This window comes from Babylonia areolata, chromosome 34, assembly GCF_041734735.1.
Source record: "Babylonia areolata isolate BAREFJ2019XMU chromosome 34, ASM4173473v1, whole genome shotgun sequence".
NCBI classification, from domain to species: Eukaryota; Metazoa; Mollusca; class Gastropoda; order Neogastropoda; family Buccinidae; genus Babylonia; species Babylonia areolata.
The window spans coordinates 16,840,984-16,895,983 of NC_134909.1; the positions used below are offsets into that span (position 1 = coordinate 16,840,984).

Consider the following 55,000-nt stretch of genomic DNA (forward strand, 5'->3'; position numbering starts at 1 on the left):
CATTCAGACTACCGTAAATATTTATAAACGTCTACAGGTATGAGCACATGAGCAGGCATGTGTGTGTGTGTGTGTGTGTGTGTGTACTCCCCATACAAATATGTATGTGTGAAGTGAGTCAGAGTGTGTATGTATTATGTATATGTTGTGCTTGTGTGTGAGAGAGAGAGAGAGATAGACATGGATCACATGAGTAATCTTGGGATTAATGAAATTTGGTAACTTGATTTGTTAAATATGTTGGGGTTTTTTTGTTTTTGTTTTTTAAATCATACCTTCCCTCAAATCAGAATTTCCTTGTGTTGCTCAGTTAATATTTTATTCAAATGGTTGCGAAAATGTCAGTACAACAAACAGTTAATCTGACAATAAATGGTTTCAGTCAGTCAGTGTACTCCCCACAAATTCTGTGTACTTGAAAAAAAAAATTGAATGACAAAATCATATAGCGTGCAGTTTTTTTCAATAAGCTCAAGGTATACCACTACTATATACAGTCTGTACAAATGCCAAAGAACCGCGACAATAATGAAGTGCATTGATATGTGTCAGAAAATGGTCCATTATTTTAAGATCACAACAAGTGTAAAACATGTTGGTGTTTGTGCAATAACACGTTATCATACAACATATCAACAAAAGTAAAGCGTGCTGATCAATGTGTTTGGAATGATATATGATTACAAAATCCATAAAAACTGTGAAGTGTGGTGATAAATGTATCTGGAACGGTATACCACTACAGAATCTATAACAACTGTAAAGCGTGCTGATGAATGCATTCAGAATGACACCATTACAGAACCTATAACAATTGTAAAGTTTTCTGATGAAGCATTTGGAATGGTATGTAATAAAACAAATCTATATCCATTGTAAATCGTGCTGATAAGTTATGTATGTGCAACACTGTAACATCATGTAATCCATAATAATTATCATGCCTGCTGCTTGATGTATGTGGATCAGAATAACATCGTCAAATCTATGACAATTATCATGCGCTCTGGTTTGTGTGTGTGAAATCGTACATGTCAGTATAGAATCTGTGCTACTAAGAAACTATGCTGTTTAGTGTAGAGTGAATAGAACACATCATTGCTGTAGTATGAGGGAGCAATAATTTGCTGGAATGAACATGAAGGAGTTCCAGTTTCAGTTTCTCACTGCGTTCAGGCAAATCCATATTCGCTACACCGCATCTCCTAGGCAGATTTCCTGACCAGCAGCATAGCCCATTGCACTTAGTCAGGCCTTGAATACTTGCACGTGTATCGATTTGTGTATCTGTCAGAGTGGATTTCTCCTACAGAATTTTGCCAGAGGACAAACCTTCTGTTGCCGTGGGTTCTTTTTCAGTGCGCCAAATGTGTGCTGCACTTTACCAGTTTATGTGCCAAATGTGTGCTGCACTTTACCAGTTTATGTGCCAAATGTGTGCTGCACTTTACCAGTTTATGCGCCAAATGCGTGCTGCACTTTACCAGTTTATGTACCAAATGTGTGCTGCACCTTACCAGTTTATAGTCTCCTCTGAATGACTAGATGAGGGATGGAACAGATCATTAAAGTCTGTACCAATGGAAATCAACTGAAATTCAATCTGAAGGGTCCCGGGTTCGAATCTAGGTCATGACGCCTGGTGGGTAAAGGGTGAAGACTTTTTCCAATCTCCTAGGTCAACAGATGTGCAAACCTGCTATTGCCTGAAACCCCTTTGTATGTATACACACACAGAAGATAAAATACCCACGTTAAAGATAATGTAATCTATGTCAGTGATCGGTGTGGTATGAACACAAGAACGTATCCAGCACGCACACCCCCGAAAACGGAGTATGGCTGCCTACGTGGAAGGGGTAAAAACGGTCATACATGTAAAAGCCCACTTGTATACATACGAGTGAAAGCAGGAGTCACAGCCCACAAAACATGAAGAAGGAATGAAATCAATAGAAATGTTTGCCATTCGACGGGCGCAATAGCCGAGTGGTTAAAGCGTTGGACTGTCAATCTGAGGGTCCCGGGTTCGAATCACGGTGACTGCGCCTGGTGGGTAAAGGGTGGAGATTTTTACGATCTCCCAGGTCAACATATGTGCAGACCTGCTAGTGCCTGAACCCCCTTCGTGTGTATATGCAAGCAGAAGATCAAATACGCACGTTAAAGATCCTGTAATCCATTTCAGCGTTCGGTGGGTTATGGAAGCAAGAACATACCCAGCATGGACACCCCCGAAAACGGAGTATGGCTGCCTACATGGTGGGGTAAAAACGGTCATACACGTAAAAGCCCACTCGTGTGCATACGAGTGAACGCAGAAGAAGAAGATGTTTGCCATTCAGTGCACTGCTGCCTCAGGCCAGCAGCAGTATTCCTGTCCATCCTGCGGACGCCAGGAAAGAAACTTGGTCAGAAAACGTGACAGCAGGACAAAAATCACCATCATGATCTTTTATCTGTGGACAGACTGGGTCTGAAACTTGGCACTGGTTGAATCCGAGCCACTCTCTGTGTAATTCTCTGTCGTCGCTTGGGCTGAAATCTGAATCACTTGTCTCCTTGTCGCTATATCGCTGTCCATGAAAATTTCTTGAAGAACTTCCTCCTACATCTGATTTTGTTGTTTTCTATTTTGTTTTTCGTTTTTACATTTTCAATGTTAAAACTCATACAAAGACTGCAAAACACAAATCAGACAAGGACGGAGAGCTGGTGAAGGGAAGCAACTCATGAAACATGGTACGGATTGAGAACATGTGGATATAAGTAGAGGTTTGGACGAGGGGTTTGGTGTTACAAGAATACTCAGAAGTCGTCGCTAGTGTTGCGAGTTATTTAAGAATTCATTGGCAATAACTTAAGGGAATGAATAATAATAATAATGGGCATGATCGTAGATTCTGTACAAGACATGATGCGTGGTTAACGTGCATGAGATCTGACAATGTACCAAGTGTACAGGACAAAGAATATTTTAGTGATTAACCCCTTGCCCGCTGAACCTGGCTGAAACGAGATCGGTGTGGCGAGAATTTGAAGTGCGGTGACACCCTTTTTGTCAATGGTGTGAGTGAGGTTACTGATCAACACTGATGCAGTCCCTCTTAACCCCTTCACTGCTAGTACGTTTTGCTATTGCCTATGCTGAGAAAATTTCCAGAAAAACAAGAAAAAACATGCCAATGATTTTAATTTGCTTATATTTAAAAAATTACTGAAGATAAGTGCATAAAAGTATATATCAAATGAAAGGAAAATGAACCAAAATTTAGTTTTTTAATACTCACATGTTTAAATAATGTGTCAATCTGACACAAAAACTCCATAAAAAGCAATAATAAAAAAAATGGGACTGTCATTCCAACATGAACGGTTAAAACGGTTTCCACATTTCTACACAATGCATTAATTTAACTGCAGGCAAGGGGCACTAACCTGCACAGTATTCCAACCATGTCTACAAGTGTCAGTTTGGAGGAAAACTTGTTGATTTCAGTATATTTTCTACATTTTTTTCCACACATGAATATGGCCAGGATGCCTGCAGAGGCTGTAAACTCCTTAGGGTTGAATGGGTTAATAAATCTGTACAAAACATAAAAAAAAGACAGGTTAAATGTCAAGGTTTACAGATGCACAACATATATTGTAGACAATCCCTGCACAAAGGAAAAGGTTTCTCAGAGTGTTCGGTGTTGGTGAAGACTTCAGGATCCAAGACATGTGTGTGAAGGTGGTATCACTTTTGGTCCTTTTCGAGCGCAAGCATGCTGATGGTGGTTAATAATAGATAAATGCATAAAAAAAAGAACTACTACTACTAATAATAATATATAATAATATGAAAAAGAAGCAAAAACTTGATAAGTCAACTATAAGCGTACAAAAAATAAAAAATAAAAAATAAATAAAAATTCACTTCTTTTTTTTTTCTCAAGACCTGACTAAGCGCGTTGGGTTACGCTGCTGGTCAGGCATCTGCTTGGCAGATGTAGTGTAGTGTATATGGATTTGTCCGAACGCAGTGACGCCTCCTTGAGCTACTGAAACTGAAACTGATGGTGGTTAAATCTGACTCGAGATCGGCAGATTCTTCCACAGCGGCTGCAGCGGAATGTCTGGTCAGTGGACAGTGGGTTCTGTTTGTCCCCTGGTTTTTCTGCCTCATCCTCCTCTCCTTCAGTCCGTCATTACGGCTCACTTCAAAGGTGCTGACAGCTTGGTGGAGGGTGTGGCGCTAAGCACTTCCGTCAACGGACTGGGTAGTGCGTCGGCGGGGGCTTTGATGTCACGGGTTGCGACGGCCTTCTTCAGTGTGTCTTTTTACCGCTTCCGTGGTGCTCCTCTGTTGCGGTGATCAGATGACTATTCACCATGTTTGAGTTGAGACATACTGAGACTCAGAACAAGCTGTTTTTGCTCTGCAAGTCACAAAAATGTCAATTTTTTCCCCTCCCAAAAAATGTGAAAATGTTCATGAAACCAAGCATCATAAAACATCCTACACAGTCAAACTGAGGGGATGGTGGGAACTCAGGTAAAAACAAGTCACTGATTCCAAAAGGAGGAGTTTGTATTATACTCCATGTTTGGTGTTACATATACTTACCATGTCAAACTGATGCAAACTAGGCCTATCGGTTTGCTCTGCTTGGCCAAATTTCGCGCGGCTAAAAGACGAGCAGTCTTGCCCCGGTCCGCTCTCAGCCGATGAAACTCCTATAAAAGCTATAAGCCCTGAATCATTCCTTTAGTGTCACTCTGTGAGATGTGCTGGGTTGGGTCCGGTGGGGAGTGGACAAGGGGTTGGCCTCTGGTACTCCCGGCAACCGGTTCCAAACACATAATTCTTCGCCCTCACTTCATGCACATAAGAATTGTGTTGTATTGCATTGCACTGCATTAAATTGTGCTGTATTGTATTGTATTGTATTGCATTGTAATGTATTATTTCCAGTCACAAGAGATTCCTCTGTGTGAAATTCGGGCCACTCTCCAAGAGCCATAGTGCAATGCCACACTTTTTTTTTTTTGCTTTTTAAAAAAATTTTTTATTGCTTGTTTCTGTCTGTACATGTATTTATTTTGCTATCAAAAAGGATTTTTTTTAACATAATTTTGCCAGGGACAACCCTTTTATTGCCTAGGGCTCTCTTTTAAATGCACATCTCATCCAAAAGACTAGCTCCTAGACCACCACCACTCAAGGTCTTTTGAGTGGAGGGAGGAGTAAAAAAAAAAAAAAAAAAAAAAAAAAAACCAGTCCATATATGGTTTCAGTTTCAGTTTCAGTAGCTCAAGGAGGCGTCGCTGCGTTCAGACAAAACCATATACGCTACACCACATCTGCCAAGCAGATGCCTGACCAGCAGCGTTACCCAACATGCTTTGTCAGGCCTTGAGAAAGAATTAAAAATAATAATAATAAAATAAATAAATAATAATAAAATTTTGAAAATTAAAAAATTAAAAAAAAAAAAAAAATAATAATAATAATGAAAATAAAATAAATAAATAGATAAATAAATAAATAAAATAAATAAATACATTTTTTAAAAAGACAACAATATGATAAATAAGCCAATAAATGTTAAAAAAAAAATATTAAAAAATGAAAAAAAAGTATATGGCACTCAGACCGATGGACACTCGCTACCTAGTCAGGCACAGCTATACCACTAGGTCACCGTTCAACTCACGTGAAAACAACATTATCAACAAAGGACATGGACAACATTCTACACTCTACACTCCATCTCGCTCACTACGATCGGCTTCGGATCCACTCTGTTTACGCATACCCAGATTCAAACACTCGACTGTTGGCCACCGTTCTTTCTCTGTCTCTGGACCTTGCGATTGGAATGAGCTTCCTCTTTCGCTTCGTCAGGTCTCCACACTCAGCTCTTTCAAGTCTGGCCTTAAAACCCACCTCTTCCCAAAATAGCCTCCCTTGCCTGCCCTTCCTTGTCTTTAGTTTCTACAGTTTTAGAGTTATGCATGCGTGTGAATGACTGGTGCGAAAGCGCTTTGATCTGTCTCTGCACAAGATTCAGCACAAGATCCGTGCAGTACTATGAATGCCTCTCGCTGTGTCACAGTGAAACTAAGGATCCGTGCAGTACTATGAACAACTCTCGCTGTGTCAGAGTGAAACTAAGGATCCGTGCAGTACTATGAACACCTCTCGCTGTGTGACAGTGAAACTAAGGATCCATGCAGTACTATGAACCTCGCTGTGTCACAGTGAAACTGAAACTAAGGATATGAACACCTCTCACTGTGTCACAGTTAAACTAAGGATCCGTGCAGTACTATGAACACCTCTCGCTGTGTCACAGTGAAACTAAGGATCCGTGCAGTACTATGGACACCTCTCGCTGTGTCACAGTGAAACTAAGGATTCGTGCAGTACTATGAACACCTCTCGCTGTGTCACAGTGAAACTAAGGATTCGTGCAGTACTATGAACACCTCTCGCTGTGTCACAGTGAAACTAAGGATCCGTGCAGTACTATAAACACCTCTCGCTGTGTCACAGTGAAACTAAAAATCCGTACAGTACTATGAACACCTCTCGCTGTGTCACAATGAAACTAAAAATCCGTACAGTACTATGAACACCTCTCGCTGTGTCAGAGTGAAACTAAAGATCCGTGCAGTACTATGAACACCTCTCCTGTGTGACAGTGAAACTAAGGATCCGTGCAGTACTATGAACACCTCTCGCTGTGTCACAGTGAAACTAAGGATCCGTGCAGTACTATGAACAACTCTCGCTGTGTCACAGTGAAACTAAGGATCCGTGCAGTACTATGAACCTCGCTGTGTCACAGTGAAACTGAAACTAAGGATATGAACACCTCTCGCTGTGTCACAGTGAAACTAAGGATCCGTGCAGTACTATGAACACCTCTCGCTGTGTCACAGTTAAACTAAGGATCCGTGCAGTACTATGAACACCTCTCGCTGTGTCACAGTGAAACTAAGGATCCGTGCAGTACTATGAACCTCGCTGTGTCACAGTGAAACTGAAACTAAGGATATGAACACCTCTCGCTGTGTCACAGTGAAGCTAAGGATCCGTGCAGTACTATGAACAACTCTTGCTGTGTCACAGTGAAACTAAAGATCCATGCAGTACTATGAACGCCTCTCCTGAGTGACAGTGAAACTAAGGATCCGTGCAGTACTATGAACGCCTCTCGCTGTGTCACAGTGAAACTAAAAATCCGTACAGTACTATGAACACCTCTCGCTGTGTCACAGTGAAACTAAAGATCCGTGCAGTACTATGAACAACTCTCGCTGTGTCACAGTGAAACTAAGGATCCGTGCAGTACTATGAACGCCTCTCGCTGTGTCACAGTGAAACTAAAAATCCGTACAGTACTATGAACACCTCTCGCTGTGTCACAATGAAACTAAAGATCCGTGCAGTACTATAAACACCTCTCGCTGTGTCACAGTGAAAATAAGGATCCATGCATGCATGTCTCCAGCCAGCGACTGCCTGCGCCTGATCGTTTAGCATAAATGTACCCTTAAAAGTGAGGAGTACAAGTATTCCCTTAAAGCAGGGGGTACAAATATACCCTTAAACTGAGTACTAATGTACCCTTACAGAGACATGTACACACATACCTTAAACGAGGAGTAAAAATGTACATTTAAAGAGTGATGAGTACAAATGTACCCTCAAAGTGAGGAGCAGAAACATACCTTCAAAGTGAACACAATAAGACATCGTCAATCTCTGAAGGTCAACATATCATCAAACAGCATAGTTCTCAAGCAGCAGAATTCCCAAGCAACATCGTTCTCGAAAAGCATCATTCTTGAACAGCATCACCCTCAAGAGGAAAAAACTGTTAAATATAATGGGACCCATTTGTGTAAAGTTCAAGGGTGACATCATTTTCACATATCCGCAAAACCCTCATAGAACATAACATTGAGAAAGGGGCATCACTGCCTGTCAGTTCACATAGTTTCAGTTTCAGTTTCAGTAGCTCAAGGAGGCGTCACTGCGTTCGGACAAAACCATATACGCTACACCACATCTGCCAAGCAGATGCCTGACCAGCAGCGTACCCCAACGCGCTTAGTCAGGTCTTAAAAAAAAAAAAAAAAAAAAAAAAGGGGGAATAAATAATAGATAAGCTTACATAAATAAATAAATAAATAATAATTATAATATAGAAAAAGGTAGTAGTAATAATAATAATAAAATTTCTTTTTTTTTAATAAAAAAAATTTAAAAAATTAAAAAAATAAAAAATTCACACAAAAAAACAAGAATATGATTCTCACACATTGTACAATAATTCTGTGCAAAAAAAAAAAAAAAAAAAAGAAAAAAAAAAAAAAACATCCAAAGGACCTCTTAATTCTCATTGGTAATAATTATTCTGATAATGCACTACCACACTTTTCCATGACAGCAGCACAGTTTCCATAGCTCACAGCGTCAGAAGACTCGGACATTGTCTCCCTTACAGATTGTCTCCCTCATCAACGCTGCCCGAACACCGACGGTCCTCCCACTATCTCAGGCGAGCCACTCTGTCAATCTGCAACCACAAGGCGCACATGAAAGAATAATGAAGCCAGGAAAGTAAATGATTACGTTAGCTAAGCAGAGTGTCCATAACTCTATGCTGATGCTAGATATAATGTCTATTATATGTTATAAAACTGCACTGTTACACATGATGAAAATGTGTCCACCTTGACCAAATTGATAGAACAATATAATGACTTATGATGACGATGTTATTGTTAATGTACACTGTATTCATTTTTTTTCTTTCTTTGTTTTTTTTTTCCCCCCTTTCTTTTCCATCTACTCTGAATTGTTATAATGAATTCATATACAAAATAAAACGGTGGTCGACCCAAGAAAGTCCGGGAAAAAAAAAGAAAGAAAAAGAGGAGAGTAAATGATTAACAAACGTACAAAGAATAGTAATGCATGAAACGTTAAAGATCAGGAGGAGGGGGCGGGGGGGGGGGGGGGGGGGGGGGGGGGGGGGGAATGTCCATCTGTAGAGATTTAAAGACACTGATATACCTTTTGAGGAGGTGTCTGAGTTGTTGTTTTTTTCCAGTGTGCCTGTTATTTACATTTGTACTAGTTGAATAAGTAGCATTGGCCTGAGGTTGTGTACCTTGTGTGTGAGGAGAGTTACCACTCTTTGTTATTTAATTACAGTGTCATTTTGTGTTTGTATATTGATCTCATTGACGGAATGTTGGGGGAAAAAAAAAGAAGAAATAAAAAAAGACAGAAAAAAGGGGGAAAAAGAAAAGGGGGGGGGGGAAATAGGTTGTTGGAAGACCCACACAAAAAAAAGAAGAAAAAAAAGGAAGAAGAGGGGAAAAAAAGAGGAAAAAAACCCACCCTCTCTCCATACACAAGGTACACAACCTTAAATCAATGCTACCAGTTCAGCAAGCACACAGGTAAATGAAAAGGTACACTGGAACAAACCCAGATACTTCCTAAAAAAAATTTTTTTTAAATAAAAAAAGCACAGTTTGTAACCATGTTTGTTGACACTCTTATCACTAAATCTTCTGTTGCTTAATCTATCTCTGTATCTTTTGCTGCTTGCTTCATCTCAATGTTTTTTGTTGCTTAATTTATCTCTGTATCTTTTGCTGCTTGCTTTATCTCAATGTCTTTTGTTGCTTAATCTATCTCTGTATCTTTTGCTGCTTGCTTCATCTCAATGTTTTTTGTTGCTTAATCTATCTCGGAATCTTTTGCTGCTTGCTTCATCTCAATGTCTTTTGTTGCTTAGAGCCCTGCTGACAGTGTACACTCAAGTCCAGGCTGAAAAACTGAATATGGATCCCAATAAGACCTGCAGAAGAAGAGAAGAAACAAAAGAACAACAACAAAAAAAAAAGAACACCAAGATCAAACACTCATGCACAAGCACAGTCACGTTCATGCCACATAAACCAAGGAAACATGCCCCTGACCTTGACCTGAAAATAAACATAATACGCAGAATTATACATACAATAATAACAGACATACAATGCCCAAAACTGCCATCAAGCCGGCACCACACCTGACCACATCTCAAAGCATGAAGCGTAAAAGGATAATGATTGCATTTTGAAGTGAGTCATATATAATGATTGCATTTTGAAGTGAGTCATACATAATGATTGCATTTTGAAGTGAGTCATATATAATGATTGCGTTTTGAAGTGAGTCATATATATATATATATATATATATATATATATATATATATAAAGAGAAAAAAGAAAGCGAACACATCAATCTGTCAAATATTCCAAATTTTCGGAACGATCACGTTACTTCCTCAGGGGATAAGTTGTTTTACATGTTACCAGGGTCACTCTTACACAGCTATTATGATGACATTTTTGCACGACAGAGGTGGTGCAGCCACGACAGAATCAGCTTGGCATTCTTATCTAGTCCAACGGGCGCAATAGCCGAGAGGTTAAAGTGTTGGACTTTCAGTCTGATGGTCCCGGGTTCAAATCTCGGTAACCGCACCTGGTGGGTAAAGGGTGGAGATTTTTCCGATCTCCCAGGTCAACAACATATGTGCAGACCTGTTAGTGCCTGAACCCCCTTCGTGTGTATACGGCAAGCAGAAGATCAAACACACATATTAAAGATCCTGTAATCCACGTCAGTGTTCGGTGGGTTATGGAAACAAGAACATACCCAGCATGCACACCCCCAAAAATGGAGTATGGCTGCCTACATGGTGGGGTAAAAAAAATGGTCGTACACGTAAAAGATCACTCACGAACATACGAGTGCAGCCCACAAATGAAGATGATGATGATGATGATGATGATGAGATGATCTAGCCTCCGTTTGAGGCCCTGTTTTTGGTATTGTGTTGTGTCTGCAGGGAAAGGCCCTTTACTCCAGTTTTCTTCATTCCACCCCAGATGTGACTGGCCGGGTGAATCCATTCAGTCCGGGGAAGGTTAACTCTCTCCATACGAACGGCGAAAGAGACGACATTAACAGCGTTTCACCCCAATTACCATCATCAAAATATTGCAAGCGGAAGGCTCTTATGCTGAAGAGGTGAATGTTCATAAAGAATACCACAATTCTGACGACGGAAGCTTAAGGTTGGGTCATTCAGACACCCACTGGACATCCGAGGGGTCTGTGTAGAGGAGAAGAGAGGACTGGCCGTACTGAGTGAATTAAGACGTTCATCTGCCAATACAGATAGTCCGTGAGGGTTTGGGTTCGAATCCCGCTCTCGCCCTTTCTCCCAAGTTTGACTGGAAAATGAAACTGAGCGTCCAGCCATTCGAATGAGATGAAAAACCGGGGTCCCGTGTGCTGCACACATTTGGGGCACTGAAAGAGAACCCATGGCAACTGGAGTGTTGTCCTCTTGCAAAAAAGCTTCATTAGAACGGCAGCCAGTGCAATGCTATGCATGGCTCGAGCGGAAAATAAGTTTTGCTGTAAAATTATTCTACTGTCTTGTTAGCCATTTCCAAAGCACACCTTCCCCCTCCCTCCCCTGAGCACCCCCAACCCCCCAACCTCCCTCAATATACTTGTTACAACTAGGGTCAAGGGCAATGTCCAAGGTCACAAATAGGATCAAAGGTTAAGGGTAAAGTCCAAGGTCACAACTAGGGTCAAGGGCAAAGTACATGGGCCAACAGCTGACGACTCACCAGATGCTTAGCCCATTCCCGGGGTGTATCGCCCTCGTTGTTCTTCTTGTTGGTCTCCCCTGTCGGAAAGACAAAGTGTAGCATGTTGTTATTGTTATGGTTTCATGGTTTCAGTTAGGGTTAGGAAAAAAATCACAAAAAATACAAAACATAAAGTAACTGAATGAAACTCACTGTACTTGACCCACTGACCCCTCTCCCCACGTCATGTGAACGCCCACTGCTCTCAGAAGCTCAGTCACTATCAGTAACTTCTTGCTGGTAGCTTTCTTCACTGCAGATACTTTATTCAACGTCTTCATCATCCTCTATGTCGAAACCTTCTGTTTGAAGCATTCAATCACTTTAGCAGCAGTAAAAGACGCTGTTGTGATCTAGTTTGCTCAAAAAATTTCCACTTGTATCGCCTGCAGATTAGCTGGTCATGTGGGGTCCTGAACTCGCTGGCTCACTGTGGAGTGTTTTGTTATGAAATCTCATGAAGAAACTTTCCATTCGACTCTTGACACGTTTGCAATGCCTGGTGTAGCTGTGATTGTTATGCTACCCCATGAGGAAAATGTGGAAAAAATTTTTAATTGTCGAAACCGCTATAGCGTTCCGTCGTCCTGAACGCTACCTTACATCAGGAACACTATAGCGTTCCATCATTCGGAGTGAGTTAATCATTCTGCCACCTACTACTCTATCATTATGGATACTTATACAGTGCCTATCTTTGATCGGAGACCAAGCTCTATACAGTGCCAATCTTTGATCGGAGACCAAGCTCTATACAGTGCCAATCTTTGATCGGAGACCAAGCTCTATACAGTGCCAATCTTTGATCGGAGACCAAGCTCTATACAGTGCCTATCTTTGATCGGAGACCAAGCTCTAAGCTCTATACAGTGCCTATCTTTGATCGGAGACCAAGCTCTATACAGTGCCTATCTTTGATCGGAGACCAAGCTCTATACAGTGCCTATCTTTGATCGGAGACCAAGCTCTATACAGTGCCAATCTTTGATCGGAGACCAAGCTCTATACAGTGCCTATCTTTGATCGGAGACCAAGCTCTAAGCTCTATACAGTGCCTATCTTTGATCGGAGACCAAGCTCTATACAGTGCCTATCTTTGATCGGAGACCAAGCTCTATACAGTGCCTATCTTTGATCGGAGACCAAGCTCTAAACAGTGCCTATCTTTGATCGGAGACCAAGCTCTCTACAGTGCCTATCTTTGATCGGAGACCAAGCTCTATACAGTGCCAATCTTTGATCGGAGACCAAGCTCTCTACAGTGCCTATCTTTGATCGCACACCAAGCTCTATACAGTGCCAATCTTTGATCGCAGACCAAGCTCTCTACAGTGCCAATCTTTGATCGCAGACCAAGCTCTATACAGTGCCTATCTTTGATCGGAGACCAAGCTCTATACAGTGCCTATCTTTGATCAGAGACCAAGCTCTATACAGTGCCTATCTTTGATCGGAGACCAAGCTCTATACAGTGCCTATCTTTGATCGGAGACCAAGCTCTATACAGTGCCTATCTTTGATCGGAGACCAAGGTCTATACAGTGCCAATCTTTGATCGGAGACCAAACTCTATACAGTGCCAATCTTTGATCGGAGACCAAGCTCTATACAGTGCCTATCTTTGATCGGAGACCAAGCTCTATACAGTGCCTATCTTTGATCGGAGACCAAGGTCTATACAGTGCCTATCTTTGATCGGAGACCAAGCTCTATACAGTGCCTATCTTTGATCGGAGACCAAGCTCTATACAGTGCCAATCTTTGATCGGAGACCAAGCTCTCTACAGTGCCTATCTTTGATCGGAGACCAAGCTCTAAGCTCTATACAGTGCCTATCTTTGATCGGAGACCAAGCTCTATACAGTGCCTATCTTTGATCGGAGACCAAGCTCTATACAGTGCCTATCTTTGATCGGAGACCAAGCTCTAAGTGCTTTACAAACACAAGAGTCATCTGCACAACAGGTTCCTCACTTGGGTAGAGCCAACTGACAGAAGGCTTCAGGTGCTCACCATTCTTTCCCTGTGTCACTGAATCACACTTTCAATCACAAGCACACATACACTTGTGTATTATCATGCTACATGTTTACTGACCTGCAGCGTCCCATGGTTTTAACCCTCTCCATACAAACGGCGAAAGAGACGACGTTAACAGCGTTTCACCCCAACTACCATCATCAAAATATTGCAAGCGGAAGGCTCTTATACTGAAGAGGTGAATATTGACAAAGAATACCACAATTCTGACGACGGAAGCTAAAGGTTGGGTCATTCAGACACCCACAGGACATCCGAGGGGTCTGTGTAGAGGAGAAGAGAGGACTGGCCGTACTGAGTGAGTTAACCAGTCATCAGGAACGACAAAGAACAAATCACTCACACAATCTCACTTCATTGAATGACATAGGAAACGAATGATGAGCGCATAACGGCAGCTGTCAGTCGGCTCTACCCAGGTAGGCAGCCTGCTGCGTAAATGACTCAGTCAGTTTGGTCTTTGACCGAGGATAGGCGCAATATAAGTATTCATATCATCACCATCATCATCATCATCATCATCACCACTCACCGCCCAGCCGAATCAGTTGCCTCAGCATGTGCTCCTTGACCTTTGGGGAGATGTCGCGCAGACCTGCAGCCAGGTGGACGGCAGAGTTACCTGCCCTGTTCTGCATGTTGATGAGATGGCGTGCTACGTCTAGGTCAAGGTCATTCAGCAAGGCGTCCACTACACGGATGTCTTTCGTTTCGATCGCCATCATCAGCGCTGTTTTGCCTGACCGGGGGTCCTGTGCATCATCATTTCCATCATCATCATCCTCACCATCATCATCATCCTCATCTTCTTCATGCTCACCATCATCATCATCCTCATCTTTTTCATACTCACCATCACCATCATCCACATCATCCTCACCATCATCATCATCCTCACCATCATCATCCTCACCATCATCATCATCCTCATCTTCTTCATACTCACCATCATCATCATCATCCTCACCATCATCATCATCTTCTTCATGCTCACCATCATCATCATCATCCTCACCATCATTATCATCCTCACCATTATCATCCTCACCATCATCAGATGGTCACAATAGCCAAGTGGTTAATGTGTTGGACTTTCAATCTGAGGGTCCCGGGTTCGGATCTTGGTAACAGCGCCCGGTGGGTAAAGGGTGGAGATTTTTCCGATCTCCCAGGTCAACATATGTGCAGACCTGCTAAGTGCCTGAACCCTCTTTGTGTGTATACGCACGCAGAAGATCAAACATGCACATGCGGATCATGTGAGTGTGATTTTGTTGACATCATCTTTAAAAGGGATGTATTCTGAAGCTCAGTGACGATACAAATGACTTTTTATTTCATCTTATTTATTCTTAAAACTTGAGTTTTAACCACTCGGCGTCCATCAACAAACAAAACAAAACAACACAATATCGCAGAGGCAAAAAAACAACAACAAGAAAACAAACAAATACAAAAACAAACAAACCAAAAAAACCCCAACATTCCCCCCCTCCCTCCCCCCCAAAATGGCATACCCGAGCCTGCAGGTCAAGCCTATCGTCGTCTTGCATCAGTTTGACGATGATGTCCAGCCGGTCGTGGAGGGGATGGCCTGGGACGTGTCTCATCACCGCAACCATCAGCGCCGTGCAGTCTGCAAACCACAGCACTGGTCACCCACTGTCAGCTTTAACCAAAGGTGGAACACTGTCGGGGAAACTGAATACGGCCTTCACATTATTATGTCACTGTCGATCCCAAAATTATCATATCGTCCTTGATCCCAAAGTCCTCGTCAACAAAGAACCAGGTTTCTTTCTTATTTGACTCTTTCACCACCAAGTTTCAGAGTGAAAAACGCTCCGCAGCGCCAAATTTTTCAGACTTAACACTCTCAGTCATGCAGTTTGGTTGATGTCAAAACAAGTGTTCTTACTTACTTGATTCTTTCAACGTCAAGTTTCTGTGTGATCTACACACTTTTAAACAAGACACAAATAATGCACAAAATCTGTGCATGGAGACAGTTGCCACCAACACATACAAGTTTACAACCAACAAACAATTGACGCACAAAATATAACCATAGAAACCAGATGCCATCAACACACTTACAGCCGACACACAAATGATGCACAAAATATGAGCGTGGAAACTTGAGACCATCTACACACTTTCAAATGACACAAAACTGACGCACAAAATCTGAGTGTGAAGGGAGACACCATTAACACATACTTAAAACCAACACATAACTGATGCACAAAATTCTGAGCATGGAAACAGATGACATCTACACACTTACAGCTTACAAACAACCGACACATAAAATCTGATGGACACAACATTTATGCATGGTTAAAACTTTGGACCTTCAATCTGGGCTCCAGGGTTCGAATACCGGTCACTGGGCCTTGTGGGTAAAGGATGGAGATTTTTCCGATCTCCCAGGTCACCACATACACACACCTGCTAGTGGCTGAACCCCTTTGAGTGTACATATGCATACAGAAGATCAGTTACGCACATTATAGATCCCCTAATCCATGTCAGCATTCAGGGAGCTATGGAAACAAGAACATTCTCAGCAAACACCCCCTCCTCACTAATCCAAAACGGAGTATGGCTGCCTACACTGTAGGGGTAAATACAGTCATACACGTAAAAGCCCACTCGTGCATACAAGTAAATGTGGAAGTCACAGCCCATGAGTGAAGTGGAAGAAGAACAAATGACACACAAACGACGCACAAAAATGTGACCACGGAAACAGATACCATCTACGCACACTTTCAGCCTAACACACAACTGACGCACAATGGAGAATGCGTACCGTCGATCTACACAACACTTACAAAGGACACACTTACGATCTGAGCCACGCCGAGCGTTGAGTTGGATGCGATCGGAGCGCAGCAGCATGTCGACCATGTCAGTCTGACCCTTGTCCACCGCTCTGTGCAAAGGAGCGTGTGCCTGGGAACAGGACCAATCACACCTTCAGCGATGCTGACCCATTGGACTTCTTCTCAAAACTACCGTAAATTTCGGTCTATAAGCCGCGGCTTTTTACTGCAGCTTCAACCTCTGTGGCTTATACAATGATGCGGCTTATTTGAGGATTTTAACGATCCCGGGAGTGTAACGTTTTCGTCTATTCTTAGTTGCCCTTCAACTCACCAAAATCATATTTCTGTCCATGAATTTTTGGATGAGCTTCAGGATAGTGTGCTAACTGTTCACGTTTTATAAATCAAATCCACACACATTAAAGACTTCAGATCAGCATTCAGTTCTACTCTGCTCAAGCGTACACCCTCATCATGCCGAAAACGCAACGTTATGCCTATGATGCAGCCTTCAAATTTAAGGCGATCAAACTAGCAGACGACAGTGCAAGTGACGAACCAGCAGCGACCTCCACCTTCATGTTCATAAAGTGAAAGTGAGGCTGAAGTCAGTGACAAGATGGCAGAGGAAGCTGTGCTGGTCCTCTTCAACTCGGACACTGAAGACGAAGATTTCAGTGGTATTTTGAACATTTACTGATGGAACATTTTGAACTCTTCAGGAAAACTCAGACCCTCTGTCGCATTGGTAAACAGTTTCAGTTTCAGTTTCAGTAGCTCAAGGAAGCGTCACTGCGTTCAGACAAATCCATATACGCTACACCACATCTGCCAAGTAGATGCCTGATCAAAGATACAACATTCACATACATAGCATACACACAATGTTCACCTTCACAGCATACATTACATACAATGTTTACACACACAGTATACATACAACATTTACCTATGATGTTTATCCACGTGGCATGCATGAAACGTTCACATACATGGCATATGTTTATGTACACGGCATAACTACAACGTTTATGTACATGGCATGCATACAACTTTTACCTACACGTCATACATACAACGTATACCTACACAGCATACATAGAATGTTTTATTTACCTACACGCATACATACATTTGCCTACATGGCATGTAAGCAATGCTTACCTACACAGCACATTCATGATTATGTTTACCTATATGGCATACATGCAATTCTTATCTATATATATATATGATAGTCAGTCATGTCCGACTATGACCATCAGAACAGCGTAGAAGGCCACTGCTGTTCCGACTATTTGGGATAGAATTTGATTATAGTGGAGAGTGTCTTGCCCAAGTACATCCCCACTCTCTGAGCCAAGAGGGTTTTAGGACAGTCGGTGTTGGGATGGTTCCCAAAGGCTAACTAGCCCACAAGGCTGCAGCACTAAGAGCCAGGGCAATTTTGCCTCCTACTTTGAGAGTCATAGTCCTTCACAAAAGAATAAGCTGTAAATGGTTTCCTATTGACTGGAGAAACCATTGATAATACAGCTCTCACTTTGCTGTTGGCCCAATTCTTATCTACACAGCATACAAAAAACATTTACCTACACAACATACATACAATTTCTACCAACACAGAATTCATACGTTTACCTACACAGCATACATAAATTATTTACCTGCATGGCATACATAAATAACATCTATATAGCATACATACAACATTTACCTGCATGTCGGACTATGGCTGCCTATGTGGCGGGGTAAATAAACAAAAGGGTCATACACATAAAATGTTACATGTCTGTCTGAGTGAGTGAGTGAGTGAGTATGTGTGTGTGTGTGATTGAGTGTGTGTGAATGTGTGTGTGTGTGTGTGTGTGTGTGTGTGTGTGTGTGTGTGTGTGTGTGTGTGTGTGTGTGTATGAGTGTGTGTGTGTGTGAGTGTGTGTGAATGTGTGTGTGTGTGTGTGTGTGTGTGTGATTGAGTGTGTGTGTGTGGCTGTGTGTGTGTGCGCGTGCACATGACTGAAAGCTGATTGAAACACATGATGAGCACCTAGAGACAGCTTTCAGCTGGCTCTATCCAGGTAGGAAGCTTGTCGTGAAAATGAATCCGTGTTTGTAAAGCGCTTTGAGTTTGGTCTCTGACCTAGAACAGGCGCTAGATAAGTATCCGTATCAATATCATTCATTGTGTCATATGTACAATGTTTCATATCAATATCATTCATCATGTCATATGTACAATGTTTCATATCAATATCATTCATCATGTCATATGTACAATGTTTCATATCAATATCATTCATCATGTCATATGTACAATGTTTGAGCGCTGGATGTAAAAAAGCAGCTGTGCTTAATCCACTACCCTTGTGAAATAAAAATTCCTTTTGTTTCCTTTCGTTTTACCAAGTGTTTACCCACATGGTGTACATACAAATTACGTTGTATACCTACATGGCATACATACATATATACGTTCACCTACAGTGTTTTACAATCTGCTCGAGACAACTGCTCTCACCTGGTCTCCATAGCGACACAGGAGGTTGACATCAGCACCCAGTTGCAGCATGACGCCCACCAGGGCCAGCTTCCCCAGACACACTGCGTTGTATAACGGCGTCTGCAACACCATCACAAAACGCACTGCGGAAACACGAAAACTACCATAATTTACACCCTACAGCATGTTACAACTCATAAGGAGCATTCCCTACCTTAAAAAAAAATATAAAGAAATAAAAAATTTAAAAATTTTTTAAACAAGATAAAGTCACAAATAAGACACATACATCTATTAGGGCACACATACATTGACAAAACACACACACACACACACACACACACACACACACACACACAATCACACAGTGTGTCAGGTCAGTGAAGTGGGACAAAGAAATTACAAGAACTTTACAAAGTCAATGAAAAAATCCAACAAAATCAATGATGGTAATCGTTGGGTTGGCAACTCACTTTAGGGTAAACCATCATTCCTCTTATCTTTTTTTTCATTTTTTTTTTCATCATAATTATTATTTATTTATTTATGTATGTACGCTTATATATATATATATATATATATATATATATATATATATATTTTTTTTTTCCTCAAGGCCTGACTAAGCGCGTTGGGTTACGCTGCTGGTCAGGCATCTGCTTGGCAGATGTGGTGTAGCGTATATGGATTTGTCCGAACGCAGTGACGCCTCCTTGAGCTACTGATACTGATCCTCTTGTCACTGAAAATCATGAGAAGGCACTTTCTCATCATTTTGCCATGCAGAATTCACAATAACAACAACAACAAAATCCTGCAAAATTCTTTGAAGCAGAATTTGAAAAGAAACAATAACAAAAAACAAAACAAAAAATTAATTAAAAAAAAACAAAAAAACCCCACACATCTCACCATCAAGTTAGGCAACCTTCTCACACAGTCTTGTAGACAAAAAAAACAACAACCACACACCAAAATAACATAAGATCAAAAAAACAACAAAAAAAAGGCGTACCTCTAAACTTTTGTTGTAAGAATTGAGAGCTCTTAGAAAGCCCGGCTTGGACCGAAGGCAGCGAGCGTATTCCACGGCTGTTCTCTCGTTCTCCATACCGGACAGGGAGTGAAGAATCCTGTTGCACAAAGTTGTATGACCATCAGTCGTGTCAGACTATGAGTGGTGGTGTGTGTCCATCAAGATTGATGATGACCATCGTTGTCATCCAGCTGGGGGATGGGGGCAGGGTGGTGGTGGGGGGTGTGGGGGGGATGCTCATGAGTCTATCTGTGAGTGCGCAGATGGCTGAATAGTCCAATCTGCGCACGAAATGTTCGCTGACGGTTGGGGCAGACAAAGACAGGCATATCATTGCCAGGGAGCTTGTTTGCCCGTGACTTTCTGGCCTGCCTCTTCTGAACAGCTGCAGCAGTCCTGTTGGCCTCGCACAACTTGGCACCTTTGTGCACAGCAGCGCGCCATTTGTCACGGTCCACTGCAGATTCCTCCCAGGAGTCAGGGTTGATATCAAACGCTTTCAGAGAGACTTTCAGAGTATCTCTGATGCGCTTCTTCTGACCTCCGTGTGATCTCTTCCCTTGTTGCAGCTCGCCATAGAAGAGCCTTTTGGGCAGCTGATGGTCTGGCATGCGCACCGACTATGAGTATGATCATGATGGAGCCACATCTCTGTAGCTGCCTTCACCTCTACACTCCATCTCGCTCACTACGATCGGCTTCAGATCCACTCTGTTTACGCATACCCAGATTCAAACACTCAACTGTTGGCCGCCATTCTTTCTCTGTCTCTGGACCTTGCAATTGGAATGAACTTCCTCTTTCAAGTCTCCACACTCAGCTCTTTCAAGTCTGGCCTAAAACACCCACCTCTTCCCAAAATAGCCTCCCTTCCCTGCCTCTCCCTTGTCTTCAGTTTCTCCAGTTTTTAGAGTTATGCGTGCGTGTGAATGACTGGTGCGAAAGCGCTTTGATTTGTCTCTGCACAAGATTCAGCGCTATATAAATACCATTATTATTATTATTATTAGGAAGGTGGCAGAATGGTTAAGATGTTCATACATCTGCCAACACAGTGTCTGTGAGGGTCTGGGTTCGAATCCTGCTCTCACCCTTTCTTCCAAGTTTGACTGGAAAAAATCAAACTGAGCATAAAGTCATTTGGATAAGACGATAAACCGAGGCCCATGCGGCATGCAATGGCTCGCTGAAAAGGTTGTCTTCTGGCAATATTCTGTAGAAGAAATCCACTCTGATAGGTACACACGCACGCACGCACACACACACACACACACACACACACACACACACACACACACACACACACATACACACTCACAACACACACACACACACACACACAGAGGCATCTGCCTAGCCAATGTGATGTAATATGGATTTGTCCAAATGCAGTGATGCCTCCCTGAGAAACTGAAACAAACTATTTGTATAAATATTCTATTTATCACATCAGATTTCTCTGTGTGAAATTTGGGCTGCTCTCCCCAGGGAGAGCGCGTCGCCAGACTACAGCGCCACCCATTTTTTTGTATTTTTTCCTGTGTGCAGTTTTATTTGTTTTTCCTATTGAAGTGGAATTTTCTACAGAATTTTGCCAGGAACAACCCTTTTGTTGCCGTGGGTTCTTTTACGTGCACTAAGTGCATGCTGCACACGGGACCTCGGTTTATCGTCTCATCCGAATGACTAGTGTCCAGACCACCACTCAAGGTCTAGTGGAGGGGGAGAAAACTTCGGGGGCTGTGCCGTGATTCGAACCAGTGCGCTCAGATTCTCTCGCTTCCTAGGCGGACGCGTTACCTCTAGGCCATCACTCCACTGGACCAACTCCAACTAGGACCATCTGACCAGCTGAAGAGGCAGCTGCTGTATCGACTATCTGGGCTAGAATTTGATTTGATTTCTGTTCCAGAGAGCACTGTGCCCAAGTTACATCCCTACTCTCTCGGCCAAAAGGGTTTAGGATGATGCAACCGCTATCCCAACTATTTGGGCTAGAATTTGTAGTGGTGAGTGTCTTACCCAAGTTACATCCCCACTCTCTCGGCCAAAAGGGTTTAGGATGATGCAACTGCTATCCCAACTATTTGGGCTAGAATTTGTAGTGGTGAGTGTCTTACCCAAGTTAACTGCTGTCCTGACTATCTGGGCTAGAATATGTAGTGGTGAGTGTCTTACCCAAGTTACACATCACTCTCTCAGCTAAGAGGGTTTTAGGATGATGCAACTGCTATCCCAACTATCTGGGCTAGAATATGTAGTGGTGAGTGTCTTACCCAAGTTACACCCCCACTCTCTCAGCTAAGAGGGTTTTAGGACGATGCAACTGCTGTCCTGACTATCTGGGCTGGAATTTTATTATAAGTGGTGTCTTGCTCAAGTTACATTTGCACTCTCTTGGCCAAGAGGGTTTTAGGACAGTCGGCGCTGGGATGGTTCCCAAAGGCCAACTATCCCCCAAGAAGAGCAGCACTGAAAGTGAGTGAAATCCTGCCTCCTTGTTGGAGAGTCATACTCATAGTCCTTCACAAATGACTAAGCTGTAAATGTACTGTACTCTACTGTAATGCATATTGCATTATATTGTATTAATACAGCTGTGTTGATTGTATTTCTTTATTGTCACAACAGATTTTGTCTGTGTAAAATTAGGGGTTGTTTTTCCCCCCAAGGAGAATACAGTACAATGTCAACCTCTCTTCTTCTCGTTTTTCTCTCTGTTTCTCTACTACAGTGAATTTTCCCAAAATTTTTCTGTGCTACATTTGAGCTGCTCTTCCTGGAGAGACAAACTTTCGGAGTCATTTGTTTCATTATCACAGTGGATTTTTTTTTTCCTAAGAATTTTGCCAGGGACAAACAACCCTTTTGTTGCCATGGGTTCTTTCATGTGTGTAATTCTTTGACTAAATGTGCATGCTATCTTTTATTAGATTTATCCATTTGTTGTAGCTGTACATGTGTTCATGAATTCTCCGGTATTGTTGTGGACCTGTTCTAATTCAGACATGTGAATTGAATATATTGTTATCCTCCTGTTTGTGTTTGATGAAACAACAATCATATATAATTAATCTCATAGTTTCCATTCATGTGCACTTCTCTTTTTGTTCTTCATGTCCTTCTTGTTATTCATTCATGTGTGAATGTGAATGCCTCTGTATTCATGAATGAATGCATTGATTAGATATTTTTAATATGGCATTTAAGTGAAGACAGTTTGTGGAAAGATCAAGACATTTGACTTGTAGTTGTACACACAACACACACACGCACACACACACACACACACACACACACACACACATCTGTTTATACTCATTCTCTCTCTGCGTGTACAGACACAACACACACACAACTCACATTGAGTGTATACATTGGAACTAGTGGAAGGCAAATGACACACTGACTTGTACACACAACACACACACACATTCACACACACACACACACATACACATACACACTCAAAACACACACGCACACACACACGCACACGCACATACAACACACACACACACACACACATACTCACAACACACACACACACACACACACACTCTCACAACACACACACACACACACATACTCACAACACACACACACACACACACACACTCTCACAACACACACACACACACACACACACACACAGAGAAACAAAACTCACGTGTCTCCATAGCTGTCGGTGACCCACTCCCCGTGCTCGTCACAGACGGCGTCCAACACCTCCTCACACACCCTCTCCTCAAAGTCCACACCCCCCTCCTCCTTCCTCTCCCCCTCCTCCTCCACCTTCCCCACCCCCTCTCCCATGGGCAGCGCCGAACACACGACTGCAACAACAGAACCGTTCACCACACATAGCTGTGAAGAAGGGAGGCGACTCACAGACAGGATGGGAGGGGAGGAGGAAGAGGAGGAGGACACGGCGGGAGTGAGGGGAGAGCCAGTGGTATATCCGTGAGGTGGGGTGGGCAGTCCAGGGCAGCCAATCACCGTTGACGTACTGCTAGCGCCCGGGTGGAAAAACGCTTGCTCCGTCGCCTGCCACGGACCTGGCGTCAGGAAATCCTGTGAGGCCTTCCCCAGCGGGGACTGGCAGTCGCTCTCTGGAGTTGGAGGCAAAGAATACACCCCAGGAGAGACATGGGACTGTGCAGGGTAAGGACTGGTGGCGGGGAGGTTCGAACTTGTGGTGGAGCGAGGGCTTCCCAGGGCGGCCGGAGGAGAGGAGGCAGTTTGGGCAAACTGGTCTCCCGAGGCGCTGGACGAGGGAGAGAACGGGGAGGGGGTGTGTGCGGGTGATGTCGCGTCGTGGGAAATGATGACGGCACCGCAGCCACCCACACTGGGCAGACACGTGCGGGCAATGGGACCCGAACCCAAACACGACAGCGGCGGTGTGCTGCGCGTGCTGGAGCCAGCAGAGGAGGCGGTGGAGGAAGCGCTGTCCTGACGGAGAACAACCCTATGATCCTTGCCGCCTGTGTGTGGTCCACGCGGTGCCTGCCCGGTCAAGGAGCACTGCCTCAAGATGGCACCGCTGTCCTGCACCGTGCTGACAGGCTGGGCAGGGGCTGCAATAGGCTGGACAGCGACTGCCGGTCTGTTTCCTCCTGTATGTGTCGGCACCAGTCCGTTCACGACCCCCTGACCCCGTCCACCTCCCTGCACAGCCAGTGGACTCCCCACTGATGGACGGAGCGCCCTGTGTTGGAGGGGTGGAGGTCCGATGCATGTGTCAGACAGGGATATGGGGACAGCGGCGGAGCGAGGGGGGCCTTGCACGGTGCAAGGGGTCTGCCGCTCTTCGGCAGCTGTGGCCGGTCTGTGCCAGGGTCGAACCCCCCCCTCCATGAACCAGGTGGGCTGTGAGGGAGAGGTGAGTGGCGGCGGGCCTGCAGGACTGTGCCCAGGGGGTGGAGGGAGAGTGGGCCCGGTCACCAGCACAGCGCCCACCTGCAGGCCGTCAGACTGTCCGGCCGCCTTGGAGACGGTGTCGCCTGATATGGCCATCAGTTGTTCCTTGATCTGCTCAATCTTCCTGTTCTTCTCCTCCAGGCTGGAGCAGACACTGTCTGCGTCCACGTCTGTTGGTAGATCTGTTCCGCCCCTCGGGGGGCGCGGGTTTCCAGCCGGGTTGGACCACGGGTTTGAGACACTTCCTCCTCCCTCGTTCAGCGTCACGCTCCCCTGGCTCCACACAGCCCCGCCCTGCCTGTCTGGCACATTCACTGGATGGATCAGCGTGTATCTCTGCTGGCTCACTGCCTTCCCCTTGTTCCCATTATCTGCGGAGCTACTGCCCTGTTGCGGTGTAGCATCGCTGCGGAAGAGGGCCACGTGAGAGCGATTTGATGCCACGTCGTTCTGAAAGTTGATCCAGTTCTGCCTGCTTGACATGACACCCCCATTCCCTTCCTGAGGTGGTGACGTGACTGTGGGCAGGTCGCAGGGAGGGGGCCGAATGTCCATGGGTCGTTTGGGTGGTACATCCTCCTCTTCCCCCCTCTGTCCGCTGGTTGCTCGGCTGCGTTTGCTGCCTCCAAATTCCTCCAACACCTGTTGAAACATGGTGCTTTGGAATGAATGACATGAATACAATACAATACAATACAATACAATTATCCTTGTGACACAGGCACATTTGGTAATAAAGTCACTTTCTCTTCTTCTTTTTTTCCTGATAGTTAACTTCAACTAGTTCAAGCCTAAAAAAAACAACCAAAAACTTGTAATAACAAAAATTAATAAAAACAAACAGAAAAACAAAAGTGTAGTGCTCCACTCTGGCAACACACTCTCAGAGGGGATAGCAGTTTGAATTTCACACATAGAAATCTGTTGTTACAAAATATTGTAGTTAATACAGTACAATACAGAAACAATACAGCAACAAACAGAGAATTAAAAAAATAGAAAAAAAAATTTTAAACAAAAGCAAATCCATGGCACAACGACAAGACACCAAAACCAATCCCTTACTCTGCTGTCAACTTCTCTCTCTGAGTAGAGAGTCAGGTTATCAATAGGATCCGCCAAGTCATACTCTGCACCACTTTCACTGGAGCAGCCACTGTCTTTGCCGTCTTCCGTCTCCACAGTGCAAAGGTCAGTTGGGACAAGGTGAAGGCTGTTTCCATTGTCGTCTTCTATGTGGGTCAAGGACAAACTCTTTGTCAGCTCTGCCAGATCTGATGATGTAGGCGGTGCTTTCAGATCTGTGAGATCAGAGAACGAGGAAAGACAATGATGATAATAAGGGTAACGACCAGGTAATGATAAGGATAACAAGGGTAATGACCAGGTAATATTGATGATAGTATTCATAAGTGATGACCAGGTAATAACCATAATAAAGTAATGACCAGGTTGTATGACGACGATTAATTGTAATGACAAGGTAATAATGATGATAAGTGTAATAACTAGGTTATAACAATAGTGATAAGTGTAATGACAAGGTAATAATAATGAGAAGAAGTGCAATGACCAGGTAATACGATGATAGTAAGTGTAATAACTAAGTGATAACAATAATGATAAGTGTAATGACAAAGTACTAAATGACAAGAAGTGAACTGACCACATAATCATGCAGGACTGAGGAAAGGCAACAATGATAAGTGTGATGACCAGATCATAATGATTCCCATAAGTTTACAGACATGGTAATATTATATATATATACTAATAATGATCAGTGTAATGACAAGGTAATATTCTAATAATGATGATAAGAAGTCAATGACCAGGTATAATCATTCCCATGTAAGGAATGAGCTAAGACAACAATGATAATAATTACCAGATAATAATGATTGTACTAAGTGGTAACAGCAATGATAATGAGTGTAACGACCAGGTAAAGCATGCAGGGGCGAGGGACAAGTCAGCATTGAGCGATGATAATAATGATAATAAATGTAATGACTAGGTAACCATGCTGCACTGGAACTGTGCTGGGTTTTGGGGTTTTTTTTTTAATTTTTTTTTTTTTTTTTTTAATGTAATCTTTTCCCGTGTATGTGCAGTTCCAGAACTAATCATCCTCCCAAAGCCACCGGATGCATGCATTCTTGACCCTATAAGGACAAAATCTATTCATCACTGTCTTCCTGCCACAATTAAGGCAACCTGGGCTTTCCCTTCAAGCTAGCAATGCCTCCCCTAAATTGTCCAATGCCATTTATAGACAGTTTACTTCCTCTTACAGTCCTAATATGTTCAATATCGAATCGGCTATAGAGATTAGGAGAACGCGTTTATAAATGGGTGAAACAGAACTGTCTGAATTGTGTGACTGATAGTGCTACAGAACAATCGCAAAGACATGACTGCTGTATTATAATCTTGACATATATAGTGGTAATGATGAGAATGTCATTTGTATTTTACAGAATAAGTTCATTATCTTCTTCTTCTTCATTGTTGAGGGCCCACAATCACACAGGTTGATAATTCTAGCACCTATCCTGTGTGCACATAATCAAACGATGGGCACACACACACACACACACACACACATATATATATATATATATATATATATATATATATATACACACACACACACACAAATATATACATATATATATATCTATAGATACAGATATATAGATCTCTGTGTGTGTGTGTGTGTGTGTGTGTGAATAGACGATGTTTTTTTCTCTTTTTGTGGGCATGGCAGGAAGGGTGTGTGGGGTGCAGTGAGGAATTGGTGAGGAAATTTCTGGGTTAATTTCTCAACTGGGTACATATTTTCTGCGTGCTAGCTAATACAATGATAGGTGGCAATACTTTGGCTAAGCTCTCCATGGTGTAGTACTAAAGACAAATGAATAAAATAAATAAACAACAACAACAAACAATGATAAGTAGATAAATAAACAAACAAATAACGATCTGCTGGGCAGGCACGATATCATTGGACCAATGGCCGCGGTCTATTTTTTAGCACAACTTCCTTCTTGTCCAAAAAACAGTATCACAAGCTTCTCTACACGCTTCGGTCTGTGTGTTTTACTTTTGCCTCCACAATTATGGCTCTCACGGTGATTTTTAATCAAGACCCCACTCTTTAACTGGGGTGTACTTATCAAACAATAATAATCCCAGCAGCAGTCAACAAATTAAGGTCACACGAGGGCGAACACAGTGACGGAACATTGTGGCAACATGGCGCAATCACAACATTCTGGAAACGAAACAAAATCAAACAAAATGAACCAAAAACGAACGTAGAAATCTTCAATATATGCTTCTTACCGAACGTTTGATTCACCTCTGTCAGTACTGACATGGTTACATCTGTCGCACTGTTCACACACACACACACAAAATAACAACACAATCTACGTAATAGTCAGTGTGGCGGCGTTTCGCTTTTCCCCGTCGTGCTGACGAAAACGGCGTTGGGAAAATCAAGGGGATTCCCCTTAATCAGACTACATTCCACAGTTACAAAATGAGTCAAAATCATTGCATGAAACGCCACCGTTATGACAAATGAGAATAATAATTGATAATGATTATGACAATGAAAATATTGAAGATGATGGTGATAATGAAAATAATGATGCTGATCCTGATAACAGTAATAATAACCATGGTCAATCTTCTAGCCACGGTCGTCTTGTTTAGACCTTCGACTGCTGAGTGTGCACAGTGCTACAGTGCTAATTTTTTTTTTTTTTTTTTTTAATGAAATAAAAAAAATTTTAAACACACCCAAAAAACAAAATAAAAAAGATAAGAAGATCAAAGAAGAACAAGACAAAAAAGAAGAAATTTGTATACCTCCGATTCATAGGGTGTGAAGATAAACAAAAGAAGAAGATAAAGTGAAAGTAAAGTGCATGATACTACATTGTCAGTTTACTTTCTGTCACAATAACTTGACAGTAGACTTGATTTATTTCTTCAAATGTCTTGATGGATGTGATGTTTTGGGTTGTTTTTTTTCATATATGCCCACAGTATTGAGTAAACTGAGAGAGAGAGAGAGAGAGAGAGAGAGAGAGAGAGAGAGAGAGAGAGAGAGAGGAGGAAAGACAACCACGAATGTAACATTTGTTTTTTTTTATTTATTTTTCTTTTCCTTTCATTTATTTACTTTTCTTATGCAGTGCGTACAATTTTTTTTTAAATTTCTGTTTGTTTTTTTCTGTATAAAACAATGTTGTGTTGTTGTTTTCCTGATTTATAGTTTGAATAATGCATAGTCAAATGATATTATCAATAATTACAAATATTATTTTTGTATGTCTGTAATGTCTTAAATGTCAAACTCAAATAAAAATGTTTATCAAAAAAAATAAAATGAAATAAAATAAAAAAGGAAAGAAAAGAAAAAAGAAAAAAACAAGAAAGAAAGTTTCAGTTTCAGTTTCAGTAGCTCAAGGATGCGTCACTGCGTTCGGACAAATCCATATACGCTACACCACATCTGCCAAGCAGATGCCTGACCAGCAGCATAACCCAACACGCTTAGTCAGGCCTTGAGGGGAAAAAAAGGTGAATAAATGATAGATAAGCTTACACAAATAGATAAATAAATACATAATAAATAATAACTATAATGTAAAAAAAAAAAAAAAAAAAAAGGCAGACTGTCACTGGGGGAATAATATGGTGCCGGGTCTCCACACTGGGGGGACGCTCACGCAGAACAGGCACTACTAGACACCGCCAAAGTGTACTCAGCAGCAGTGCAGGGTCTCCTCTGGTGTGTGGCCTCCAGGCAACCTAATATTGATAGTTCACTGTGGAATGCTGATACTGGAACCGGGACAGATGAACTCAGGTGTGGGCGTATATGGGGCCTAGGAATGAGCAGTGTGGGAGCAATGCCACTGAAACGGTGCAGAGATTCAAATTCATACCTAGATTCAAACTCTTGACTGTTGGCTGCTGTTCTTTCTCTGTCTCTGGACCTTGCAATTGGAATGAACTTCCTCTTTCGCTTCGTCAAGTCTCCACACTCAGCTCTTTCAAGTCTGGCCTTAAAACCCACCTCTTCCCAAAATGGCCTCCCTTCCCTGCCTCTTCCTTGTCTTTAGTTTCTCCAGTTTTAGAGTTATGCGTGCGTGAGAATGGCTGGTGTGAAAGCGCTTAGATTTGTCTATGCACAAGATTCAGCGCTATATAAGTACCATTATTATTATTATTATAGATGATGGGACAGGAAAAAAGAAGAAAAAAAGAAAGACAGGCTGGACAGGGAGGAATGAAGGTAAGTTGAATGAAAGGCATGTGGTGGAGAAGCAAGGTAAGCAATTGTGCCTTGCGACGGGCGCAATAACCGAGTGGTTAAAGCGTTGGACTGTCAATCTGAGGGTCCCGGGTTCGAATCACGGTGACGACGCCTGGTGGGTAAAGGGTGGAGATTTTTACGATCTCCCAGGTCAACATATGTGCAGACCTGCTAGTGCCTGAACCCCCTTCGTGTGTATATGCAAGCAGAAGATCAAATACGCACGTTAAAGATCCTGTAATCCATGTCAGCGTTCGGTGGGTTATGAAAAACAAGAACATACCCAGCATGCACACCCCCGAAAACGGAGTATGGCTGCCTACATGGCGGGGTAAAAACGGTCATACACGTAAAAGCCCACTCGTGTGCATACGAGTGAACGCAGAAGAAGAAGAAGAAGAAGAATTGTGCCTTGCAGATTGAGGTATTGCTTTGTGATGAACTGTGTCCACAATACTTTCATTTCTTAGACACTTACACCAGCCATCCGTCAGTTGTGGGTTTAGATCTCCGGAGAAACCATGAGAACATGATGCAGTAAACTGAGATGAAGTATTGCTTAAGTATTCTTAACGTGTGTGTACCTTAACGTGTGTGTGTGTGTGTGTGTGTATGAGTGTGTGTGTGTGTGTGCGTGCGCGCATGTCATTTTTAGTAATCTATACCCTTTTTTGTTGGATGTTTTCATTTGTTAATATTGTTGTGCAATACCCTATTGTCTTGAGTATGTGTGTGTGTGTGGGGGGGGGAGGGGTTGGGGGGGGGGTGGTTAGTATATCGTCAGCTATTGGGAATTCTTATTTGACTAGTTTTAATCTCTTCTTATGTTGCACATGATTTTATGCCAGTGTTTACAATGAGCCTGTGATTGCACAACTTAATTTCCATGTGGATTAATAAAGTGTTTTTGATTTGATTTGATTTGATTTGATTTGTACTGTGTTGCATAGTATCTCAGTGCATTTGATCATATTTTATTATGTTTATTTTATTATTATTATTTTTTTTTTTTTAGGTTTCCAGAACTTTTCCGGGAGAACTCTTTTGTTGCAGTGGGCTCTTTTTATGTGCACTTAGTGTATCCTACACACAGGACCACGGTTTATGATCTCATCCAATAGTGTAATTCTGTTCTGTAATCCTGACAGTGGAGTGATGGCCTAGAGGTAATGCGTCCGCCTAGGAAGCAAGATCACCCCCTCCACTAGACCTTGAGTGGTGGTCTGGACGCTAGTCATTCGGATGAGACAATAAACCGAGGTCCCGTGTGCAGCACGCACACGTAAAAGAACCCACAGCAACAAAAGGGTTGTTCCTGGCAAAATTCTGTAGAAAAATCCACTTTGATAGGAAAAACAAATAAAACTGCACGCAGGAAATTTTTTTTTTTTAACAGGTGGTGCTGTAGTGTAGCAACACACTCTCCCTGAAGAGAGCAGCCCGAATTTCGCACAGAGAAATCTGTTGTGATAAAAAGAAATACAAATACAAATAAGACTGTAGAATAGCACAAGCCCTTTTTTTTTTTTTTTGCAAATGCTAGATTCCTTGCATCAGTTATTGTGATCATCATTATCACATAGACAGAGAGACAGAGACAGAGAGAGAGAGAGAGAGAGAGAGAGATCTAACTAGAATTTAACATGTAACAGAGCAGTCAGTTGTATAAATAAATACAAGTGAACGTGGGAGTTGCAGCCCACGAATGTCGAAAAAGTATCATTCAGTCAGGTTTTATTCACTCACAAACACACACTTACACATAAATTATGTAACATTTTACATGTATGAGTCTATAACTGTTTTGTTTATTTACTCCGCCATGAAGGCAGCCGTAACTCCGTTTCCTGGGGTGTGCATGCTGGGTATGTTCTTGTTTCCATAACCCACCAAATGCTGACATGGATTACAGGATCTATAATGTGAATATTTTATCTTCTGCACGTGTATCCCCACAAAGGGGGTTCAGGCACTAGCAGACCTGTATCCTTTGAGATACTATCGCCCGCCACTCACTCATACTTTTGAGATACTATCACCTGCCACTCATACTTTATTCAAAGTCAGACATTATTCATCTTGACTCAGAAGACCTATCTCTTTTTATTTCATTCACACAAAAGCACCACAGATGAGCTCAAAGTTCTGTTCATTTCCATATCCGTTACTGGTCACTGATATGATTCATTAACACAGAAGTGTTCTGTACAATGCTATGCTTCACTCAAATAATAAATTTTCTATCTAAAATTACGTTTAAATAACATACTTACCATGACCAAACTAGTGCAGACTCCGGCAGGGGTCTGACATTCCTGTCCTGTGCAAACTACTATCCGCCTATGCGGAGAAAACGAAAGTAACTATGGCCAATAACCTCCCGGAAGTCGGTAACCTCCCCTTTGTCCCGCTGGCTAGCACCCTCTTTTTCCGGCAGCCATTATGACTCCTGTTCCTGTGCTCTTCATACGGCTAAGTTTTTTTCCCGTATTTTCTGTCTGTCTGTCGATTCTCTGGCGTTCTTGTTTTTTTTCAAATTTTGTCATTCAATCAGGTCACATAATTATATGGTTCTCAAATGTGGTTTCATACACTTACTGTTCTGTCGTTGTTGTTGTTTTCCACACACACACACACACACTTTCACTTACTCATATGCGTACACAGTAATCCCCCCCACCCCTCCCCCTCCTCCCACTCGATTTTTTTCCTTCCCTCGTCTAATATCACTTACAGTGAAAAGACGTTTAACTAAAGAACGAAGGAAGGTGGCAGAATGGTTAAGATGCTCATCTGCCCGTACAGTGTCCATGGGGGTTTGGGTTTGATTCCCTCCTCTGGCCCTTTCTCCCAAGTTTAAATGGAAAATCAAACTGAGCGTCTTAGTCATTTGGAAGAGATGATTAAACCAAGATCCTGTGTGCAGCATGTACTTGGAGCAGTGAAAAAGAACCCATGGCAACAAAAAGGCTTGTCCTCTGACAAAAATTCTGTAGAAGAAATCCACTCTGGTATACAAATGTTATGTGGAGTGATGGCCTAGAGGTAACGCGTCCGCCTAGGAAGCGAGAGAATCTGAGCGCGCTGGTTCGAATCACGGCTCAGCCGCCGATATTTTCTCCCCCTCCACTAGACCTTGAGTGGTGGTCTGGACGCTAGTCATTCGGATGAGACGATAAACCGAGGTCCCGTGTGCAGCATGCACCTAGCGCACGTAAAAGAACCCACGGCAACAAAAGGGTTGTTCCTGGCAAAATTCACATCGATAAGAAAAACAAATAAAACTGCATGCAGGAAAAAATACAAAAAAAAATGGGTGGCGCTGTAGTGTAGCGACGCACTCTCTCTGGGGAGAGCAGCCCGAATTTCACACAGAGAAATCTGTTGTGATAAAAAGAAATACAAATACAAATACAAATATACATGCATGTACTCAAGTCGTCCCCAAGGCCTGACTAGTGCATTGGGTAATGCTGCTGTCAGACATCTGCCTAGCGGATGTGGTATAGCGTATATATGGATTTGTCTGAATGCAGTGACGCCTCCTTGAGAAACTGAAACTGAAACACACACACACATATATACACACAATCTTACTGCTTCCCAACCATTTTCACCTACAATCATTCACAACTACCTCAATTTTAAAAAAAAGAAGGTAATTTGTCAAATCATTTGATTGCACATGTTCAGTATATACATACACATAGTTGTTTACAAGTAAAAAATTTGTGTTCCTCTGATAAAAAAAAGTTATCCACACAACAACTTTATGTAAACACATTAAAATCTTACATGTCTGTGTGTGTGTGTGTGTGTGTGTGTGTGTGTGTGTGTGTGTGTGTGACTGAAACCTGATAGAATGACACAGGAAACAAATGATGAGCACCAAACTGCCGCTTAATATGTATAAGCTATATATATATATAAATATATATAAACACATACACATCTCTCTCTCTCTCTCTCTCTCTCTATATATATATATATATTTATATATATATTTATATATAAGCCTCACACGTTCACTTGCATTCTTTAAAAGGTTTCGTTCACATAATTTTCAAAATCATTTCATTTTCTGCATAATATGAAACAGTCAACTCATTGAGCCTTGTGCCTGAGCAGTGCTCTTGCATCAAAATTTGTCCCCTTGAAACTGTTTTCATGTTCATACATTATCCACAAACAGCAAAGGAAGGAAGAGGTCTAACTTCTACAGTAATTCCAGACATGCCCACGTGTAACCTGAAGGAAAGATAGTATATTTTCTGCTTATTGGGGTTTTTTGTTTGTTTGTTTGTTTGGTGTTTGTTTTTTTCCACATCAATATGGCATGGGAAGTCTGCTGATGCTGTAACCCCCCCCCCCCAACCCCCCACCCCTCCTCGCGCCCCCATCCCCTCCCTCCACCAATGGTTGAATGGGTTAACATTTTTACTTAAATTTGTCTTTTTGCCAACAAGAGTTTGAGTTCTTGTTTTTTTTTTTCTTCTTCTTTCTTTGACCTATATTTCTCTCTGTGTGTGTGTGTGTGTGTGTGTGTGTGTGTGTGTGTTTTGGTTTTTTTGTGTTTTTTTTTTCAATTTTATAATGCTTTTATTACTTATGTTGGGTTTACTGTATAGTGTTATGAATATCCTTTGTGCTAATTCTGCAACACTATCATATTCTGTCGGTTGTTTCCCCTGAGCAGTATGCTAAACACACCCCTCACGCTCCACACCCCGCCCATGCCCCTCCACGCCTTCTTCTTATACATATATATAAACATACATGTATAATCAAATTCTAGCCCAAATAGTCGGAACAGCAGTTGCCTCCTCTGCTGTTCTAATGGTCATAGTCGGACACGACTGACTATCATATATATACATATAAAACTGGGTCTTCATATGCATGATCCTTGTTTACAGCACACTGCCAATCTGATGAGCAGTTCTTCTGTGCATCACCCAAAGAGAGTTGAGGGAGACAAAGAAGGAGAAGACACAGCTACCACTCCTACACACACACACACACACACACACAATTCACTCACACACACACATACACACAAACCTGCTCCAAGCACTACAAAGAAATGTCACTCTGGCGAACTCCGCTTCGCTCTGCTCCCACATTTTCCCCACCACCCTCTTCCACCCCTGTCTCCTCCTCCTCCTCCTCCGATGAGCTGTCCTCCTCCCCCTCCCCCTCCTCTTCCCCCTGCCCACGGGAGGAGTGGGGGAGTGGAGGGCGGGGTGCCTTGTGGAGCCAGGGTTTGAGTCCATTGTGCAGGAACATGTGCGCCTTCAGGTAGTCCTCGCGCAGGAACTTGGCCGGGCAGTGCTGGCAGCGGAAGTGGCGGCCCTCATCGTGCGTCACCAGGTGGCGCTTGAGGCCGTGCGGCAGGCGGAAGGCCTTGGGGCAGTGGGGGCAGGGGAAGGGGCGCTGGCCCGAGTGGATGAGGCGGTGCTTCTTGAGGCTGGACGACTGGCTGAAGGCGGCGGGGCACTGCTCGCACAGGAAAGGGCGCTCCCCGCTGTGCGTGCGCTGGTGCACCTGGGGGAGAGACAGAGAGACAGGTGGCAGAGGGGTTACCACGCTTACCTGCCAATACAGGTGGCACAGTGGTACCTGCCAATACAGGTAGCAGAGTGTTTATAAGACACTTACCTGCCAGTACAGGTGGCAGAGTGTTTATAAGACACTTACCTGCCAATACAGGTGGCACAGTGGTACCTGCCAATACAGGTGGCAGAGTGGTACCTGCCAATATAGGTGGCAGGTTATAAGAGACTTACCTGCCAATACAGGTGGCAGAGTGGTTATAAGAGGCTTACCTGCCAATACAGGTAGCAGAGTGGTCAAGACGCTTAACCACCAATACAGCGTCTGTGAAGAAGGCCTGCATATCACCATTAGCATTACTACTGTTATTATCTGCATATCAAAGTGAAACTAAAAAAACCAGAGCACCTTGAGGTTGGTGGACTCGGCGAAGGCGGCAGGGCAGAGGGAGCAGGCGTAGGGTTTGACCCCAAGGTGAAGGTTGAGGTGTGTCTTGAGGCTGGACGACTGGATGAAGGCGGCGGGGCAGTGTGGGCACCGGTGACTCTTCTCCCCCGTGTGGGTCCGACTGTGCACCTTCACCATCATGACAAAAGGTGTTTAACCCCTTGAGTGCTAACTTCTTTTTTTTTTTTCTTCTTTTATATAGGTCAGCTGTATTCCCAAGGCTGACTGTGCACCTTCAGCATCATGACAAAAGTTGTTTAACCCCTTGAGTGCTAACTTCTTTTTTTTTTTTTTTTTTTTTTTGCTTTTATATAGGTCAGCTGTATTCCCAAGGCTGACTGTGCACCTTCAGCATCATGACAAAAGTTGTTTAACCCCATGAATGCTAACTTCTTTTCTTTTTTTTTTTAATATAGGTCAGCTGTATTCCGAATGCTTACCGTGCATCTTCACCATCATGAAAAAAGTTGTTTGACCCCTCGAGTGCCAACTTAAAAAAAAAAAAAAGAAGAAAAAAAAAAACGTTTCTATAGGTCAGCCATATTCCAAAGGCTGACTCAGTGTCTCTGCACCTTCAGCATCATGATGAAAGTTGTTTAACCCCTTGAGTGCTAACTTATATATATATATATATATAATTTTTTTTTTTTTTTTTTTTTTTTTTTGAGGTCAGCTGTATTCCTTATGTGCTGACCGTGCATCTTCAGCATCAAGATAAAAGTTGCTTAACCCCTTGAGTGCTAACTTTTTAATTTTTCAGGTCAGCTGAATTCCATGTATGCTTACTATGCACCTGCATCATCATGATAAAAGCTGTTCAACCCCTTAAATGCTAACCTTTTTTTTTATTTTTTTTTTTTTAGGTCAGCTGTATTCCATATGCTGACTGTGCATCTTCAGCATCATGATAAAAGTTGTTTAACCCCTTGATTGCTAACTTTCTATCTTTTTTTTTATGTAGGTCATCTGTATTCCTTATATGCTGACTGTGCATCTTCAGCATCATGAACAAATTTGTTTAACCCCTTGAGTGCTAACTTTTTTTCAGGTCAGCTGAATTCCATATGCTTACTGTGCACCTTCATCATCATGATAAAAGTTGTTTAACCCTTTAAAAGCTAACCTTTTTTTTCTTTTTTAGGTCAGCTGTATTCCATATGCTGACTGTGCAACTTCAGCATCATGATAATAGTTGTTTAACTTCTACTTTTTTTTGGTCAGGCGTATTCCAAATGCCGAGGGAGAAAAGCCGATTCAGTACCGTGTACACTAAAAGTTCTGCAGCTCCTCCATTTGCCAGAATTTATGGATGAAATAACACCGACTGATGCATAATAAGTTCTACCTTCACAAGGAAGTCAAACAAAAGGACGAACTTTGTGATTCTTTAAGTAATTTACTGAAATTAAGACATTTAGATATTTTGTGAATATTTCTGCAAAACAAACTCACAAGCATTCAACATAGTTCTCAACACACAAAAAAGGAGCAATAATCCTCAGTCTGTTTTCCATCTAAATTATCAAAGTTATCTTCTGAATCATTGTACAAATCACTGCCTGCATCATTCCTAATCTCCTCAAATATTTAAAAGGATTGCAGGTCCGAAACTGTTGTGGCATCACCTTTTTAAGAAGACTGGTTTCATTTCTCAGGAGAAGAAACAATTTCATGAGAACTGTATGATCAGAGAGTTGAAAAGGGGAAGGAAATCACCTTTATGAGCCTTTCCTGAGCCTGTCGACATCAGTATGGTTCTCCAACACATAAAATTGGCACAAACATTATACACTGTGATGAAATACCTCCGTAATTTTAATGGAGACTGGCATCACAGGCTTCGAGAGCTCCGTCAATTTAACAGACGGGGCAGTCAAGGGGTTAATTTATATACAGCAACTTTCCGTGTAATACATGCTCAACTGCTTCATCATCATAATAAGTGTTTAATTCATAAAGCTCATTCCATGCAAAACATGCTCATCTGATTTATCATTGTAATACTAACAGTTGTTTAATTTCGTACTTATATCGAGTCTTTCCATGAAAAATATCCTCAGCTGTGCTGTAAAATGTAAAAAACCAACATGTAAAACATGCATTTAAAATTAAACACTACAATGAAAAAACCAACAACAACTTACATGCATATCTTCCAATGACATCCATCCACCAAAACTAATTCACACACACACACACACACACACACACACCTCATTTGGATGAAACAATAAGCCGGGGTCCCAACTGCACTAGTGTAGCATGCACTTAGCACACATTAAAGAACCCACGACAACAAAAGGATTTTCCTTGGCAAAGTACTGAAGATTAATTCACTCTTGATAGGGAAAAGAAAAGAAAAGAAAAGTGATGATGACGCTGCACTGTAACGACATGCTCTCCCTGGGGAGAGGAGCTCAACTGTCACACAGAGAAATCTGTTGTGACAAAGAGTAATGATACAATGCAATGCAACGCAAAGCAATGTACCAATAAAATACAATACAAAACAGTGGAATCCAATCCAATACAATACAATATAATACAACACAATACAGTACAACACAACAAAATACAACAGAACACAACATAACACAACATGACACAGCAGAACACACAACACATCAAGACATGACACAACACATTATGGCACAACACGTCATGACACGACACAACACAACACAACTCAATACCTTCAGCTGCGAGGACACGCGGAAGGCCTTGCTGCACACCTCACACACATACGGCTTCTCCCCCGTGTGCGTGCGCCGGTGCCGCTTGAGGTTACTGGAGAGGGTGAAGGCCGCGGGGCACTGGTCGCAGCGGAACGGCCTCTCACCTGTGTGACTGCGCAGGTGCACCTGAAAGGGGACATGAACTGGAATAGCTTCATGCTCTAACAAAAAAAAAACAAAAAAAAACCCTGGCAAAATTGGGTAAATGATTACAGATCTATGCACTAAACTGTGCATTAAAGCAATGGTGCTGACTTAACATCTTGCGTGCCCCAGGAAGGAGACGTCCGTCCCCTTCCGGTTAAAAAAAAAAAGTGCCCCAAGATGGCAAATCTCTGTCTGCGTCACTGTAGTTTTTCTTTCTTGCAAAATCATTTAATTCATGTGAAAATGTCATTTTATAATTGGACAGTGAGTTCATTCTCCTTCCAGAAAAGTATAGTTTTGTATGCTTCCTTTTAGCAGTTTGCATGCTAGAATCATTTCTTTTTTAAATTACCCTCTGTGACCAAAAATCCCTTGGCAAATAATTTAAAATCTATCCATGTAAACCATAAAGCAAACATACAATGTATTAAGAAATCAAAATTTAAAAACCACCACCACCAAAAAACCAACCTTGAGGTTGACCAGTTTAAAATCTATCTATGTAAACCATAAAGCAAACATACTATGTATTAAGAAATCAAAATTTAAAAACCACCACCACCAAAAAACCAACCTTGAGGTTGACCAGCTGGTGGAAGGCGGAGGGACAGTTCTGGCACTTGAAGCGTTTCTCCTCCCCATGGGTGGCGGCATGGCGCTTCAGGTGGGTGGACGAGGTGAAGGTGGCTGGGCACTGGCAGCACAGGAAGGGGCGGGGCGCGTGCTGCTGCCGCGCGTGGGACGCCAGCCGCTCGGGGTTCGAGAACGTCTGGCCGCACCGGCCGCAGCGCACCACCTTGGTGTGTCCGCTGCCCTCCATGTGCTGCCGCAGTGTGTCCGCACCGGGGTACGTCTTGTCGCACACCCCGCACTGATACACCATCACCCCCCCGTCCTCCTCCTCCCGCTTACCCCTCCCCGACTGTGACCTTCTGCCCTTCTTCGACCTTGACCTATCTTTGGACCCTGGCTGACAACGGCTGCCGTTGCCTGACCCCATGCGTGACCTTGCAGCTCGTTCCGGCGCTGCTTCTTTCTTTGTGCGTTTCTGGGAACGAGCGTCTTTCTCCCTGTGTTCAGTGTCGCGATCATCGTCTTCGCCACACGACAAGGGAAAAACACTGGTAGATCCCCGAAAGCTGCTGGAAAGTTTGTTCCGCAGACCCGATCTGACCGATGGTTTTCTGCCGACGTTTGCTGCTCTTCTGGATCGTCCAGGTGACGGTGGCTGACCATTGGGGCTGTTAGACTGTGGCTGCCTGGACTGGCCTTGGTGTCGGCCTGGTGAGAAACAGCAGAGTTATAAGTGACTGTGTGACCAAACATTTTTGCTTCCTTCACGACACAGCACTGAGTGTCACTGTAGGATTACCTTCAGTTCCAGGGCTTCTGATAATGTGTAATTATGCATCCCTGACACTCTGAAAATGGGAAAGGACATACTGCATATTCATCGTGCTGGTCCCCGAGCTGGTGCCTAAAATGAACGCATAAAAAGAGTGAAAATAAAGCATCACAGTTTCAGTCATAAGCTAGGATCATCTGATATAAAGAAGTGTTGTTTCCCTTCACCTTTTCTTGGCTGAGAAGCCTTGATGATTACGACCAGGAGGTAAGCCTGCCTTTGCAATGTGTCCAGCAATGCAGATTTGATTAGAGTAAGCAGCATCAGTGATCCTCTAAAGGTAGTCTGGGGCTCCCTAGAATGATGGCACGAGAGTCCCTTGGACTCCATGATTGTTTTTTTTCTTTTTTGTTGTTGTTTTTCTTTAGCTTGTGGACTGCAATTTATGACCACTCGCATACATGTACAAGTGAGATTTTACTTGTAAGACCATTTTTACCCTGCCATATTGGCAGCCACACTCCATTATCAGAGATATGCATGCTGGGTATCTTCTTGTTTCCATAACCCAATGACCACTGACATGGATTACTGGATCTTTTATGTGCATATTTAATCATCTGCATGTGTGTACACACCAAGAGGGTTCAGGCACTAGCAAATCTGGACATATACTGACCTGGGAGATCGGAAAAATCTCCACCCTTAACTCTCTCCATACGAACGGCAAAAGAGATGACGTTAACAGCATTTCAGCCCAATTACCATCATCAAAATATTGCAAGCGGAAGGCTCTTATACTGAAGAGGTGAATGTTGACAAAGAATACCACAAATCTGACGACGGAAGCTAAAGGTTGGGTCATTCAGACACCCACTGGACAAACGAGGGGTCTGTGTAGAGGAGAAGAGAGGACTGGCCGTACTGAGTGAGTTAAACCTACCAGGTGCGCTAAGACCAGGGATCAAACCCAGGAAACTCGAGTGAGAATCCAGTTCTCTAATCATTCGACCTCTTGTGAAGGTTTTAAGACCAGACTTGAAAGAGCTGAGTGCGGAGACCTGACGAAGAGAAAGAGGAAGTTCATTCCAATTGCAAGGTACAGAGACAGAGAAAAAACAGCAGCCAACAGTTGAGCGTTTGAATCTGGGTATGCGTAAACAGAGTGGATCCGAAGCCGATCGCAGAGAGTGTGATGGAGTGTAGAGGTGAAGGCAGCCACAGAGATAGGAAGGGGCAGATTTGTGAATACATTTGTAACATAGAGTGCTGATCTTGTACTTAATTCTGTGTGAGACAGGTAGCCAGTGGAGATGTTGCAAAAGAGGAGTGATGTGCTTGCTCAGATCTTTTTTTTCTGAGAACGAGTCAGGCAGCAGAGTGAAAACACAAAAAACACAAAAGTTTAGAACATATCTTTGTGGCTGAAGATACACATTTTCACCACATCTGCACTTATTATTTTCTTTCTTTTTTTTCTTCAATGCAAAAAGATTACCAGAAATAAATATCTGACATTTTGGGGGACACATCCTTTCATGGAATACTTACCAACAGATGAGAACAGTTTGTGTAAGCAATAGTCAGGGTATGATGACCAGTCCAATAGCTGAACAACTTACTGGCCTTTTCAATCATACACCTTCTTTATAAATATCTTTTGTTTATATAACAATTTAATGTATATATTTAATTTACATCTTTATTTATTTCATTTTTGTCTAGTGTTTCATGTTCCTATGAAAGGCTCCCAAGGCCTGACCAGAGTGTTGTGTCTATGCATGAGTCATCTGCTCTTTTTCACAAAAAAATTACAAATTTTATTTTCTTCAACAGATGCAGTGCAGCATATATGGGTTAGACCATACGCTTTGTTGCCTCCTTGAAACTGAAACTGAAGCGTCCAGAACTAGTCACGTTCTTGGCAAATTCTGAGATAAACTCTGGACCATATTTATCAGCAAGTGGCCATTGGGGAAGTTACAAAACAGCATTTGCTTCCACTTGTGTTTTAACTTTTAGGTTTATGAACCCAAGAGAACTTAAAGATAAAGACAATTTTAAATTGGGAAGACCGATGGCAACTTTTTTTTTCTTTTTTTTTTAAAGATTTTTTTAATACTCTTTTTAAGATTTATGAGCGGTTTTGCAGCTAAATCTTATTCAGTTTCTTGTTCCAAACAAAACTTAGAACAAACAATCATGCTGGCATGTGAGAAAAAATATATCTGGTGGGTTTGGCAAAAGCAAACACAATGTTGTTAGTCAGCTTAGAAAGAATAACAAATTTCAGAACAGCAACTTTACCTAGAACTGGAGGCATTAACTGACATTTTATCCATATCTTAATTCTTATACAAAAATTTAAAAGAATATGAAAATAGAAATTAAAAAAAAATATTTAAAACAAATCACCATGATACCGACCTCTAGCTCTCCGACGCTGAACAGTCAAGCCATTTTTGTTTCTCCTCCATTCTGATGGTTCTTGATGCTCGCTCTCTGTTCCAGCCATCTGGTTGTCTGTCAGTGCCACCACCATCTTCAGGCAGCCAGGTGAGCTTTCCACATCGGTGTCGCCATCATACTGGTCGTCATCATTATCCATCCCCTCTGTCTTCACCCTGATGTCAAGGTCATCAGGTTCAGGTTCAAGGTCAACTTTTACGAACTGGTGGGGTCAGCCTTGGTGGGTTATGCCCTAAGTGCCTGTGTACCCCATTCTGTAGATGCAGATATTTACAATTTTTCAGAGAAGTATTAACTCAGTGTGTGTGTGTGTGTGTGTGTGTGTGTGTGTGTGTGTGTGTGTGTGTGTGTGTGTGTGTGTGTGTGTGTGTGTGTGTGTGTGTGTGTGTGTGTGTGTGTGTGTGTGTGCGTGTGTGTGCATGTGTTTGTGTCTTTTTCTCTGATTTTCTTTTTTCATTGCATGCTTTTGTTTGTGTACAAACATGTACTATAGCATGTGCTACCAGTACATGTGCTAAATGTATGATATGCTCCCTGGCTTGTTTAACAAGTACATGTGCAGAACCTCTTATAATTGTGTTCTGTAGCATGTAAAATTTACTGAATATATCAATTATAATTACTCTAGCATGCTATACTTAGATCAGAGGTTCTCCTCTGCTACTGGTAACCATGTGACCCAGTACTACTTGCTGTATGTGGGGAGTAAACCCCACAAGAAAATTTGATCTGAAGAGGGATACGCTCCACCAGATTTAACTTGCCCCAAGACAGGTTGCATCATAATGGTAAAACAATGGAATGACAGTATTAAAGAATGGACAGGACATCTGTTTGCATAAAACCCAGGGTTTGACACATAACTGACTGACCTAAGGAATCTGGTAAACAGTTCTTCTGTGCGACACCCTAATAACTCTTCACAGAGTTGAGGAAAGAAGCAGATGCCATATTAGTTCATGAGCTAAGCCAATATGATTCAAATGACATTTATAGAAGAGGTGAAATTAGTCGTAAATTTTCATCTTTTATTAGTTTTAATAACTTGCCAATGACCGGATCCCAAAATCAAATGATCTTGGTTTTGTTTCATAAATGTATCATCTATCATAAAAGCACTGTTTATTTTTATCATGTAAATGATACTTAATTTTCCCAACACCCATGTGTCCTATCCAGCTGAAATTTCAGAATCCTGAAACATTAGAATAACAACCAAAAAAAACAACAAAAAAAACTTTAAAAGTTTGCAAAGTCCTATTATTTGTGCTAAATAAGGCTGCTTTCTTGCCATGGGTTGGTTCTGTGTATATACAACTGCAAGTATATTCTTTATCATCATAGTGTAATGTCATGTCAAGTCTGGATGCAATGTCATGTAATGCCTGCTAAGCTGGAGTGCCATGTCATGTATTACAGTGATACACATAAATCTGTAGGTGAAAATTGCTCATTAAAAAGAAAACAATAAAGAAGTTTTGCATATTCACACAACAACCAGCTTGTGTAATGACAAGATGAGATTGGTGGAAAATGTTCATAGCAAAACTAAAAACAACAAACGAATACAGTACCTGCACTATGTGGAGTAATAATGAAATTTCTGAGTCACAGTGTGCTAAAGACTAATGACCCAAATCTACACCCTGCATTTCTACTAAATGTTTAAACCCACAAGACAACGCCACACGTAAAGAAATATTGTTTTTGCTTATTTACTTAGTAATCTAAGATTTATTCATACTGTCAAATAATTTTGAGCGCGAGTAGTGGTTGTCTCCCTTTATCGGGAATGCAGTATTTTATTTTTAAGCACGAGAAGTGAAACCGTCGGCAAATAACAGGCCTATAATTATTATATCCGCTCCCTGCAGAACTGATAACAGATATACATAAATTCATGTAGTAACATACACGTAAACCAGCAAACAATACGGTCGATCCTGTCCGACCTACAAATCGAATTTGACTTCGACAGGCACGAGTGAGGGGGGAGAGGGGGGAGGGGCATGGGAGCTGAGGTAATAGATGGGGTGCTCTAAACTCAACCTTCAAGTTAAAATTACCATTACCATCAAAACATAGAATACTTGAGATTCTGCTCTTGTCTGTTATCCTAGACTGGAGTCGATTTAATGTCTAAACTTGCCATCACATTGGTTACTCCGAATGAAAATAAAAATTAATTCATGGTCGGACTTCGGTAAGAATCCAAACTGATTTTCAAATACTAATAGTAATGATCGTATGCTTGCAGAGGAAATCCAGCTTTTTCACACATGATCTTTTCACAATCGTATGCTTCGAGAAATCCAATACTCACCTTGAGTACATTAAAGGCAGTGCATGCTTTATAACTGAACGGGAAGAACCGACAATAATTTCCTAATTATGTCCTTGGTCCTCAAAGTGTGCACGCACAAAGGGAGGCAACAAAACAAATGCAAGAATATGAGGTTATACAACAAGCAACCGCGCAGTTTTTATTTTCAGTTGCAGTCTCCCATGAGTTGTCTATGTTGCAGACTACCCGATTGATGTTCACATGAACACACACACACGCACGCACGCACACACACACACACACACACACACACACACTGACAGTGGCAGATGTTTTCGTATAGTTTTTCACCTCCTGAATCCAAAAATACCACACAAGTGGAGCTGCGTCAACTCAGTTCTGTGATAGCCTCTGTTAAAAATTGCCAATAATTTTTTGTATTTTTGGGCTGGAGGGAAAATTGGCGGAAAATTGACTTTTCCCCAAAATGAGTGTGGCACATGTTTTCGTATAGCTTTTCACCTCCTGACTCCAACTGAAATAACACACAAGTAGACCTGCGTCAACTCAGATCCGAGATTGCCTCTGTTGAAAATTGCCAATAATTTCGCATATCGCGGGCTGGAGGGAAAATTGGCAGAAAATTGACTTCTCCCAAAAACAGTGAGTAGCAACCAAAGAACTCTTGTAAGATCTGGTCATATGTGTGTGTGTGTGTGTGTGTGTGTGTGTGTGTGTGTGTGTGTGTGTGACCAGTTTTTCACGCGCTTGCCCTCGATGACTAGTCTTCTGTTTGCATCCTCTGCCACTGATCTATTGTCTATTGATTCTTGAGCCTGGGATGAGTGATGTTATGTCCTCACGGCATTGCCTGAAGTCACATTTCAAAGATGGTTAAAGATCTGAAATTCCCACTGACAAATTGATTTCTTGAAATTTACAAGTAAAAGGATAAAGAACTTGAAAAAGATGGAAAAAAAAGTTTTATGTGCCATTTCTCACTTGGATCACAATGGCCCAGTATAATAATAATGGATACTTGCATGGCACTCATTCCACAAAACTGCTGTAGATGCTTCACAAATCACATATCATAACTATGAATGTATATAAATGTATACAGATAGTAAGATACTCCCACCCACCCACTTATATTCGCACTGGCAAGCACTGATGCATACTTGTGCACATACAGTCAAGCATACCACACGGTGCATGTACAGTACATACTGTTTGGTTAAACATGCCACAACCGAACATATTGCTGAGGGAAGCGATTTAAAAGAGGCGAGGGAGTAGGTTGTCTGTTCCATGTCCATGGGGCTTGAAATATCATTTTCTATAACGTAATACGTCACATGCTCTCTTCTCTCAGACTATCCCATCAAACATTCACATCCCCACCACTGAAATCACACACGGGACAAAATTCAATAAGCCAGCTTTAAGAACTGAGTTCAGTCGTGAGATATTTTTAAAGCATGGGACAGAGGTTGAAGACATAACTGAACCCGCTACTGCAGTCAGTGAGACAGCATGCAGAGAACTGAATTGTTGGCAAAAAGTCCAAGTGTGAACAGTATTGAGGCTGGGAACATAAGTATCAGAAAACTGACGGTCACCTCCGAGTGGAGTTATGGCCTTAGTAGAGGTAACGCGTCCGGTTAGGAGGTGAGAGAATCTGAGCGCGCGGGTTCGAATCACGGCTCAGCCGCCCCCGGATATTTTCTCCCCCTCCACTAGACTTTGAGTGGTGGTCTAGACGTTAGTCATTCGGATGAGACGATAAACCGAGGTCCTGTGTGCTGCATGCACTTAGCGCACGTAAAAGAACCCAACAAAAGGGTTGTTCCTGGCAAAATTCTGTAGAAAAATCCACTTCGATAGGAAATTCAAATAACACTGCACGCAGGAAAAAAAAAAAAAAAGGGTGGCACTGTAGTGTAGCGACGCGCTCTCTCAGGGGAGATTAGCCCGAATTTCACACAGAGAAATCTGCTGTGATAAAAAGAAATACAAATACAAATACAAAATAAATAAAAGTGAAGTTGTGGGCATGCTTTCTTACCCAGGTACACGAACAGAGTTTGTACATTGTCAGAGGAGTACACTCTTTTCAGACGCTCGGAGAGGTCATTTAGGATAAGTTATAACACCCCTCTGACAGAATCAAGAGATGATCTATGCAGGGTGCATAATTATGGTCAACCTTTGGCCTCTCATTGAATACACAAACGACTGTCGGTTCCAGTCACGTTTGAACAAAGATCAGCTTGAAAATGCGTTTTACAATTCATGTTTCGGTAAAAAATGGACAGGTATTCAATGGTTTATAAACGACAGCCGCACGTTTTTCATCAGTTGTAAAGTATGGAAATACACGCGCGAGAAAGTGCTTTTGCTTATGAGTGGTGCTCTTTGCATTGGCTGCATACACAGCTAATTGCCGAAAATTCGGCATCATGTTTTTCACCATGCTCCAACACACACACACGCGCGCGCGCGCGCGCGCAACCACACACACAAAAATACAGAGAGAGAGAGAGATGCAAGTTTCGGAGTGGTCCATAACTTTATATCAACCCTGTATGTTTCTGTGTTACTCCATGTCCTTGTGTTACACAACTGCTTGTGGAGTTGAAAAGCATAACATCGTGTGTATTTTTCCTTTCAGTTGTTAAGTGTCCGGTTTACGAATGCATTGGTAGAATATCTGTTTTGACTGTTCAAAACACTATACTGATACCGAATGGAAGTGCATTTGAATTTGTTAGGTGTGGTGATCAAAACTGAAAGCCAGAGACGTCGAGATGGCTCTTTGTTTAGTTTTTGACATAACTTCTTTTTGTATATGTGTAAAAGATGCACTGGTGTATTGTTTCAATGCCCCCATGTCTTGTATTTAAAAAAAAAAAAAGTTCACCATTTCTTTCCTCCAATAGTTACATGCTTGAAATCACAAGAATTCTTCGGGTCTGCGTGTCTAGTGTGTGCGGCAACTTCAGAATAAAAACAAACAAAAAAACAGAAACCAAACCAAAACAAAACGTAAAAACACCAACGAACGAAATATGGGGGGAAAACTGCATCAATCGCTTTGCTTCAATAGCGAAAGAATCCATTTTCTGCTCATGTGTACTTTTTTTTCTGTCATTGCTATTGTTGTTTTACCCATAACACAGTGGAGTTCCAGATGGGTCTCCTTTGCAAAAAAAAGTATTTTTCTTCCCAACACACACACACACACACACACACACACAGGTATCCATGTTGATTGGCACGCACTCACAAAATAGATAAAGCGATATAAAAAAAATTATGAGCTTTCTTCTTTAATCAAATATTCAAAAATGAAAACCCAGTAGAAAGTAAACGAAACAATACATAAGCTCAACAGCCACGTCCTTCTGCTGTCAAAGGCAGGCAATGCCCGAGATGGTTTAAAAAGTTGGAGTCATCGCGTCATCGTCCATTGTCCGACCATTAAGAAGCGCGTACTGATTAATGCCGACATAAAATAAATGAATAAATGGATAAATAAACGATTAATAAAATGCTCCTTTGTGGTCAATACAAATCATCATCATCTCTTTCTTTCGGGCTCGAGGACTTTGTTTTCACCACTGAAGCGATCCAGTGTAGCAGCCAATTTGGAGCCGCGTTTTTTGGTTGGTTTGTTCTGCCAGTGACCACAACCATGTCATTATGAACTTTCAAGTATGGTTGAGGAACAAAAGAGAGGGGGAAAAAAACAACAACAAAAAACAGTCAGCTCAAATTCAGCCTTGAGAAACTCTGTGAAAGATTCTGACATCGTTGAACGATTCCAAGCAATCATATGAGGAAAATTCGCTCCACTACTTCTGCTTGAAGATCTTGATCTCACAAACAGTTTCAACGAAGTGACGACAGAAACAGTAACAGAGGTCTCTGGGGTAAGCCGATGGAAATCCAAGCCATGGATCACAAGTATCCTGGAGATGTGTGACACAAGAAGGAGCTGAAAACCAGAAAGAAATCTGAGAAAGAAAAGGAGAAAAAAGTGGTATAAACAAGAAGATCAGTCCAGAAATGAAGAATGCGAAGGGAAATTGGACTGAACAGCAGTGTGAAGATAGTGAAAAAAACAGACCAAACAGAAACAAAGTCTAGTCAGCACCATTCGGGACACAAATGGCAACCGCCTAGCACAGGAATAAGACATCGTATGAAGGTGGAATGAGGACGACTTTTACAACAAAACAGAGCAAAAGAGACCCAAAGGAAGTGACAGTGCAAGATTCATCAAATTTAATGAGGGTGACTCCCTATTACTCCGACAGGAGGTTTAACAGCAGTGAAATCGTCAAGATGTGGCAAGGCTGCATCGACAACATCCCTGCAGAACTTTTGAAACATGGCGGAGAAGAAGTGACTGACATCCCAACCGCCATCAACACACAAGTGACTGGCCCGCGTCATGGACCGTGTCATTTATCATCACCTTCCTCAAGAAAGGAAATCTCAAACGCTGTCAGAACCACCACACCATTAGTTTGATCAGCCATGTTCGCAAAGATAATTCATGCTCAAAATCATTCTGAACAGATTACAGCCACAAGTAGATACCATCACTGCTGAAGAACAGGCCGTATTCCGCAAAGGCAGAAGCATCATAGAACAGGTTTTTAACCGCCTACCCATTGCGAAAATCACTTCCAACACCAGAGAGAATTCTACCACGTCTTACACGATTCAAGGCGTTTGACAGAGCCTGGCAAGGAGCGCTATGGGGCACAATGTATAATCTATCATTAGGCAAAAGCATATCAGCACCATCCAGCAATTATACTCCAAAGCCACCTGTGCGGTACTCACACAGAGTGATACTGGAGAGTGGCTCAGTAAGTGAGATGAGTCCGTCAGGGCTGTCTTCTGTCTCTCACGCTGTTCAGCATATTCCTGGAATGCATCATGACTGACGCGCTTGAAGATCATGTCAACACAGTCAGCACTGTAGGAAGAACCATCACGAACCTTCGCTTCGCTGACGATATCGACGGCGTGGCTGGCAATAAGCAATAACTCACCCAGCTTGTTGAAAGCAACAACAACAACAAAAACAGTAACAACAACTGGATGAAACATCAACTATACATGGCATGAAAATCAGCGCTGAAAAAAAAAAGAAGTTATGGCCAGCCACAACATTACCATCACTGCTGATATAACTGTCCAGGGCCAGAAACTAGGAATTGTTTGACAGTTCATCCACGTGGGATCCATCATCAACAATGAAGGATCCACACAAAAAATCCTCTCAAGGACAGCAAAGACAACATCAGCACTGTCCAGAATGAATCCTATTTCATTATGGAAGGACAGCAACATCTCCGTGAAACACAAGATCAGACTCCTGCATGCACTAGTATATTCCGTCTTCCTGAATGCACTCGAGACATGGACCTTCACAGCGGATTTGGAAAGAAGCATTAAAGCCATGAAAATGAGGTGTTATCGCAAGGTACTAAACATCAGATACACTGACCACATCACCAATGAACAAGTACACCAAACCATCAAGCAGCACTTGGACCTTATGAAGATCTGCTGACAGCAGTTTTAAGAGAAGAATGCTATGCTGGTATTGCCAAGTAATAAATTCAAACAGCCTTGCTGAACAATCCTCCAATGAACTGTCAAGAGAAGGAGGTGGGGAGGGAGAGACAGAAAAAAAAAAAAAAACCCCGATGGGCTGACAACACTGCAGGATGGACAGGGGATCCATTTGCAGAGACCCAAGCTTTGGCACATGACCAACAGACCTGGAGGAATCTGGTGAACTGTTCTTCTGTGCGGTGCCCCAGTGACTCTTCACAAAAGTAGAAGAAGAAGAAGAAGTGTGGGGGAGAGGGGGCGTGCGGAATGGGGTGGGATGGGGGTTTCTGCGTGCAAATGTATTTAATTCAGTATCAGAGCGGGTTTTCCTTCATCGCTTTGCCAAGGACATTCTCATCCGAATGACGAGGGGGGAAAAACACTATGGGTAGAGTGTGTGTGGTGGAGAGGTGGGGGAGAGGGGAGGCAAACCAGCACTAGTGACGTCTGTATGGACCATGTGCATCCTCCTCGTCCGTTGTGAACAGAATGGAAGTGTAGCTGGAGGAGGACTCGGTCGTAGGAACTGCTGCCCTCTGACGGCGGCCCTCACTTCCCTCCCTCCACGGCTCGCTGTCTGAGGAAAGACCGACTGGGCGGAACCATTGGAAGGTGAGATCTGCTTCATCGTCTTCGGTCGTCGCATGGCCTGCCTTGGCAAAGGGGTCCCGCAACACTGGCTTCCCTCCCTTGCCACCGCCAGACACGCCGAAGAGGCGAGGCTGATTATTTCCTTTCACGCGCTCTTCGCGCCTGAAACCAGGAGCATCCCTGTCGTTGGAGAAGCCCCGCACTTCGCTGCTGGTGGAAGGGGTGAGGGTGGAGGAGGAGGAGGGGGATGGGGAAGAGGGGGAGGAGGAGGAGAAGAGGGAAGTGGTCTGATCAGAGTCGAGGGACCTGTCCACCATGTGATGTTGTAGCAACCAGGCGTCCTGAAGGCCGCGGCTGTCGTGTGGGCGCCGCAGGGTGTGAGGCGGCCGTCCTCCGGGCTTGTCGTCTTCACTGAGAGGCGTGTCTGAACCTCCGCCATCTAGGCTCCACCCAAAGCCCCGCCCCACTTTCAACCCGCACGTGTCGCTATCTGATTGGTCCGTGGGGCTAGCGGAGGGGAAAGGAAGGCCCATCGCCTCCATCATCCCTTGCTGGGCTCCCCCTCCTCCTCTCCCCCAGAACGGTTGGACCAGGGTTGATGTGGGAGCGGTGGTGGGGAGACTGTCAGTGGGGGAGCGCGGGGGGATCAAGTAGCCCCCCTCCTGACGGAAGTACCCCCGGCGGTAATCCGCGTCGCAGTCGGAGTCAGAGCCGGTGCCGTGGTGGTATCCGCTGTAGTCCATGTAGGACGGCAGTGATTCCGGGTGGTGGAGGAACTGTTGGAAGCCGGCACCCACGTCCGGTGTCGGTGTTCTGCTGTCCGGCCCCAATTCCCAGCACTCCCACCCTCTTGCTAACAAACCCCCGTGCTGCACGTGCCCGTAGGGGCCGGCAAAGTCCTGGTCGCCTCTATCACGAGCACACACATTGTTGTTGTTGTTGTAGTAAGGGGGATGGTCCCGGACAAACAGTGGGGTCGGGGATTGTGCTCTTCCGTCGTTGTCGCTCCTCCTCTGATGTCGGCGCTGAGGCCTGTGGGCGGTGGGGAGGGGAGGGGGGCCCGGTGTGGGGACGTCGTCAGCCACTGACGGCTGGTTTTCCGTGGGGGGCGAGGCTGGAAACACAATGAGTGTGTGGAATAAGATGTGAACGGGGGCGGCAGCTGCGGCAGTGTGCAGCCCCCATTAACTGCAGCAACAGCAACAACAACCACAACAACAAGGTGGTGGGGATAAATCACGATGTTATGCTTGATAAAAACAAAAACAAAAACAAAACAAAAAACAAAAACAAACAAACAAACAAAAAAACCACCAAAGGTCTGAATGTGTTTGAATATATCCCGTTTTTAATATATTTGACCAAAAAAACCAAAACAACAACAACAACAACAAAAAAACCACACACACAAAACCAACAACAACAAATAGCTCTGAATGTTCTGCAGCATTACTATGAACTAAAGAAATAAACACATTTTCAAAGAAACGGTCAGGTCTGACCTTACTATTGAAATCAGCTGTTTAATTCACGAACTTTTACTAAGCGGCTCACACATAACTGTTGCTGGATTCCTTCTCACTGCGGTTTTTACTATGACGAAAAGGTTGACAGTTTGGCTAAACAAACAGAGCTAAAGGTTCCATGACGGTGTTAGATTTAACTCTTTCCATACGAACGGCGAAAGAGACGACGTTAACAGCGTTTCACCCCAATTACCATCATCAAAATATTGTAAGCGGAAGGCTCTTATACTGAAGACGTGAATGCTGACAAAGAATACCACAGTTCTGACGACGGAAGCTAAAGGTTGGGTCATTCAGACACCCACTGGACATCAGAGGGGTCTGTGTAGAGGAGAAGAGAGGACTGGCCGTACTGAGTGAGTAAAAACATTCCACTTTCATAACAGGAATGTTACATCATGGTAGAAAAAGTTCGATGGTCAAAATTTCGGCTTGAAGGAAACAAAGACCGGTAAATCGGAGTTACAGAAATTAAGAAAATGTACGTTTTCATGGGAAACCATTGCCAAAATGATTTGCACGAATGGCAAACTATTTTTTGATCTGCAGATAGAAGACCAAGTATGTTAGTAATGTTTCTTTCATATGTATAACAGTCGACCAAACACTAACTTGCCCTATGTTAAAGTCCCACATTCTCGACCTGAAATCTTCTTCAGCGTTGACAATTTTCAGCAGTCCACTGCTAATGAACGGTTTTGTTTTGTTTTTTCAAATCTTTGTTAAAAAGTCCAGCTGGTTCACTGTGATATTTGTTAGGTTTTCGTGACAAATATATCGTTTTGTTTTTGTTTGTTTTGTTTTGTTTTGTTTTTTGTAAAGAAAACTTTACACAATTACTCTCATTATCTAACACACACACACACACACACACTCTCTCTCACTCTGTCTCTCTCTCTCACACACACACACATTTACATACCCACATGCATAAACAGCGACTTTTTCCCTCCCTCGATTTTTGTAACCCTCGTGTTATATCACTTATGGTGAGATGTTTAACAAAAGAACCAACACACGCACACATACACGTACAGCCCCCAAGGCCCTCATCCCTGCATTGCCCCCTAACACACACACACACACACACACACACACGCACATGCAATTTACATACTCACATGCATAAACAGTGACTTTTTCCTCCCTTGATTTTACTTTTTCTTTTCTTTTTTTCTTTACTTTACCATCGTCTGATATCACTTATGGTGAAAAGATGTTAAACAAAAGAACCAACACACACATGTACACCCCCCTCACCCCCCGCCCCACCCTCACCCCCGCTTCTCCTCTCCCCAAGGCCGTCCTCCATCCATTGTCCCCCAACACACACACACAACACACACACACGCACACGCACACGCACACACACACACACACACACACACACCTTCAGACACGGTGGGCAGGACGTCCACCACGAACCCTCTCCTGGATTGCCGCTGCACTTGGCGGGACACCTCCTCCCCCCCTTTTCCGGACAGCTCCGTCAGTGGGCGCTGTTGCTCCGCAACCTGCTGGGGCGTGACGGGGGGAGGAGGAGGCGGTGGCCCCTCCCTCTCCTCGTCACCTCCGGCAAGGCAAGGTGTGATGCAGGCTTCTGCTGCTGCTGTCTCACCTGGGCCGTGGTCTGGCCCTGAGGCAGTAGGCGTGGCAGGGGAGGAGCTGCCGGCTTCGGGATGGACGGCTCCTTTGCTTTGTTGGATGCGGCGCTGGAGGGCCTTGAAGTCTTCCATCATCCACTGTGCCGAGCTTTTCCGCCTGGTGCCCCCCGTCCACAGGCGCCTGGACCACGCTGCTCGTGCGAGGGCCCACTTGCTGCCGCGGAAAGGGAGCTCTGGGAGTAGACGGTAGTGATGGTGATAATGACG

General features: G+C 43.0%; 2 protein-coding genes across 4 annotated transcripts; both read right to left on the reverse strand.

The window, feature by feature from the left end:
- Window positions 1-6,688: 6,688 nt before the first annotated feature.
- Window positions 6,689-28,526, reverse strand: LOC143277474 (uncharacterized). Its single transcript, XM_076582316.1, has 10 exons — window positions 28,409-28,526; window positions 26,126-26,361; window positions 23,808-25,702; window positions 20,117-20,234; window positions 19,120-19,221; window positions 16,623-16,728; window positions 15,288-15,406; window positions 14,303-14,522; window positions 11,710-11,768; window positions 6,689-8,576 (listed from the first exon to the last, which is right to left on the reverse strand). The coding sequence occupies exons 1-10, from the start codon at window positions 28,440-28,442 to the stop codon at window positions 8,550-8,552; spliced, it is 2,916 nt and encodes a 971-aa protein (XP_076438431.1). The 5' UTR covers window positions 28,443-28,526; the 3' UTR covers window positions 6,689-8,549.
- Window positions 28,527-34,952: 6,426 nt separating this feature from the next.
- LOC143277643 (uncharacterized) lies at window positions 34,953-45,521 on the reverse strand. 3 transcript variants are annotated; one of them, XM_076582533.1, is made up of 6 exons: window positions 45,415-45,521; window positions 43,050-43,345; window positions 39,852-40,558; window positions 39,089-39,256; window positions 36,357-36,524; window positions 34,953-35,939 (listed from the first exon to the last, which is right to left on the reverse strand). In XM_076582533.1, the coding sequence occupies exons 2-6, from the start codon at window positions 43,228-43,230 to the stop codon at window positions 35,469-35,471; spliced, it is 1,695 nt and encodes a 564-aa protein (XP_076438648.1). In that variant the 5' UTR covers window positions 43,231-43,345; window positions 45,415-45,521; the 3' UTR covers window positions 34,953-35,468. The 3 variants fall into 3 exon arrangements, with proteins under 3 accessions (XP_076438648.1, XP_076438647.1, XP_076438649.1); XM_076582532.1 differs by having other exon boundaries at window positions 43,050-43,246; window positions 45,415-45,511; XM_076582534.1 differs by lacking the exon at window positions 45,415-45,521 and adding an exon at window positions 44,666-44,801.
- Between the last annotated feature and the right edge of the window lie 9,479 nt (window positions 45,522-55,000).

Excerpts from the sequence above, each read along its gene's own strand:
- LOC143277643 (XM_076582532.1), bottom strand. Across the intron at positions 40,559-43,049 it reads TCAGCGTCGGAGAGCTAGAG|GCCGACACCAAGGCCAGTCC; the intron begins GTCGGTATCATG and ends GTTTCTCACCAG. Across the intron at positions 39,257-39,851 it reads ACCAGCTGGTCAACCTCAAG|GTGCACCTGCGCAGTCACAC; the intron begins GTTGGTTTTTTG and ends GTCCCCTTTCAG.
- LOC143277474 (XM_076582316.1), bottom strand. The coding sequence starts at position 28,442 with ATGTCAGTACTGACAGAGGTGAATCAAACGTTCG. Across the intron at positions 25,703-26,125 it reads AGAGAGAAGTTGACAGCAGA|GTGTTGGAGGAATTTGGAGG; the intron begins GTAAGGGATTGG and ends ATGTTTCAACAG. Across the intron at positions 16,729-19,119 it reads TGTGTCGCTATGGAGACCAG|GCACACGCTCCTTTGCACAG; the intron begins GTGAGAGCAGTT and ends TCCTGTTCCCAG.